This window comes from Phacochoerus africanus, chromosome X (genome assembly GCF_016906955.1).
Source record: "Phacochoerus africanus isolate WHEZ1 chromosome X, ROS_Pafr_v1, whole genome shotgun sequence".
Taxonomy (NCBI): Eukaryota; Metazoa; Chordata; class Mammalia; order Artiodactyla; family Suidae; genus Phacochoerus; species Phacochoerus africanus.
In genome coordinates, this window is record NC_062560.1 from 108,490,756 (window position 1) to 108,562,844 (window position 72,089).

Below are 72,089 nucleotides of genomic sequence, written 5' to 3' on the forward strand. Positions count from 1 at the left end.
GCTGGCAGCTACAGCCCCAATTTGATCCCTAGCCTGGAAACCTCCATATATTGTGGGTGCAGCCCTAAAAAGCAAAAATTAAATTAAATTAAACCTTTGGTGAATACAAGGTTAAGATCAAAAAAGTGAAAAGAATATTCACAGAATGCGAGAAAATATTTTAAAATCATACATAAAATAAGAGTCTGTACCTAGAATATATTATAAATACTTACAAGACAACAAAAACACCAAAACCATGCAACCGAAACATGAGCAAAAGGGTTGAATAGAAATTTCTCCTAAGAATATAAATAAATGACCAACAATCACATGGAAAAATGCTCAACATTTTAGTCATAGGGAAATAAAAATCAAAACCACTGTGAGATGATATTTCACATTTACTAGATAGATCATTAAAGGATAACAAGAGTTGGTGAGGATGTGGAAAAATTGGAATACTTTGTGCATTGCTGGTGGGAGTGTAAAATGATAGAGCTACTATGGAAAACACTGGCTGCTTATTAAAATTTAAACATAATTTTCATATGAGTCAGTGCTGTACTCTTAGGTAAATAATACCTATGACAACTAAAAACATATATTCCTAAAATAACTTGTGTTTGGATGTTAAAGCAGCATGTTTCACTATAGCCCAGAAGTGAAAACCCAAATACCCATCAGCTGCTAAACAAATGTGGTATATCTATACAATGGGATATTATGTATTCCTAAAGAGGAATGAGCATGTTGCAACATGGATGAATTTAAAAATCATTATGCTAAGTGAAAAAGCCAGACATAAGGCCACATATTGTATGATTCTATTTATTTTAAGCTTTCAGAATAGGCCAATCCATAGATAAAGAAAGCACATTAATGGTTATAAGGGACTGGAGGGAGAGAGTAGAGGGTGATGACATATTATTTAATGAGTGCAAGTTTTTCTTTTGGGGCAGTGGAAATGTTCTGAAATTAGATAGTGGTGGTCATGGTTGTACAATATTGTGAATCTACCAAAAGCCACTGAATTGTATATTTTAAAATGGTTTAAACTACCACGAGATACCAGCCCATACCAGTCAGAATAGCCATCATTAACAAGTCCACAAATAATAAATGCTGGAGGGGGTGTGGAGAAAAGGGAACCCTCCTGCCTGCACTGTTGGTAGGAATAAAAGCTGGTACAACCACTATGGAGAACAGTGTGGAGATACCTTAGAAAACTATACATAGAACTACTTTATGACCCAGCAATCCAGCTCTTGGGCATATATCCGGACAAAACTTTCCTTGAAAAAGACACATGCACCCGCATGTTCATTGCAGCACTATTCACAATAGCTAAGACATGGAAACAACCCAAATGTCCATCGACAGATGATTGGATTAGGAAGGTGTGGTGTATATACCCAATGGAATACTACTCAGCCATAAAAAAGAATGACATAATGCCATTTGCAGCAACATGGATGGAACTAGAGACTCTCATCCTGAGTGAAGTAAGTCAGAAAGAGAAAGACAAATACGATATCACTTCTATCTGGAATCTAATATATGGCACGAAGGAACCTTTCCACAGAAAAGAAAATCATGGACTTGGAGAATAGACTTGTGTTTGCCAAGGGGGAGGGGGAGGGAGTTGGATGGATTGGGGTGAATAGATGTGGACTATTGCCTTTGGAATGGATTAGCAATGAGATCCTGATGTGTAGCACTGAGAACTATGTCTCATCACTTATGATGGAGCATGATAATGTGAGAAAAAAGAATGTATACATGTATGTTTAACTGGGCCACCATGCCATACAGTAGAGAATTGACAGAACACTGTAAACCAGCTATAATGGGAGAAAAATCATTTTATATATATATAAATCATTGTATATATATATATAAAATCATTCTATATATATGTAAATCAATCTATATATATAAATCATTCTATATATATAAATCATTCTATATATATATTAAAAAAAGATTTAAATGGTGTAATTTTAAAGTAAGAGTCAGAAAAGATTTAAATGGTGTAATTTTAAAGTAAGAGTCAGAAAATGGAAAGCATTTTCTCTGGGGCTTGATCTCTTATAAGATGACTGAAAAACTTAGTCTGATCTCCAGATTTGTGGGAAACAGACACTTATACTAATTGTATAATGCTCTACTGTAAACTGGAAAGAGTGGATCATCAAAGTTGACTGTTCACATTTCCTGGGAGCTACCTATTTGAATGATAGCACCTAGAGAGTAGTCCATTAATGAAGATGTTTCTTTATTATTTCCTAAGAACTTTTACATATTTTTATTCAGAAATTTTTAGAATAGTTTAAGGTTTACAGCAAAATTGAGGGGAAGGTACATAGATTTTCCATATATACCCTGTTCCAACACATGCATAGCTTCTCCCACTCTCAACATCTTCCACCAGAGTGGTATATGTGATGACTTGGTATTGACAGATTATAATCACATGAAGTCCATAGTTTCCTTTTGGTTCTAGTGTTGTCCATTTTGTGGGACTTTTGTTTTTTAAGAGGAATCAAACCTTTACTGCTGCCAAGACAGGAAGAGAGGACAACTTTTATTTCAGTCAAAGCAACTCTGCTTTTATCTATTTTATAAATTGGGACTCTACAAGTTTCACTTAAAAAAAAGTTCTAGGCACTAAAATATATTTTGCAAGCTGTTTGACTATAGAGTTCTAAAATCCCTTCCATCTTTGATGTTCTATGTTACTGTTGTGACCTTTAACTGGAGATTTTGATATGTATGAGACATACCTACTCAGAAGCCTAGATGCAAGACTTGCAAGATTTTTTAAAAATTTTTAAAGTATAGCTGATTTACAGCATTGTGCCAAATTCTGCTGTGTAGCAAAGTGAGATATATATGAATATGTGTGTGTGTGTGTGTGTGTGTGTGTGTGTGTGTGTGTAGATATTCTTGTTTAATATTCTTTTCCATCATGGTCTATCGCAGGAGGTTAGTTACAGTTCCCTGTGCTAAATAGTAGGACCTTATTATTTATCCAGTCTAAATTTAATAGTTTGTATCTACTAATTCCAAACTCCAGGTTCATCCCTGTGCTGTACAGTAGGACCTCATTGCTTATCCATTCTAAATGTCATCATTTGCATCTACCAACTGCAAACTCCCTGTCCATCCCACTTCTTCCCCCCCTCCTCCTTGGCAACCACAAGTCTGTTCTCTATGTCTGTGAATCTGTTTCTGTTATGGAGATAGGTTCACTTGTGCCACATTTTAGACTATACATATAAGTAATATCATATGGTATTTGTGTTTTTCTTTCTAACTTATTTCACTTAGTATGATAATTTCTAGTTGTATCTGTGTTGCTGTGAATGATATTATTTCATTCTTTTTATGGCTGGGTAGTATTCCATTGTATATCTTCTTAATCCATTCATCTGGTGATGGGCATTTAGGTTGTTTCCATGTCTTGGCTATTGTGAATAGTGCTGCTATGAACCCCGGGGTAGATGTAGCTTTTTGAATGAAAGTTTTGTCCAAATATATGCACAGAGATTTCTGGATAATATGGTAATTTTATTTTTAGTTTTCTTAGGAAGCTCCATATTGTTATCCATAGTCATTGTACCAATTTAGATTCCCACCGACAGTGTTTTCTTAGGAAGCTCCATATTGTTATCCATAGTCATTGTACCAATTTAGATTCCCACCGACAGTGTTTTCTTAGGAAGCTCCATATTGTTATCCATAGTCATTGTACCGATTTAGATTCCCACCGACAGTGTAAGAGATTTTCCTTTTCTCTACACGCTCCCCAGTATTTGTTATTTGTGGATTTATTAATGATAGCTATTCTAGCCAGTGTGAAGTGGTACCTCATTGTGGTTTTGATTTGCATTTCTCTAATTAGCAATGTTGAGCATCTTTTCATGTGCCTACTGGTATTCTTTGGAGAAATGTCTAGTTAGTTCTTCTGCCTACTTTTTGATTGGGTTGTTTTTTCTGTTGTTGAGTTGTGCAAGCTGTTTGTACATTTTGGAGATGAAGCCCTTGTCAGTTGCGTTGTGTGCAAATATTTTCTCCCATTCTGTCAGTTGTCTTTTTATTTATTTATTTATTTATTTATTTATTTATTTATTTTTATTTTCCCACTGTACAGCAAGGGGATCAAGTTATCCTTACATGTATACATTACAATTACATTTTTTCCCCACCCTTTGTTCTGTTGCAACATGAGTATCTAGACAAGGTTCTCAATGCTATTCAGCAGGATCTCCTTGTAAATCTATTCTAAATTGTGTCTGATAAGCCCAAGTTCCTGATCCCTCCCACTCCTTCCCCCTCCCATCAGGCAGCCACATTTTTTTATGGTTTCTTTGGCTGTGCAAAAGCTTGTAAGTTTGATTAGGTCCCATTTGTTTATTTTTCTTTTTATTCCCCTTGCCTTGGAAGACTTACCTATGAAAACAGTTATTCAATTTATGTCATAGAATACTTTGTCTATGTTCTCTTTTAGAAGTTTTATGGTGTCATGTCTCATGTTTAAGTCTTTAAGCCATTTTCAGTTTATTTTTGTGTATGGTATGAGGGTGTTTTCTACTTTCCTTGGTTTACATGCAGCTGTCCAGTTTTCCTAGCACCACTTGCTGAAGAGATTTTTTTCCCATTTTATATTCTCTTTCAAGAATTTTATTTAACAATTCCATATAGTTTGTATTATGGGTCAGATGCTACTCCCAGAGCTTTTCAATAATTATTAACTTTAATCCTCGTCACAGCACTATGAATCAGAAATTATTTTCAAACCAATTTTATAAAGGATAAAAGTGAGGGAAGAGAAATTAAGAAAATTTCCCAAAGCATAAGTCAATGACAAGGTTGGGATTTGCACTCTATCAAGGTAGCTTCACAACTCTGCCATGCATTTTTTTCCATACTAAACAAGCTACCTTTCCATATTCATTATTCTCTGCTAGTGCAGCTCATTTTTGTAGGCCTTTGAATCACCAGGGAAATGACTCATCTACACTTCCTTACTAACTTGACCTTAGCCTTGTGACTTCAGGGAGGAATTTTGAGATGGATGGCCAGACTACAGGAATCATATTTTTCCTGGAAGTTACTCTTTCTGTGATTTTGTTTTCTCTTCTAATGAAGGCAACAACTCCTAGAAGTAAGCTAGTGAATACCACTAACATAACCATTTGGCTGAGTAGGGGATAGCCCTACAAATGTAGTGTTGCCAACTATGTTTTAATAAAACTTGGTATTTAACTCTAGAGACTCATAATGTTAGCATTTCCAGGACTAAGACAATGTCTTTGTTGGTGAACACATCTTGTTGAGGATTCTTCTCAAAATATAATTTCACCATTTTCCATTTAAGCAACTCTTCTGGTGATATATTTATCTGTTCTCTAAAATCTACAAATAAGTATGTTTATTTATAAAGTTCATGATCACGTGTTTATGTTCATAAGAAATAAAATTATTTTACTAGTCAAATACTCTGTGGAATATGATTGTTCACAATATTCTCTAGTAATTCCTTTAGCACTGATGATCTGGGTGAAATGGAGCATGGATGTAAGGCAGGTTTAATTCCCTTCTGATTCAGAAATAAGGCATTGAGTCAAGTGAATATCTAGTGATATCACTAGAGCTAAGTAATTTCCAAGATGGACAATTACCACAACTGAGTTAGGTTAAAAGGATGAGAAGGACAATAAAACTCCTTTTCAGTGACCGAATATACTTCTACCATTAAAATTACTTGTAGATTTTTAAAAATTTGGCAGATCTCTAGTTATAGTACTAAAAATATGCCTTGGCAAAAACATATCATTCAACATTTTAAAATGATATAGGTTTGGGGAACTCAAAAATATAATTTAAATGATTCTGAAAATATTTCATATTTTAGAAATTAAGACTCATGAACACAGGTGGAAAGAACAAAGATTATTTGGGCTGAAGTGGAAAAGACCTAAGGAGAAACTTAATAATGGGTTTCAAGGATATGAAGATCTTTTATACAGAGAACACTATATATTTGTCTTTTATTTCTACTGACAATGGAGCAGTAGACAATGGAGCAAAAATAAAAGGGATGAAACAGTAGGATTGTGGACTATATAAAATAAACAATCAGTTGAGGTAGTTAAAGTATTAGTGATATGAAATGAATTTTTTAAGGAGGAATTAAGCACAGTGAATAATAAAGTAAAATAAATTTGTAATACTGAAGGGTAGAATATTATTTTTAACTATTATGTAAAGTGGGACTATACTAAAGTACTGAAACTTTTGAGTTCTCATCATGGCTCAGTGGTTAACGAATCCGACTAGGAACCATAAGGTTGTGGGTTCGATCCCTGGCCTGGCTCTGTGGGTTAAGGATCTGGCATTGCCATGAGCTGTGCTGTAGGTTGCAGACACGGCTCAGATCCCATGTTTCTGTGGCTCTGGCCACAGTGGCTACAGCTCCGATTGGACCCCTAGCCTGGGAACCTCCATATGCCGCAGGTGTGACCCTAAAAACACAAAAAGACAACAACAAAAAGAATCTGAGGGTCTCTTCTAGTGATAACACGAAATTTGAAATCTGTAATACTCAGACTTGCAGGGAAACTTACCTTGAAGGCATAAGAGATTTTAGTATTGAGATTTCTGAGAACAGGAAAGTTTGTGTTATCACTTGGAGCTGCAGTATGTAAGACAAATAGAGAGGGACAACACATTTGTGCTTCATTCTACTTGGAAGGCACTCAGAGAAGCAGACCATTTTCTCACTGATACTGAAAACCTTTCCACTATTTGTCATCTTATACACCCACTTGGTAAGAGAGTAAGATAATGTTTTCAGATTTAGTATTTTCTAAAAATTTACACACATCCTAGCATTCTGAGTATCAATGGGAGCATTTATTTAATATATAATCTCTAAATAATTACCTGTAGGAAAAAATGTGCTCAGAGTATTTTAATTTAAAAATATGTTAGAGATTTCATGTATTTTGTGTATGTGTGGTCTTTGGTTCTGTGTCAGTATTTGCCTAGGCTAATAGAAGATTTCTAGTTTTTGAAAACAAATACAATTTGTGACTCAATAAAGAAATTATGTATCTATTGGATTTACTATGGTTGTAAAAAAAATTAAACCCAGGAGAACAGAACTTACAGTGGTTCATAAGTGCTACTTCCTACTGTTAAGTTAATGTTTTATGACATTATTATGCAACTTTTTCACTCCCGTTGGAGAATTGTCCTCTATTCTCTCTTCTTGAATAAATAGCCTGGAACAATATACTCTGATAACTGTTCTGGCTGAAAATCATATCTGCACCCTGTTGAGAAATATAGTCCAATTTAAATTAGTATTTCCAGTAAATATACAAAAACACTTTCCAAAACATCTTTCCGGGAAGCTACATCACCAAATGATGTATTTTCTAAGTAAGGCAGACCAATTTGTATTCAAGTCATTTTGCCATCCCATTAAACTTTACAACATATGGTATTTTCTTCAAAAGTAATGGGACAAAGGAAAAGAGACACAGTGGAAAGGAAATAGTAACTACTTTCCTTTGTATTATAGATTTTTCTTCCTTGAATTTTGCTTTGATGATGAAATAGACTTTTAACTCTATAAAAGATAAATATGGAGGCACATTTTGGATAATATTGTGAATCTGCATGCAGTGTTGATTCATTTGATTTCAACAGACATAGAACAAATGCTGAAGCAGCAAGGCATTTTATAGTTTATTATTGAGAGTGATAATTCAGCAGCATTTATTGATCTCCTATGGTTGCTAGCTTCTTGTTCTTTTCATTAGTTATATAGGGGTGAAGGAGATAGTCAGGGTCCCTGATTTCATGGAGCTTACTTTTTATAAAGACAGAGAATAGGAAAGTTAGAAGATGCTACAAAAATCTGAATATATCAATTAAAGCATTTTGATAGTGAAAAATTTTATGGAAAAAGTGGGATAAGTTTATTTAATAGAAATATCCTTGGGTAATGATAAAGGGGCTTTTTAATAATAAGAAGATTCTCTGAGAATGTCATATTTGAATTGAACCTTTGTAATAAGAACCAACCTTATGAATATGTAGACCCAGAGTTTTTCAAGTAGAAGAGACTAAGTACATAGGTCCTAAAGCAGGAGTTAGCTTTGTGTAGTCAAGAAACATAAGGAAGAATTCAACAAATGGCACTGAGAAAACTGGACATCCATATGTGAAAAAATGAAGTTGGACCCTTACTTTATACCATATATTAAAAACTTACTCAAAATAGATCGATAACTTAAATGTAAGAACTAAAACTATACAAAAACTTAAATGTGAGAACTAAAACTATACAAATCCTAGGGAAAAAAAAACAGAAGAGCTATATAACATTGGATTTTGCAGTGGTTTATTGGGTATGACACCAAAGCATAGGCAGTAAATGAAAAAAAATATATAAATTGGGCTTTATCAAAATTGAAAGCTTTTATATATTAAAGGACACTAGGAACAAAAAAGCAACCCATGGAATGGGAAATATATATATCTTATAAAGAATTAGTGTACAGAATAAAGAACTCTTAATAACAAAAAACAAACAACCCAAGTAAAAAATGGGACCAAGATTTAAACTGACATTTTTCCAAAGAAAATGTAGAAATGGCCAACAAGCACTTAAAAAATATATGCTCATCATCACTAATAACTAAGGAAATGTAAATCAAAACCACGATGAAAAAATGACTTTACACCCATTGGAATGTTTATTATAAAGATAGTAGGTAAAAAATGTTAACGAAGATGTGTAGAAATCATAATTCTTTGTGCATTCCTGGTGGAAATATAAAATAGTGTAGCTGCTGTGGAAAACATTATGGTGGTTCCTCAAAAAGTTAAAAATAGAATTACTATATGATCCAGCAATTCCACTTCTGAATATATACCGAAAATAACTGAAAGATTATACTTGAAGATAAATTTGTTCACCCATGTTCATAGCACTATTATATACAGTAGCTAAAAGGTAGGAAAATCCAAGTGTCTTTTGATAGATGGATGGGGGGAAAAAAAAGGATTCTGACACATGTTACAGCATGGCGGGACCCTGAAGATGTTATCTTAGGTGAAACAAGCCAGTTACAAAAATACAATATTGTAGATTCCACTTAAACAAAGTACCCAGAAAACTCAAATTCAAGAGAGAGTTGCCAGAGGCTGGATGGTAAGTAAGGAAATTTTAGTTGGATTACTCCAATTTTATAAGTGAAAAAATAAATGATATATTTTGGTGTGTAAGAAATTAAGGACAATCTGGAACATCATCATCTGTCAATTTATCTAAAATTATCTTGCTTATATTTAAATTTGCATATTATAAAATGCTTATATTAGTGACTACTTGTCTTAAACTGTTTTAAATCTCATAGTCTTTTTTCCCTAACAATTATTATTCAGTTAATTATTTGAATAATATTAAATAATTTAAGGTATATACATTCATAAATAAGTTTACCTATTGCCAAACACTTCCCACTCATTCATACAAGCATTTTTTGACTGCTATTATCAGGATCAGACACATAATAGGCAGTCCAAAATATTAAACATAAATCTAAAGTACTGAAAATATCATCTCTTATTTACCTAAAAAATATTATCACAAACCTAAGGAAAAAGTTGTTTTAGTATTTTAGTTAATATTGAACATAGCAGCCTGGTGATAATACCAAATTCATGACTAGTATAAGTTGTGCTCTGGACAATAATCTGAAGTTACAATCATCTCAATCTAGAGATAGGAGTATATTTTGCCTTAGTCAGAATATTATCTAAAAATTGATTATATATACATGTATATATATATATATATATATATACATGTGTATATCTCTATCTATACATATATGTTTATTAAAGTAAACTGATAACACCCTGTGAGTTTCTACTCAATTTTAGAGTCTAGTAAAAAGCAAATCATTGCTGTTTTTCATAAAATTAAACCACATGCTTTTGGTGTTTTCCAGAATACTGTATGACTAAAGCAATGGTGGTGTTGATTCACAAGACACAAATTACTCTTAAGTAAGTTTTTGTGAAAAAGAAGTCTTTCCTTTAGATCAATAGGCCTGGCCTAAAGCGAAGTTGGTGATTATAACATTTGTAGGTCAAATATTTAATACTTCATTGTAAAAATACTGAAGTATTATATTTCTGTTAAGTTACTAAAGGAGGAGGGAGAACATGGAGTTAGGGGAGGACAGTGGCACTCAGGAAGGACATATTCTGATGAGATAAAAACAGTTCAGGGGATGACTTTTCAAAATAAAACTTGGTTTTGTTTTGAAATGTCAAGGTGAGGAAAAGCAACAGTTCTGGCCTTTTTAATTACATGAGAATGTCAGCATGGTGTATATTTATAGTTCCTTTCTTTCTCATTATAGATAAAAATATTTTGCTCATTAGAAATATACAATAATCTTTGGTTTCTTAGATGTCAGTTTAGAGGTGCGTTTTTCCCATTTTCCAGAGAAAAAGGCTTTATACTATATAAGAAATTTTTAAAGATTACAGAGCAGGATGGCAGAATAGGAGGCCTCATACTCTGCTTCCTCCAACAGAGACCCCAACTCAATAATACATTCAACAATACACCAAAATATTCCCTCTGTGAGAAATGCAGAAACAAGTGTTAAATGACTTCTGTGCCCGATGCTGCATTAAAACCTATAGGAAAATTCATGGTACTCACTTGCCATATTCCTTTCCCCCAGCACAGTATGGTGCAATTGAAAGGACATTCCCAGCTTCCCCTTATAGTCTTTCTGATGAAGAAGTAAAATGCCAAATATATAAACATAACTATTACAATTAAAATATGTTAATGCATACATTATATATGTTAATGATATACTATATATATACAACATAAATGATATAATTTTTGATAACAATAATATAAAGTATCTGTGGAGAAGGAAGAGTAGAAGAGTATAGTTTTTTGTGATTGAAGTTAAGTTGCATTAACTTCAAATAGATTATTATAACTATATTTTATGTAAGCTATATAGCAACCACAAAGAGTATACCAGTAGAAAGTACATTAAAAAATGAGAAACATATCAAAGCAGATCACTTCAAAAAATAAATGAAATAGAAAGAAAACATGAGAGGGAAAAAGAAACAAAAAAGTTACAAGACATAAAACTGTAAACATAATGACAGTAAGTTTTACACTATCAGTAACTGCTTTTAATGCAAATGTATTATTGCAACTACAAAGACCAGATATAATATTTGAAAGTTCTAGATTAATAAGAACTGGCCTTGATCTGCTAAGAGCATAAAAAACAAGCTATTTAAAACTTCTTTCATTTGATATAGATATGCGGATAGATAGCTATATTGGAATACATAGTATTTTGAGGAAAGGGAAAAGAGGAAAATTAATAATCTCTCTACTACAACAAAATAAATATTAATATTTTCAGTGTTTTTCTGGTTGTACATATAATACAGTTGCCTATGTAACTATATATTTTTCCACTAAAATTATACCACTACAATAGAGTCTTTATCATTAACTTTAAGAAAGAGAGCATTTTTATATTGCTATATTGCCTGTCTATGTAAACACATTCAAGTTCATTTTTGAAAGATATGGAATATAAATGAATGAGCATATAAGCAAACACATCATTTAAGAGCTGTACAGTATTCCATTATGAATATAATGACAGTAACTTAATCACTTATCAGTAATTGAGCATATCAAGTCTCTTTTTTTACACTTATATAATTTAAAAGAATATTTTTCTGCAAATTATTTTTTACACATGTTGCCCTATCTCCTTTGATTAGGCTTGTGCAATTAGAATTTCTGGATGGAAGGATTTGAACATTTCAATGGCTCTTGATAAATACTAAAACTTTGATTCCCAAAAGTTCAGAAGCAGTATTTCCTGAGAGTAGTATTGTACAAGTAGGCTAATTTTCTGGACACACCTGTAAGTGGAAAAGGAGACTTTGATATTTCAGGAATACTAAGGTTTTGAATTCCTGAGGTTACTATTTATTATTCACAATTCCATGCTTGCATAATGAATCCCTATTCACTATTTTGACCCCTTGTATTCTCAAATAAACTTTCTCCCCAACTCAGTGCTCAAATGGTAATAGGGAATTTTGGTGGTGGTGATAGGTTTTTTCCCCTCCATTCCTTTATTTCTTCTTTCTTTTGTTTGAGACAAATTTTCTACTAATATTATATAAGGATGTGTTATTTAAGTGCAAAACAATTGTATTTTATTTTTTTAAGTCTATTGCCCATAAGGCAGAGAATGGTACTCACTGGAATTGAGCCTATATTTGCTAAATGGTAAACATGTGTGGGCTAGAGATATTTGTTATGATGAAGTGTGAATAAAAAGGGGGAAATAACATATTTTTAAAATAATAGTAGCTTTCCACCTTTAAAGTCTGCTGGGGAGTTCCCGTCATGGCTCAGTGGATATGAATCTGACTAGCATCCATGAGGACGCAGGTTTGATCCCTGGCCTGTTCAGTGGGTTAAGGATCCAGTGTTGCCCTGAGCTGTAGTGTAGGGTGCAGACGTGGCTTGGATCCCGAGCTGCTGTGGCTGTGGCGTAGGCCAGCAGCTATAGCTCCAATTATACCCCTAGCCTAGCCTGGGAACCTCCATATGTCGTGGATGTGGCCCTAAAAAGGCTGGCATTGCCACAAGCTGAGGCATAGGTCACAGATGCCACTCGGATCCAATGTTACCATGGATATGACATAGGCCCCAGCTGTGGCTCCTGTTTGACCCCTGGCCTGGGAACTTCCATATTGCTGCAGGTACAGTCATAAAACAGAAAAATAAAAAGAAAGAGGAATGAAGAACATTCCAGGCAGAGGGAACAGCATGTGAAAAGGCCTTGAGGCAAGACAACATGGTATCTTTGAGGAACTGAAAAAATTTAGTTGGGCTGGAACAAAGAATAAGTCAGCAAGTTTGAGACCTGCTGCCATTCAGAATGTGTAGCCTTGGAAACTACTTCTGGATGTGTCAAGACACAAGCCTTCTGACCAGTAGGCCAATACACTATGTCTTCAAAGAGCTCATGGAGACTCAGTGGACTGTTCTCTAATCCTGTCTTCATCATTCATTATATAAAACATAAATCCTCGTGGCCATTTCAGCCTCTCTGCACCATCTTAGCCTACCTACTCCTAATCCTTCCCTCACTCTTTTTTTCTTTTTTTCTTTTTTTGGCCACACACAAAAATGTTAATCTAATTTCTTTCAGTTTGGTAGCTGAGTTATAATGCTTGATTGCAATTTAAAATTTATTTATATAGTGACTAACACAGTTGAACATCTTTTTATATATTATTGGGGGCCATACGGTTACCTTCTCTTATGAAAAACTTGTTCAAGTATCTCAGTAGCCTTGTTCTTATTTATATTACATCTTTATATATTCTGGATAGTAATCCTTGCTGGTTTACATTTTTAAAATATCTTCTGGAATTCCCTGGTGGTCTAGCAGTTAAGGATTTGATGGTGTCACTGCTGTGGCTCAGGTTAAATCCCTGGCCTGGGAACTTCTACATGCTGTGGGTGTGGCCAAAAAAAAATCTTCTATCACCTAGTAGCTTATTTTTCACTCATTTAGGAGTCATCTCATTAAATGAGTCATTTCATTAAATGAATGTAGTTGACTTACTTAATTAACCATACTTGATTTTCAGTGTATCATGTGAAGTTGGGAAATAATTTTACTTTTTTATTTGGATACTCAGTTTTCACAGCACCAATTATTATGATTATTTTTTTATTGTCATCAATTGTTATTTCCACAATACATTTTTTTCCCTACTGTACAGCATGGTGATTGGATTAGCACCACCTATTAATAGCACTTTTTTTTACTATTGCTCTGCAATGCCTCATCTGTAATATCTATTATGCTTTATTTGCTTATTTTTCTTTTCTGTGAGGAAGGGCTGTTTTTTTTAAATTGTTGAATCTTTAGTGACTGAAATTTTCCCTGATATTTCATATACATTCAGTAAATATTTGTTGAATTAATAAATGAATAAATGAAAGGAGATGATCCACTGATAAAATTAGGAATCATAATAGTGTATATTTATCATAATTCCCAAGGGAGATTGACTAGAAAAGATAAATATTATACATATACCATTACAATATGATGACTATTATTTATATACTGAAGAAATAATTGACATTGATTAATGACTTTTTTAAGGGAACATCAAAGTGTGTCATCCATGTTAATTAACTCCATATTAGTGCAGAAGAGAGCATTCTCATTAGGAGAAATACATACAGTTTAGGCATACATTAGATTCCACATAAATGTTGATCAATCCTTAATCAAATTGTTTGGAAAAAAATTGATTCTATATCTGACAACAATAAGCCTCATAAAATAAAATTTTAAAGTACTTATAAACACTTAGAACCTAAAAGTTTGTCAAACTTACACCTTTCATTTTACAGTTGAGGAAAGCAGCCAAGAGGTCAAAATCATTTAAATATAATGTAACTTCTCTTTCCCCTCCTTCTTCTCTCCTTTTCCTTCTTCCTCTTTTTCTTTTAATTACTATACTGGTACTTGTAATGATTCGATTTCTAACAGATTGCCCCCGAAGTCTATAAATTGCTGCCTACATATTTTTCAATACATTTTTGAGGCTTCCAGACCTACATGGATGTATAACTGGTCTACAACATAGTAATTCTAATACAATATTTTAAAATTAAAATCTCATCATAAAACATCAACTACAGTGCTCTGTATCTACACTGCAACTTTATAATTCTATTGTGTTTACCTCTTGTCCAGTCTATCTCTCCTTTCCTTATAAAATTTTAGCTGTTATTTGTTAACACTTCTTGCTTATAGCGTAATCTCTTTTGGATGCAGTGCTAATTGTATTTTTATATTAAATCTACAGTCTAGCTTAATTGGCCCTACTTTAATTTGAAGTAGTGTAGTTTGGAATCTGCTGTTTAAAACTCCTTTTCAAAGGTTTAAATAGAAGACATAAAGAAATACTCTTATCCAAAGTTGGCATTCAATGACTTGGTATTGTATTGAAAAACTTGGCTCCAAGTTTTGGCTTCTAGTGAGATAGAAGTCACTTCATGTCTTCTTAAATATGAAAGAAGAACTTAATGAGAAATAACAGAGGAAAAAGTTATCTCTTTCTCCATCTCTCTCCTTCATTTTCCAATAACAAAGGCATCACATAGGAATCGAGTATAGACAGAGTTCATTGATCCTTTACTTCTCTTGTTTTTATTGTTTTGTTTGCCATTTCAAGATCTCTCATGTCAGGCACTAAATAATATCTTCTTGGTCTGCATGAGTATATTAATTAATATTGTGCAGTGTTTTAAAAAGTTTATAACATGGTATGACAAATTTAGACGGAAATATTCAAACTGGTGTTTAAAACACAGACTGAAGAAACATAAAGGAGGAAACTGGGGGAGAGGCAGTAAGAAAGATACTGAAATAATTCAGATAAGAAACCAGGACAAGATTTCTCAGCCTTAGCATTATTGATATTTGGGGAAGGGATTTTTTTTTTAATTGTGTAGGTCTTAAGGTGAACTGCACTGTACATTGTAGAATATTCAGTGCCATCCCTGGCTTCTACTCCTAGGTACCAGCAACAATGTTGTGAAAACTAGAAATGTCCTCAGACATTACCAAATGTCCTGAGGGGCAAAATTACCCTCAGTTGTGGGAACCACTGATCCAGGACAATTGCAGGCTCAGTGGTAAGAAGTTGTTATATTCTTCATATATTTTGAAAGTAAGGGCAACATGCTTTGCTGGAGTATTTTATGTGAAGTAAGGGGGGAAAAGATAAATCCAGATGTCTAAGAATTTTGTTCTCAATAACCAGAAGAAGAGAAGCTGTCATGAACTGAGATGGGATAGCTTGCAAAGAACAGGTTTTGGAGAACAGCAAGGGTTGAGTTTTAGTCATGTTAACTTTGATATTTCTCTGAAACATCAAGTGAACATAATGCCCCTCTCCTTCATATTGTTCTGGGTATATCAGTACTACCATGGAGAAAGAGAACAAGGGTATCAGATCAACTCCATCCAGTGTTCCTGTATCTGGGAGAAAATATTCCAGGCAGAGGAAACAACTAGTATAAAGGTGGTAATATTCCACCTGTTCTTAAACCTAGTAAGAATGGGAAAATAATAGCATTGTGTTCTATAGGCTGGCTACACATTTCTTCTCTCCTAGAGAATATAATGTAAACTATGTGATCTGGGCACAATGGAGTAAAGTAAAAGCAATAATGGAAAACTAGACCAAGAAATTACATGAGTCTTGATACAAATAATAAAAGACATGCCATTAAATAACTCTGTAGTTAATGAGGAGATTATTATGTAAATCCACATAGAGCTGATTGACAATGAAATTATTAAATTCTCAAAATTATTGCATTTAGCTAAAACAGTACTTTATGAGAAATTTATAGCTTTGGATATACATGTTAAAAAATAAGAGGAAAAACAAGCTACACATTCAATCCAAGAAACAAAGACCAATGTAGTAAATGCAAAGAAATCAGAAATAATATATAGTGAAAAATTCAAAATTATTTATAAATAAAAGCTGGTTCTTTGACAAGAATGATTAAAAATGATCAATAGGTAACAAAATTAAACAAGAAAAGTAAAACCAGAGAGACCAAATACAGACTGAAAAGTGGGCAATAAGTAAAGACGAAAAAGCAATAGCAATGTAAAATGATAGTGTGATCAACCGTATGCAAATATTTTAAAAAATAAATGAAGTTAACATATTTCTGGAAAAATATAAAGTGACAAAATAAATATGCAGTGAAACAGCAAAATAGAATCATTGAAATATCCAAATAAACATTACGTGTATTGAGATGATGAGATAAATCTCCAGTCCAGTACTACTGATGGTCCCAGAATTAATTTTACAGTTGAATTCTAACATTCAATAAAAAAATGGACATAAATATCTTATACAAATAGTTCCTGATATAGGAAAATAAATTAAAGTGATGAAAGGTGTCCCAAAGTATTTTAACAGCCTTATTCAGGTATATTTGGCATATTATTGTTGGCAATGATTGGAGGTAATAAGAAACATCCAATACTGTTAGTGAGAATGCAAACTGGTACTCATTTTGGAAAGCATAATTACAGTACTTAATTTAAGAATATATATATTCTTATACATGTATACATATATATATACATATATACATTTACACATATATATACATATATACATTTACATATATATATATATATATATATATATAAACCTAGAAACTTATTCCTGTGTTTCTGTATCAGAAAAACTGTCATTCAGGTTCAAAAGAAAACAGGTGTGATATCTCTTTTAATGAGTTACCTAGCATGGTATTTCTTTGTTAAGTAGAATTCTACTGCCAATATCCCTTAGAATGCTTTGTTAAAAACACACAATTAAGAAACAACTTCTGGGTGCTGTGATTCAGTAGATTCAGGTTGAGGCCCAGACATGTGTATTTTGAAAAATCTTAACACATGGTTCTGATATTTTACCCTTGATTAGGATCTAGTGTTGTGGTGGAACTAACACATATCCATCTTCTTCCAAGAGTTAAGTTAAAAGATTTCTGAGCTTCACCATGGACCTAGTGGGAAATTTGAAGGACAAAGAACACAAGAAGTCAGGCAAAGCAGTCATTCTCCAGATTTGCCTTAATCTTTAGATTGTCTATTTATCGAAATCAGAGAAGCCAGGAAGTTCATCCTATATGTGTTAGAATAATGTTTTTTTTGGACTAGAGTAGGCATTTATGGATGCTTTGAGACAGTTTATCCCAAACATTGAAGACTATTCCTCACGAAGTTGGTTTTCTCCCAGGACTTTTTTACATAATAAATACACTAAATAAATAAATAAATAAAGCAAAGCGCGCGCGCGCGCGAGAGAGAGACCACTTTATAACCCATTGGGTATATTTACCTTAGAGATATGGAAAGCCCTCAGGAGTTTTATTTCTCCTACCACTATCACATATTCTGTGTCCAAAGAATTATCAGAAATACAAATACTTTCCTATAGATCAATGTCAGGATACAGCCTCTGGGTAATAGAGCTCACTATTTGTTGGCTGAGAGTGCAGAGAAAATGAGACACCCTCAACAAGTCTGTGATTAACACTACTCTGCACTCCACTCCCAAATAATACAGAAAGAAGTATATTAAGTTGACCTTCAGAACTTGCTCGCTGGCTGGTGTGATTTGAGCCACATGCTGCTTGCCTCTCAACTACCCCTCCCCCTCACTTCTCAAGCCAAATGCATCAATCAATAGATAATCTGTGTTTTCTTGTTAATGCTTGAAATTCCTCAAGTGTGTCTTGGAGCTGAAGTATAATGAGCCAATCAATCAAAGGCTTAATAGACTGATTGTGATCCTTTCATTTTAGAAAAAGAGAAGGGAGTGAAGAAAAGAAATGAAGAAAGGAGCTGAGAGTGGAGCATAGATTGGTTAGGGAGGGGAGGGACACAAAGAGTATATATTTGTTATTAACTTCAAGTATACCTAGAATACATTCTTCTAACTATCCCTTGAGCAAAGACAAATAGGTAGTGAGGTCATAGTTGTGTGACTTCTGTAAATATAAGCAACTCTGCCTTCCAGTTTTGTTTAAACCTAGGAGATTTTATATGAAGTTTATTTGAGGAATTTTTAAAATTCTAACTTCATAACTAATAGTATTTTTTACATGGTACCATCTAAAGTGCTGCAAGAGTATCCGGTTAAACAGAATACTTTTCTCTGTGGCTATGCTGGATTACAGAAGAGCTTCTTTACTACCCCAGTTTTTCCTATGGGCTCTGTGATGAAGCAAAGTAAATTTGCAAAGTAAAAGTGAAATAATACTGAAGAGAAAATGTAGCTAAAAAACTAAAACTATTTTCAGTCAACAATTCCTCTGTTTAGAGGATTTCTAACCTGTACACATTTAGTTTCAGCCTGAGGTGATGAGAGAAAATAACATTTGACACTGTAACAAGAAACTTGTCTGAAAGATTATTCTTATTTGAAAGCTGGAAAATTGATAATAGGAACTGAACAATGGTGGAAAATTGGGTAGGCTATGGTATAGGCTGTGATAACATTCTCGTGGCATCCTGTCCTCTGAGCAAGCAAACAGTATAATAGTGCCCTGCATATTTCCCTGTTTACTATATTCAAGAAAAGTGAAAGAATAGGCATTATGCTTTGACAATGGTAGAGGAATGGTGTGGTTATAAGCAGAAAGCTAATTAGAAAAAAGCATGAGTAGTGGAATGCAGTGGAGACTTGAGGTCAAACAGTCCTGGGTTTGAATTCCTGCTTGAGCAGTTCCTAGTACAATGACTTTTGGCAAAATGATGTGTCCTGGTTTCCTTATCTTTAAAACTGGAATATTAATGTCAATTTTGCAGAGTCGTTGTAAGACTTAGAGATGATATATGTAAAGGATCTGTTGTATACATACTCAGTAAATGGAAGTGATTATTGTTACCTTTCCCACACCGAAAGTTTACTTAGGAAGAACTCAAAAAGAAACCCATATTGTAGTGAATGTTCTGATAAAGAAACAGTTGCCAGTGCAATTTCCTACATAATTTCAAGTTAAATTGCCTTATTATTTTGAAAAGTTCAGCTCTTACTGCTCTAGGAAGAAAATTGAGTTTTAAGTCATGTGTAACCATAAAACTGATATATGGCACAGGGCGGTGTTTGAGAACACCATGGGTAAACTAATGTGGAATAATTAAAAAATGGAGATACTATGATGACATTGTATTTTCCTTCTTTTTTGAGGCATTATTTTTTTCCATAGGTGTGCTCTAAGTGAAAATACATAAATGTTAATGTAGACTGCATTGCATAGTTTTCTTTTCTTTTTCTTTTTTTTTCTTCCTTCCTTTTTTTTTTTTTTTTTTTTTGGCTATACCTGCAGCATATAAAAGTTCCCGGGCCAGGGACGAAACCCTTGCCATAGCAGTGACCTAAGCCACAGCAGTGACAATGCCAGATTCTCAACCCACTGAGACACACAGAAACTCCTGCTTTGGTTTCTTAACAAGTATCTCTTCATAAAAATATTAGTGATCTCTGGCCAAAACTAAAGTAAAATAAATTTATAAAATTCCTCTAGGACAAATAAATTTAATTTGTGTGTAAATTTAATTTGAAAGAGAATAAGCCTGATCAGTTTACAAACACCAGTGTTCCATGTTTACTATTCTCCTTTACCTTGTATTAATATCTTGCAAAATATGTTTTTTAGGGAGTAAAACATTTTAAAGACTTAGATGATTGATTTATGTAATTAAAGCAATTAAAAACTTATTTTGAATATAAATATGATTACTAAAGGTAACTCCAAAATTCTTAAAAAACAAGTCATTGAATATACACAAAGCAGTAGAGAATGGAAAATAGAGAAAGAGACTGGAATAGTGGATTGTGGAAACCTCTTCTCAGTGTTAACCTATCAATTTTATATTAAAAGTTAGAATAGCAAATTATTCTGGATGAAATCTGGAATCTTGGAAAATTTGATAAGAGCATATTCAAAAATCCTATTAAGGTCCAGCATTGTAGGTTTAATGTTATCTCTATTATGTTCAGACACAAATTATATGTTCCTGTCACTGGATGAGATAAGAGTTGGGGAAGTTTTTATCTGATGATTAGAATGGAAATGCCCCAAATCAGATTAGAAGTTCCATATAGTCAGGTGTGGATACATTTGTGAATACCCTGAATATGGATCTGGGCTGCCAAGTTTCTGCATCCTACCTTTGAAAAAAGATGAACTGAGTAGGTTCTCTCCTAAGAATTAGGCAAGAAAGGCCTATGAGCTCCCTGCTAAACAGGAGAGTAATTACCTGAAACGGTCTGTGCTAGGTAGAACTGTAGATGAGGCAGAAAAATCCCTACAAGTATATATCACTCACATAATACTTTCTCTTGAGTGTGGGTAGAACCTGTGAGTATGATTGGATATTACTCCCTTGATTAGGATACTAATCAGTTGACTTTGAAGTAAACAAAAAAAGCTAATACGGTGTGGCCCTGATGGTTCAAAGTATGAAATGAGATTATCTTCAAAATATACAAACATCTTACACAGCTTTATATTAAAAAAGTCAAAAAAGGGACGAATATCTAAACAAACATTTCCCCAAAGAAGACAGATGGCCCAAACACATATGAAAAAAATGCTCAGCATCATTAATTATTAGAGAATACAATGAGGTACCACCTCACACCAGTCATAATGGCCATCATCAAGCATTCTACAAACAATAAATGCTGGAGAGGATGTGGAGAAAAGGGAACCCACCTATACTGTGGTGGGAATGGAAATTGACACAACCACTATGGAGAGCAGTGTGAAAGTACCTCAGAAAACTAAATATAGAACTACCATATGATCCAGCAATCCTACTCCTAGGCATATATCTGAAGAAAACCATAGTTGTAAAGGATACATGCACCCAAGTGTTCATTGCAATGCAATTTATAATAGCCAAGACATGGAAGCAATGTAAACGTCCATCAACAGAGGAGTGGATAAAGAAGATGTGGTACATGTATATGATGGAATATATACTCAGCCATAAAAAAGAATGAAAAAAGACATTTGCAGCAACATGGATAGATCTAGAGATTATCATATGAAGTGAAGTAAGTCAGAGAAAGACAAATGTCATATGATATTGTTTATATGTGGACTCTAATAAAAATGATACCAAAGAATTTATTCACAAAACAGAATCTGACTCAAAGATTTTGAAACCAAACTTATGTTTACCAAAGGGAAACATTGAGGGAGAGGAATAAATTAGGAGGTTGGGATTAACATATATACACTACTATATATAAAATAGATGGTAACCCAGACCTACTGTATGGCACAAGGAAGTTTTCTCAATACTGTTTAATAACGTATATGGGAAAAGAATCTGAAGAATTGCTATATGTACATGTATAAGTGATTCACTTTGCTGTACACCTAAAACTAACACAACATTGTAAGTCAACTATACTCCAAATAATTTAAAAATTTTTAAATGGAATATAAAAGAAGATGAAATGTCAACAGGGTTTGGTCCTGCTGGTTTTGAAGGTGCAGCTTCTATGAGCTCTAGAGCTGCAAAGAAATGGAATGCGTCAACCACCACATGAGCCTGGAAAAGGAACTTGAACTTTAGATAAGACCCCAGATCTTATCTGGGCAATACCTTGCTTTAAGTATGGTGAGATCCTCAGCAAAGGACCCAGCTATTCAATCCCTAGACTCCTAAAAATGGAAACTGTAGGATAATGAATTTGTTATGTATTTTTTTCAGCTTCAGAAAAATTGTTTTTTTTTTAATTGTTATTTCCCCAATACATTTTTTTTCTACTGTATAGCATGGTGACCCAGTTACAAATACATATATACATTCTTTTTTCTCACATTATCATGCTCCATCATCAGTAACTAGACATAGTTCTCAGTGCTAAACAGCAGGATCTCATAGCTAATTGATTCAAAAAGCAACAGTTTGCATCCATTAACCCCAAGCTCCCAATCCAACCCAATCCCTCCTTCTCCCCCTTGGCAACCATAAGTGCATAATTTTTCTTTTCTGTGGAAAGGTTCATTTTGTATTATATTAGATTCCAGATATAAGTGATATCATGTGGTATTTGTCCTTCTCTTTCTGACTGACTTCACTCAGGATGAGAGTCTCTAGTTCCATCCATATTGCTTCAAATGGCATTATTTTGTTTGTTTTAATGGCTGAGTAGTATTCCATTGTGTATGTATACCATATCTTCCTGATCCAATCATCTATCAATGGACATTTGGGTTGTTTCCGTAACTGGGCTATTGTGAATTGTGCTACAATGAACATGCGGGTGCATGTGTCTTTTTAAGGAAAGTTTTGTCTGGATATAGCCAAGAGTAGGACTTCTGGGTCATATGATAGTTCTATGTATAGTTTCCTAAGGTACCTCCGTACTGTTCTCCATAGTGGTCCTACCAGCTTCCATTCCCACCAACAGTGCAGGAGGGTTCCCTTTTTTCCACACCCCCTCCGCATTTGTTGCTTGTGGACATGTGAATGATGGCCATTCTGACTGCTGTGAGGTGGTATCTCATGCTAGTGTTTATTTGCATTTCTCTAATAATCAGTGATGTTCAGAATTTTTTCTGTGTTCTTGTTGGCCATCTGTATATCTTCCCTGGAGAAATGTCTATTCAGGTTTTTTGCACATTTTTCCATTGTGTAGTTGGCTTTTTGCTGTTGAGTTGTCTAAATTGCTTGTATATTTTAGAGATTAAGCCCTTGTCAGTTGCATCATTTGAAACTATTTTCTCCCATTCTGTAAGTTGTCTTTTTGGTTTCCTTTGCTGTGCAAAATCTTGTCCATTTGATGAGGTCCCATTGGTTTGTTTTTGCTCTTATTTCTGTTGCTTTAGGAGACTGACCTGAGAAGACATTTCTAAGCCTGATGTCAGAGAATATTTTGCCTACGTTCTCTTCCAGGAGTTGGATGGCGTCTTGCCTTATATTTATGTCTTTCAGCCATTGTGAGGTTATTTTTGTGCATGGTGTGAGGGTGTGTTCCAGTTTCACTGATTTGCATGCAGCTGTCCAGGTTTCCCAGCAATGCTTGATGAAGACACTGTCTTTTTCCCATTTTATGTTCTTGCCTCCTTTGTCAAAGATTAATTGACCATAGGTGTCCGGGTTTATTTCCGGGCTCTCTCTTCTGTTCCATTGGTCTGTTTGGCTGTTTTGGTACCAGTACCACACTGTTTTGATGACTGTGGCTTTGTAAGAGTTCCTGAAGTCTGGGAGAGTTATGCCTCCTGCTTGGTTTTTGTTCCTCAGGATTGCTTTGGCGATTCTGGGTCTTTTGTGGTTCCATATAAATGTTTGGATTGTTTGTTCTAGTTCTGTGAAAAATGTCATGGGTAATTTGGCAGGGATTGCAATGAATCTGTAGATTGCTTTGGGTAGTCTGGCCATTTTTACAATATTGATTTTCCCAATCCGGGAATATGGAATATCTTTCCATTTCTTTACATCTTCTTTAATTTCCTTGATTAAAGTTTTATAGTTCTCGGCATATAGGTCCTTTACCTCCTTGGTCAGGTGTATTCCCAGGTATTTGATTTTTTGGGGGTATAATTTTAAAAGGTATCGTGTTTTTGTATTCCTTTTCTGATATTTCATTGTTAGTATACAGAAATGTGACTGATTTCTGAATGTTAATCTTATATCCTGCTACTTTGCTGAATTTGTGGATCAGTTTGAGTAGTTTTTGGGTTGAGTCCTTAGGGTTTTCTATATATTGTATCATGTCATCTGCGTACAGTGACAATTTTACCTCTTTTCTTCTTATTTGGATGCCTTTTATTTCTTTTGTTTGTCTGATTGCTGTGGGTAGGTCTTCCAATACTATGTTGAATAACGGTGGTGAGAGTGTGCATCCTTGTCTTGTTCCAGATTTTAGTGGAAAGGCTTTCAGCTTTTCTCCACTGAGTTGCTGTGGGTTTGTCATAAATGGCTTTGATTATGTTAAGGCATGTTCCCTCTATACCCACTTTAGTAAGTGTCTAGTGATTGGTCTGTTCATTTAATCTGTTTCTTCTTGATTTGGTTTTGGAAGGCTATAAGTTTCTAGAAAGTGGTCCATTTCTTCTAGGTTGTCAAATTTGTTGGCATATAATTTGTTCATAGTATTCTTTCATGGTTTTTTGTATTTCTGTAGTATCCATTGTGACTTCTTTTTCATTTCTGATTTTGTTTATTTGGGTTTTTTCTCTCCTCTTCTTGGTGAGTCTAGCCAGAGGTTTGTCTATTTTGTTTACCTTTTCGAAGAACCAGCTCTTGATTTTATTGATTTTTCTGTTGTTTTTTGAATCTCTATTTTATTGATTTCTTCTCTGATCTTTATTATTTCCTTCCTTCTGCTGACTTTGGGTCTTGTTTGTTGTTCTTTTTCTAATTCATTTAGGTGGTGGGTTAAGTTGTCAATTTGATATTTTTCTTCTTTTTGGTGAAGGCCTGTATTGTTATGAACTTCCCTCTGATCACTGCTTTTGTAGCATCCCATAGATTTTGAGTGGTTGTGTCTTCATTATTATTTGTCTTGAGGTATTTTGTAATTTCCTTCTTGATTTCCTCATTGACCCATTGGTTTTTTAGTAGCTTGTTGTTTATTCTCAATGTAGTAGGTTTTTTCTCATTACTTTTTCTTGGTTGATTTCCAGTTTCATTCCATTGTGGTCAGAGAAGATACCTGAAATCATTTCTATACTCCTAAATTTGTTGTAATTAGCTTTGTGCCCCAGTATGTGGTCAATCCTGGGAATGTTCCATGTGCACTTGAGAAGAATGTATATTCGAGTTTTTTTGGATGTAATGTCCTGAAAGTGTCAATTATGTCTAACGTTTCTATTGCGTCATTTAGGACCTCTGTTGCCTTATTGATTTTCTGTCTAGAGGATCTGTCCATGCATGTCAGTGGGGTGTTAAAGTCTCCTGCTATTATTGTATTCCCATGAATTTCTCCTTTTATGTCTGTTAGTATTTGTCGTATGTATCTTTGTGCTCCTACATTAGGGGCATATATATTGACGAATGTAATATCCTCTTCTTGAATGGATCCTTTAACCATTAGTGTCCTTCTCTGTCTTTCGTTATGGCCTTACTTTTTATTTTTTATTTTTTATTTTTATTTATTTATTTATTTATTTTTTTGCTATTTCTTGGGCCGGTCCCGTGGCATATGGAGGTTCCCAGGCTAGGAGTCTAATCGGAGCTGTAGCCACCAGCCTACGCCAGAGCCACAGCAACGCTGGATCCAGGCCGCGTCTGCAACCTACACCACAGCTCACGGCAACGCCAGATCGTCAACCCACCGAGCAAGGGCAGGGACCGAACCTGCAACCTCATGGTTCCTAGTCAGATTCATTAACCACTGCGCCACAACGGGAACTCCTATGGCCTTCCTTTTTAAACTCTATTTTGTCTGATGTGATTATTGCAACTCCTGCTTTCCTGTCTTGTCCAATGGAAGGAAACATCTTTTCCAGTCCTCTCACTTTCAATCTATATGTGTCCTTTGCCCTAAGGTGAGTTTCCTGTAGGCAGAAGATTGAAGGTTTTTGCTTTTTTTTTTCCAATCTGCCATGCTGTGTCTTTTGATTGGAGCATTCAGTCCATTGACATGTAAGTTGATTATTGATAGAAGTTTATTTATTGCCATTTTGAACCTTGTTTTCCAGTTGATTCTATGTTTCCCTTTTCTTCCTTTCTTGTTTTGGTTGGATGGTTTCCATTTATTTTATGCTTGTGTACTTTTAAGTTTTGTGAATGAAATGTTCAGTTTTGATTTGTGGTTGCCCTGTTTTTTAAGTATGTTAACCCCTTCCTATATCTGCTTGCTTTAGCCTGATAGTCATATAGTCTCAAACACGTCATTAAAGCAACAAAGGATTCTATTTTTTCTTACTTCCCTTCCCCACATTGTATGATTTTGAAGTCTTTTTTTAACATCTCTTTGCTGGTTTATTTTAGTGATTGCTTTCCAATTGTGGTTTCCTCCATTCTAATTCTTCCTCTTTTTTTTTTTTTTAATTCAGCAAAGCCCTTTCAGTATTTCTTTTAGAATGGGTTTAGTATTGCTGTACTGTTTTAGCTTTGGTTTGTTGGAGAAATTCTTTATTTCCCCTTCCATTTTAAATGATATTCTTGCTGGATAGAGTATTCTAGGTTGTATATTTTTTCCATTCAGTGCTTTAAGTATATCTTGCCACTCTCTCCTGGCCTGTAGTGTTTCTGTAGCGAAATCAGCTGATAGTCTTATTGGGGTTCCCTTATAATTAATGCTTTGCTTTTCTCTTGCTGCCTTCAGAATCCTCTCTTTATCTTTAACTTTTGCCATGTTTATTATAATATATCTTGGTGTGGGCCTGTTTGGGTTCAGCTAGTTTGGGGCCCTCTGTGCATCCTGTTTCTTGATATGAGTATGCTTTAGATTTGGAAAGTTGTCAGCCATAATTTCTTCAAATATATTTCCAATCCCCTTTTCTTCTTCTTTTCCTTCTGGACTTCCTATTATGCATAGATTGGCCTGCTTTATATTATCCCATAGGTCTCTTATATTGCTTTCATGTTTTTTCATTTGGTTTTCTGTCTGCTGTCCTGATTGGGTGATTTCCATTATTCTATCTTCCATGTCACTAATTCATTCCTCTGCATTATTCATTCTGGCCTTTATTGCCTTTGGCTCAGTTTGTATCTCTGCAAATGAATGTTCTAGTTTTTCTTGGCTCCTCCTTATATTTTCTAGTTCCTTTCTGAGGGAATCTGCATCACTGTTCATATCCTCTCTTAATTCCTTCAGTATTTTCAATACCTCCTTTTTGAACTCAGTGGCTCTCAGACTGCAGAGGTCTGTTTCATTGTTGTTTGCTTTAGGTGACTTCTCCTGTTCCTTTAACTGGGAATGGTTTCTGTGCTTCTTCATCTTGCTTGTGTTTTTCTTTTTCTCTGAATTTGGGGAAGCCAAACTATAGTTTTACACAGTCCAGGGCGGGCTGGCAGGGGCTTCTCAGAAGCAGGCAGGGGTTCCCAGTGCATGGCCGGCAGGTGGGGGGCTTCCCACGGGTGGGTGGGGGTGCCCAAAGGAATTTGTTGTTTTAAACCACTAAATTCATGGTAATTCTCCAGGCAGCAAAGGAAAACAAATACTCAGTATAGTTACGCTTTGTCAAAATAGGAAAGCTCAGTTAAAATAGAAAATATTTGATTAAAAATGGTATGTGCAAATATGAAGAAGGTTAAAGACAAAAATGGAAAGTCAGTTATCAAAGTTGCCAGAAATGTCAAGAGGAGGACAAATGAGGAGTGGGGTGAAAGGTATAGGGGAATAAAAGTTTAGACAATGATCTGTTTATGTTCTGGCCTATTCTTATGAAGTAGCGTGAGTAAGTCTAGTTCTGGAATGTGTCTTTATTTATGGATTTATTTTTGGCTGTACCCATGGCATATGGAGTTTCCAGGCAAGGGTTCAAACCTGTGCCTCAGGTGCAACCTACTGCCACAGTTGTATCAGTGCTGGATCCTTAAGCCACTGCACCATAAGGCAAATTCCTGGAATGTAATCATTAAAATATACTTTTTAAACCTACTAGATAGATAGATTTTGCATCTATCACTGATTTTTGGAACAACGAGTAAAGTTATAGGGTGAATGAGGGGCATACACATACTAAGCAAGAGAAGGAGTGGTGAAAGGCAGTGGATATTCATGGAGAGGGAAAAAATAATGCACAAAGTGTTGTGGTAGTTGCTACAGAAAATTTGAAAATGCTTAGGTCATCACATTTGTAGAAGGTTCTTATAAAGGAAATGATATGTATGTCTGGATAGACTTTTAGTAGTTTGTTTTCTGGTAGTTTGCCTTTTTCCTAGTCCTTCCATAAGTATTAGACTCGTTGCCATTAAATATACCTAACTGATGTCAACTGCCTACTTATCACAACTTTGAAGCATTGCTTGCCCCAAATTTCCCATTACTGTGCTCTAATTACCCATTGTGATGTCCAGATACTTTATCTTGACCTTTTATTCATTACTAAGTGGATGCCTGGAGCACAAAATTCTATTACCATATACTTATGGATGCTATATTTTACCCAACAGAGTAAAATATCCCTTGGTGACTACTCTTGGGACTGTTTCTTTAGTACCTTCCATGACTTGGAGGGTGCATATCCATTCACTTATGCTCTGATAGAAAATAGGTCATACCTGACTAAAAAATGAGGTAGAACTTTTTCATCATAGCCCTTTAAATTAATACTCTTATCTAAATTTGCAATATCTATTTAGAATTCCTGAAATTTTAGTAAATTAAGGGCAATGATCATGACCGAATAGCTTTCTGATTTCAGAAAGTAGTGAAAGGATGAACCACAGATAGAGAACACTAGAATCGTTTGTGGATAACTTATTATAAACACAAATTTCCAGGTCTCAATCTCATAATCTTGGATCTTTGATGAAGGAAACTGCATTTAAAATAGGCTCCTCAGGTGATTCTTGTGCAAGAAAAATTTTGAGAGGCATGGTATTAGAACATTTTAAAGATGTAATATAAATCTTTCTTTCACCTTTTGTTTTACATTACTAGTGTGATAACCTGTGAATGAATGTCAGTACTTGGTAATATATGAATAATTTTCCCCCACCCGTCTCAATATTTCCATGTAAATTTCAAGTTCACAATCTAAATAAATATTCTCTCAACAATATTATGTGTTTTTATTGAGTAACATGATTGTTGATATCAGATTGGATTTTATGGGATTGAGTCCTTTCTATGACCAGAATTTAGAGATAAACAGTGTCAAAAGATGACTGTGAAGATGAGACAATAAGAAAGTTAAGTAAATAGGATTTGTAAGCACACTGAAGATTGACACTTCTGGTTAGCCCAGAGACATGAAATGTGTCTTATAGAGCTGTGGATTCAAAGCAAATACCACTCACTGGTAGGAAAGGGTTATAAATATATTGCTATATTTGGTTATTACCAGTTCTGGAATTGAGTACCAAACTTGCAAGTAACTGGTTTTTATTACCAGATTCAGGGTTGGTAAGAGTGTTTTAACATATTCTTGAGATAAACATACTTCACTGAATTCTAATTGATGATTTATTTTGAATAAGTAAGCTATTTATATACAATTAATTAAGCAATGTTTAAAACTTTTGAATTTTCTATTCTCTCTAATGGACAGAACACGTTTCACTTTTATTTGCTTAAGTGAAAACAGGAATGAATTGGCTGAGATCATTTTTACACCTGTGAAAGAATATTTCCTTACATAACACTATTAAAAACATAGCTGAAGGTTATCTGATTGGAGGATTTCAGATCTTCAGAAAGAATCACTCTCTCAGAATATTGCAAATATTTGATAAATAGAAATGTCATTTGTGTGAAAATTCCAATGATTTCTATAAGTAAAATATAATTACCTACCCATAATTGCAATTAATAATATATATATATTTATAAAACAGTTGATGAATTTTATAAAGAAAAGTATCTTTATGTGACAATCTGAGACATATATTTGAGAAAATACTGATATGTTTTTGTAAACACAACTGGTCAATTTAAATTTAGGATTACAGATTAGCATTTCATTTTAGATTAACCAAGGACTTTGTATATAAGAGAAATAACACCAATTCCCAAAATTGAGACCACAACTTATTGTCGTTAAAATATATTACATACTAATAAATCAGGTATCTATTTGCTTAATCAACAAACATTTAGTTATACAAAGTATGGTGTAATCAGAATGGGATTTATGACCCTACTTTGCCTTAGTCCATGTCGTAAAACTACTACATAATTCCTTAATGTAACTCACTCTAGAAAAATTACAGAATAAAAAAGATGATACATTATGATTAGGAAAAGTTGAAAAGAATGTTCCAATAAGTTTGACCAAATCATAATTATTTGAAATTTAAATGGTAGATAAATGGACACTATATTGATCTCATTTGCCGGTGAAAGACTTTCAGCATTAAAATATTAAACTATATATTTTAATATGTTTTAATATGAGTATATAACTTCTCATATAATCAGTAGTTTTCCTTAAATGATTACTTATTGATATGTAAAATGTGCACAAATTTAATATTTTTATAAATAAACATTGGCAGCAAAAGAAAGAGCTGTATATTTAAAATTGTATAGACTGTCAAATGACATTGAAATGTAAAACATTAGCTTATTTATACTATCTGCAGTGACTTTGAAGATTGATGTGTAAATTAAGTGCTTTCCTTAATTGGTTTAGATCACTACATTCAAAAGAAAATTCCACATTAGGGAATGACATCAGGAAAAGTAGTAAAGAATCTGGTACAAAGAATTAGATTTGTAGCAGAAAGAATCAAGTGTCTTATGCACAGCAAGAATCAGTTGTGACTAAAATATTCACTAGACTTGACTATATGAAACACATGAAGGCATAGTTTGTAGCTGGGACTTGAAACTAGGAGCTCCCTGTTGATTTTGGAGAAAAGCAACCTAGCCAAAGAAAATAATGATGGTGAAGATGAATACAAAGGTTAATTTAAAGCTGATAGTGATGCTTTGGCCCTCATTATCCATGTGATACAGTGAACATGGAAGATCTGAATTTTATTTCCATTTTCACCATTTATGAGCAATGCAACCTTGAACCATTTACAACCCCTTTGAATTTTCTCCTGTGTCAAAAGTAACTAATAAGGCTTATATCACCAGATTGCTCAAATGAGATGATGTGTGTAAAAGTATTTCACAAACTGTAATTTTCTGTGTCATCTTTTCTTCTGACTCTTAAAAAGGGTATAGCCTCTCCTAAATATTAAGACAATAACCTGGGGTAATTAACTCCTGCTATGAATGATAGTTCTTCAAGTTTTATCAGACTCAAATAATCCAATTTTCAAAAGGATTTTCCAGAAACTTCTGTCTACTGTATTATTTCATGAAATAGACTATTTAGAAATTGCTTTAATTACAATCTGTGAAGTCACGTTTACTAATAGTTATTTCATTTCTCCTATTTGGCCATCTCATGCTGACTGTTTTTTGTTGTTGTTGTTGTTGTTGTTGTTGTTCAATTTTAGTTGTTTTTTTTTTCCATTTTTTCACAACAGTGATTGTAAAACTTCCCTGTTCAAGAATTAATTGCATGAGTATCATAAAATTCTAGCATTCTAATGTGCATGGCTATTCTAACTCCACTGTTGTTGCACAACAGTATTGTTTTTCTGTCAAGCATTTAAAATGCATGATTATGCATGCAGAAATTTGTTAATGGTTCACTTAAATGGATTTTAACATATAAACTATAGCATCCCTTCTTCACTACTTTGGTAAAAGTTTACGATGAAAACAATCTAACATGAAAACAATAAAACCTACCAGTGATAAGTAAGGATAAAGTAATCCACATTGCAGATATAATTAAGTTAATAACAGAAACAAAATTATTAAACTCTAATTTCAAGTAAAGTACATAAAGATAATTAGTTGTGCTGATGCTTTCAAATGTCAAGTTTAAACTTGGAAACATAAAAATAAATTGGAAAATTAATACAATTTTCTTTCTTTCTTTTTTCTTTGTCAAGGCAAGTGTCTACTACTAATCTCACCATATTTTATTTCACCATCTGAACCATTTTTTCTTTTTTTTTGTCTTTTTGCCTTTTCTAGGCACTTCCACAGCACATGGAGGCTCCCAGGCTAGGGGTCCAATCGGAGCTGTTGCTGCTGGCCTACACCAGAGCCACAGCAATGCGGGATCTGAGCCACATCTGTGACCTGCACCACAGCTCACGGCAATGCCAGATCCTTAACCCACTGAGCAAGGCTAGGGATTGAACCTGCAGCCTCATGGTTCCTAGTCAGCTTTGCTAACCACTGCACCATGATGGGAACTCCATGAACCATTTTTTATTTTTATAATTTTCATTTTTAGTTGTAGGTTATTTTGAGGTGATGTAAGGAAAGAGGAAAAGATAATATGGCTTAAGATAGGCCTTTAGTGTCCTAGATCATCTAATTTAGCTCTCATTCAATATTTTTTCAACATGTAGCTCAAGCTATATACAAGTTAAATGTTCATAAATCAATTATAATCTCATAAAATTGGATACGAGCTATGAAATAATTGACCAAAGCAAAATGTTATTGGCACAAAATAATTTTCAGTTTTATTGAGATATAATTGACATGTAGAGTGTATAAGTTTAAGGTGTACAGCGTAATGGCTTGATATACATATATTGTGAGATAAATACCACAAGTTTAGTTAGCATACATCACCTCATATAGTCACAAAATAATTTTTTCCTTATGAAGACAACTTTTAGAATTTACTCTCTTAGCAACTTTCAAATATACTCTACAGCAGTGTTAACTATGGTCATATTATACATTATATTTTCGGCACTTATTTAGAAGTTTGCACCTTTTGACCACCTTCATCTAATTTTCCCATCCCCTAGTTTCCAACTCTGTAACCATAAATGTGATCCTTTTTCTGTGAGTAAATTGTCTTTAATTGCAAATGATTGGCTTTATGAAGAAAATCCTAAAGTCTCCAGTTTGTTCTAATTAGTGTATTCAGTAAGGTTTCAAGATACAAAATCAACATACAAAAATTATTAATGTTTATATATACTAACAACAAATTATCTGAAAAACAGGAAAATAATCCCATTTACAATAGCATCAAAAACAATGAAATATTTAGGAATAAATATAACCAAGGAGATGAAAGAGCTCTACACTTAAAAGTATAAGACAGTAATGAAATAAATTGAAGAAGACACAAATAAATGGAAAGATATCCTGTGTTCATGGATTGGAAGAATTAATATTGTTAGAATGTCCATATTACCCCAAATCATCTATTGATTCAATGTAATTCCAAACAGGTTACCAATAGTATTTTTTACAGAAGTACATACAATACTAAATTTGTATGGAACAACAGAAGACATTGACTAGCCAAAGCAATCCTCAGAAAGATTTACAAACTGGAGATACTTTCTGATTTCAAACTATATTACAAAGCTGTAATAATGAGAACATTATGGTAATAGCTACCAAAATAGATACATAGACCAGTGGAACAAAATTGAGAGCCTAGAAGTAAACTGCATATGTGGTTAACTAATATTTGATGAGGGAGCCAAGACTATTCAGTTGGAGAAAAGATAGTGTCATCAATAAAAGGGACTAAGAAAATTGGATATTCACGTGTAAAAGAGTGAATCTAGACCCCTAATTTATACCACTCACAAAATTTAGCCACAAATAATAAAAATAGTAATAATAATGGTAATAATAGCAGCTAGTATTTATTGAGTGCTTATTTTGTGTCAGACACAGTGACCCAAAATTGATTACTTACATTTATTAATTTTATGAATCATTACATTTATTCATTCAGTCTCAAAACTACTCTATGAGGTTGCTATCGCTGTTCTATTTATCGAGTATAAAAACTTGATGCTTGGAGTTCCTGTCGTGGCTCAGTGGTTAACAAATCCGACTAGGAACCATGAGGTTGTGGGTTTGATCCCTGGCCTTGCTCAGTGGGTTAAGGATCCAGCATTGCCATGAGCTGTGGTGTGGGTTGCAGACGTGGCTTGGATCCCACCTGGCTGTGGTTCTGGCGTAGGCTGGCAGCTGCAGCCCTGATTAGACCCCTAGCCTGGGAACCTCCATATGCCATGGGAGCAGCCCAAGAAATGGCAAAAAGACAAAAAACAAACGAACAAACAAACTTGATGCTTAGAGAGGCTAACTAACTTATACAAGGTAATAATGCTAGAGTAAGTGCTATAGATGGGATTTAAAACTTACCTCTTTTTAATTACAGGACTAGAGTTCTTTAACTACCAAACCATAGTATATTATTAAATGTAATAAGACACAGTCTTATTTATATCATATATTTTTTACTCTCTCTCAACATAATGAAATAATTGGTTAATATCTAAAAAGTGCATGAAGTTAAATAGATGTGTTTTAAATATAAATAACTGTTATAAAGTTTTTCAGGGTAAATGTATTCAAATTCCACGTGCTCTGAAATCATGTATATTAGCCAGTCACTACTACACTTTTGCTATTTTAAAAGAGTTCATGTTGCTATCCAGATGGGAACAAAATCCTCATTTTCATTCATAACAGTAAAACAGTTGACACTAGTTCAAAGTTACACTTTCACCAGGTCAATGGAGACAGGGTAAGATTTTTATTACTAAGTATAATTACTGTTATATAGGCCTGCGGATTAGGAGTCTGCTTCTTCCCAAATTCAATAATTGGATTAACATACAGAAATACAAATATTTCTGTATTTCATGGAGACTGACTTTCAAATAGTATATGAAGAATTCTGATGTAATAATAAAATGAATTGAGGTTTAAGACACTTATATAGCAAAATATTAATTATGAATCTCTAATAAAATGCCAAGTAGTCTTAACAAGATATGTCTGCGTATATATTTGTGTTAGATAAGCATTCCTGCAAGAATTTGAAAAAGTATAATATTGAGGTACTAAGCTCCAGGGAATATGTGTCACTTTCCTCCAACAGGAAGGTGGAGGCTGCTGATTTATGGTTTGAGGAATTAGGGGATGTTTGTTGACAGCAGTTATTCAATCCATGATGATTTAAAAATAAGTTATTCTTCCTTTTTGCAAAACAATCTATTTTTTGTTTCTTTGTTATCAACAAACTTGGAAGAATATTTACACACTCTGCCATCAGGTGAGTTTATATCCTTAGAATGTGTGAAAATCTGGCTTATTACAATTCTCAAATTCATCAGTTGTAATTTTAATTTGCAATATAATGTCCATTTCTCTATCAATTATAACCAAGAAATAAGTCCAAATCTACATACTGGTGATATTTCAGCTGCTTTCCTTTCAGTTGATCTTTCCTAAGAATTCTTTCCAAAATTGGTGTAACTGGGAATCCATAAGTGGGACAGCTGAACAGAAGAAAGATGGCAGGTGTTGTTTAGTGATGTTTGCCCCAGATGAAACAATTACAGTTCACAACTCTGCTTTTTAATACACAAGAAAAAATGGAGAATTGTTCAGCTGTGATGTCTTAATGAAATGGAAGCATTTGAAACATTAAGGACTTAGTGCATTGGTCAGCTCTCTGGAAGAATTAGAACTGGTTCTCAAAACTTATTATACATGAGTTATCTCAAAATTCCTTTGCCTGAAGCCAGCGATTCTGATCACAGAGGTGTGAGGTGGAGCCCAGAAATATCCCCTTCAAATAGGTAATGCTGGTGCTGGTTATCCCCAAACCTCACTTTGCCCTGGATTGACCTTCATGTATCCTGGGCCTCCCAAGGAATGTAGACTACTCCTTGGTATTTTCAACCTCAGGGACTGTGAGGTTTTCATCAAAAGAGCCCAGGGAAGTACATCCCCATGTAAGGAGCTTGGGCAAGGTGTTGTGGTGCGGAAGATAAGCTAAGGTTTTCAAAGGTAAAGGTAGAAGGGAAGGACATTCTAGGAAGAAGCAACAGTTTGAATAAAGGCACTTTAGATGTTCAGAGTATAGGATTTAGAGTCAGTCCCAATTGGGTTCATACCCCAGCTCTGCCATTTAATAACAGCTGCATCCATGGCCCTGACTGTTTTCAATATCTCTGTCAACCTCCTGTTTTCATATCTTGCATCATTATGCTTATACTCCTCTAAGGTATAGCATTCTCATAATTATACATGCTCCATTAAGATTTTATCTATATTCCCTCAAAGAACTTTACCACTATTTCTTTCTTTGTTATTACACATGTTTTTGCTTAGAAGGCTAGCCATTTTGTTTCACTTGTGTCCTAAGATTGTCTTGTGAAATTGTCACCAATCTCCTCTCCAAGCATAGATGCTTTTTTGTTGATTACTTAGTTATTTGTAGCATTTTCAGCTCAGGTTTACAAATTTAAGTATAAATTTAAGTGTAAATCTTAGATGTTTCCTTCTACTTTTCCTGGATGACCTATCTCAGTTACCCCCAAACTCCCCTGTATCATATTTTGGATGGCTCTATCATACTGTGCCATAATTTCAGGGAAGATCACATCTATTGAAAGGAAGTAGATCCAAGATGGCTTCATAAAACTGGCTACATTTGAGCAGAGCCTTAAGAGATGGGCAGAAATTATGCTAGAGAGAAGGCATTCTAGAAGAGGAAATAATTTGAACAAAGGCAGAATCTTCAGAGATTCTCATTTGATAGGTCTAAGGTCATGTCTAGATTTCTCAGAAATTTGTACCTTTAAATGATTGCTCCAGGGCTTCTAATGTGGATGGTTTAAAGACAACCCTTTGAGCAATAGCACTTGGATTCATTGATATTATAGCAAAATTTAAAGAAAAAGTTCTGTTCTCCAGATTGATGTACACATTCTATAATACACACAACCACTGACTTAGTGTGATGAATGACTCTTTCCATGTGATGGAAGAAGGTGTGGGAAGAGGGTTGGGGCAATCACATAACCCTCTACAATGCTTACAAAATAGAAAAATGTAAACATATAACATTTAGTCCAAATAGAACTCATAGTTGAAGATCCATGGCTAGAATTTCAAAGATTGCTTATTTGGAAATTTCCATATTTCTATCTAACAAAAACTTCTTCTACAGTTTAATAAGATGACATATTGCAAACACAAATGAAAGAAAAAATAAAATGCATCTGCCTCAAGAGAGCCTTGTTTTATGCAGTACAGAGGAAAGATACCCTGGTATTTCTCAATAGTTCTTAAATTAAATATGTGCCTTTTATGCTAGAAAGCTAGGTTCAGAAAAGGCTTTCTCATAGTTTTAAATCTAATTAGGTTAGAAGGATTTAGGAATAAAAAACTGAATATGAAAAAGGGAAGCAAAATTCATAGACCTGGCTATTGTCAGATTTTTTTAGAGAAAAACAAGGTAAAATACATGCACTAGTAGAGAGGCAGGCTGGACTCGGGCTTTGAAAAAGAGGGACTAAGATGAAAGATGCTGCAGAGTACAAGTGGTATGAATTGATGTTGAGATGACTTATCTCTGCCTTTTCTGGTTCATCATAGAGCTTCCTATGTGATATCCTATATAAATCAAAAAAGAGAGTAAACTAGGCACAGAACTGCATACCTAAAAATATCACACAAAGGCAGCCTTATTACTGCACAATCAACATACATGTTCCTTGACAAAGGCAATTTTTATTTATTTTCTATTTGGTTCGTACTTATACTACTATGTAATTTTCTTCAATTTTTTTTCTCTTGGACTGCATCATCTTTCTTCAACTGAACTATATACTCCTTAAGGCCGAAAGCCATGCCGGAGATTTTTTTTAGTAGTGCCTCACATATTTAGCACAGCATTCTGTGCACACACTGGGAGCTCAAGATGTACTTGAAGACTGCCTCAGTACAATAGTGAAAGGCAGCTATAAACTCTTCTGCATTTTGTTCAGCTGCCAAAATGTGGGGCCTAAGGCTAAGTGGCATGTTTTGTATTAATAAAGTTGCAGCCTTGTCAGCAAGTACTTCAAATGAAAACTGCCTCTCCCCATAACAGGATTGTCAGGGAGATTAATTTATGTTTTCCGATTGGTTCCAGACAGTAACTGAAGTGTTGTAATTTCTGTCTGTACTAATGTTACTGAATTTATGGTGGCTTTTCACCTTACTATGTAGGTTCTTAAAGCCACCTCATTTTAAGAAAATGCTCTTCAGACAAAATGATAGAAAGTTATTTAGGGACTCCCTGATAACTACTTTATCCAAAAAGGGGCTCAGTTTTTTTTCAGAGCCTAAGGACAGCTCTAGAACTGTGTGTAGGTCTTGTGTAAAAGACCTTGATAGTCTAAGTTCACAAGGTTCACATCATTGATTCTGATTGTGTATAGTAACTATTCTTCCATATAGTTGAAAGTTTGATGAGACAGATATTTTAAAAGAAAAAAAATCTTTAAAAGAAAGTTTTTTTAAATTGATAATGCTGTATAAATAAAGGTGCATTGAAAGACTCTCTGAAAAGGGGTAATAAAAATCCTACTATCTAAAATCATAAATACAATTCCCTTCCAGAGGTTTTAATTAAATACATATTTTAATGACAAATTTAAATTCAAACCCAAATTTTGGTAGTAAGAAAAAGAAGACCCAACAAATGTGCTAACTTAGATTGGTAACAAGTAAAAATTGTTTTGATAGAATTCTAATCCTGGAAATATTACTAAGGTAATTTAAATACAGCATTATACAGTGAAATATGTAATATTCTTGTGCAGAAAAAGTTTTCAAGACCATTTCATCAGTACCAACTGAACTCAGAGTTGGTTAATCAGGTGTAGGAGTGAATTAGGATCCATATAGTACCTGTCTTGTCTTTTTATGTTAAATGACAAATAGGGGGAAATACAACAGAGGATGAATCTACAACTTTAACATCTCAAGCATTACACTGATTCTTTTTCCAGGTCAGAGTAAATTGCAAATCTATGAGTAATCTTTAGGACTACTGAGCCCTAACTATCTGATCCTGAGCCTGAAGGTACATACAAAATTGGCTGACATTGTGTTCTCTACCTACTGAGCCAACTTGTCAAGGATTTTCCAGCATATTCTTCAGTTTTCTTTATAAATATAATCAAAGTAGGCCATGGGTAAGGAAATATGATCACTGTACCTAGGCTGTAAATATCCTGTAATTCTCATATGGGAATTTTTCACTAAATATGACAGTAAAAGTAGCAATAACCCTTAAGCAGCAGAAACAGCATGATAACAATAATGGCTAATATTTGTTAACATTTACTGTGTAATCAAGTTACTATGCCAAGAAATTGATATGCCTTAATAATTTCATGTAATAATCTTAAATTCTATTTTGTGTCCTATTATTTTCATGTAATACCTTTCAAGTCCCATGGTACATTGTTATTATTATCTCAAAAGTACAGATAAGAAGGTTCTAGGCCTGAGTGTTCCCTTCGTAGCTCAGCAGTTAACGAACCCAACTAGCATCCATGAGGATGCGGATTCAACCCCTGGCCTCACTCAGTGGGTTAGGGATCTGGCATTGCTCTGAGCTGTGGCTGTAGGTCGCAGACAGGGCTTGGATCCTGCGTTGCTGCGGCTGTGGTGTAGGCCAGCAGCTACATCTCTGATTCGCCCCCTAGCCTGGGAACTTCCAAATGCTGCAGGTGCAACCATATAGAAAGCAAAAAAAAAAAAAAAAAAAGAAAAAAAGAAAAAAGTTCCTAGACCTAAAACATTCAGCTATTAATGACAGAGCCAGAATATAAGGCCAGTTCAAACAGGCATTGACACAATGGACCATGATGCACCTTAATTTTCTGAATTTTGTTGAGTGGAAGAGCATTTGGTGACTCCATTCAGTGGTTTGGCATAATGGATATTATCCCAACTACTTTTATGGTGATTATCCCTTTACCAGTTTTGGACGTATAGATTGTTATATTATGTCTCAAATTTATTAAAATCTCTACAGCATATTTACTATTATTATATCATTATCCTGTGTGTAGTTGGATTTTGCAAAGTGTTCATAAGTTTCCTTCCTGCAGAGAATTTGAGGAAATGAGCAGTCAAGAACAAATCTCTGTTAATTAGCTCTGAGCCTATCTGTCTGATCGGGGCCATCAGCAAGGAAAATGAGAAGCAATCAATGAAAGGACTTCTGTCTCAGCAACACACAGACAGGAACTGACAAGATTTTAACAAACTCAACCTAACAACCAACACTCAAAAGCCTCTATGCATTTCAATGAAATATGGATTTAGAATACTCCATAAATCAGGAGGGTTTGCAGGACCATTAACTATAAGTTTCTCTTTCTCTGTCTCTTTCTCTGCCTCTCTCTATGTCTCTCTTTCTCTCTCTGTATATATATAGATAGATATACACTATATAATATATATATATATATTTGTAGATATATATTTATATATTTACATTTAAGTTACCACAAGAAAAGAACAAGAAATGAGATAATAAAAATAAGAAAATAATTTATTAAAATAGGAAACAAATATTAGAGGAGTTCCCTTTGTGGCTCAGTGGCCAACTAGTATCCATGAGGATGCAGGTTCAATCCCTGGTCCTGCTCAGAGGGTTAAGGATCCAGTGTTGCTGTGAACTGTAGTGTAGTTCACAGATGTGGCTTGGATCTGGAGTCACTGTGGCTGTGGTGTAGGCCAGCAGCTACAGCTACAATTCTACCCCTAGCCTGGGAACTTCCGTATGCCATAGGTGCACCCACCCCCCAAAAAAGAAAAGGAAATACTAGAGAATACCCCCCTCACAAACAGAAATATACACACAACCAAAAGCTAATCCTTCTTAAAAAGCTAAGAAAATAAACAAACAAAAAATTCCTAGCAATTTGATTAGGAGACCAAAAATAAATAAACAAGGCCCAAATATATTAGGAATTTAAAGAAGGAATTTAGTAGACTTTTTTTTCAAACTACATGTATTAGTTTTAACCCTTTTGATCATAAGGATCAAAAACCCAACATAAACTGACTTAGGAGTTTCCTGGTGGCCTAGTGGTTAAGTATTCATCATTGTCACTGCTGTGGCTCAGGTTTGATCCCTGGCCTGAGAACTTCCGCATGCTGTGGATGCAGCCAAATAAATAAATAAATAATAAATAAATAAGGAAAAAACTGACATAAACGGACTTAAATAAATTTTGGATTTATTGGATCATATGGGTACAGTTCAGAGATAGGAATGCCTTTAGGTAGAGATTCATCAAGGGTTAAATTGTATTACCATGACCCAAATTCAACCCTATTTTTCTCAGTCTCTCAATTCCACTCTCCTTCATATTAGTTTTATAATTAGCCAGCTCTCCCCTCATACAGCAACATAGCTAAAACCACTATCCTCATAACAACATTCTGGAGCAAAAGGTGAAGGATCTCCTTCCTAGTGTCTCAATAGATGCATAATTGCATTTCATTGGCTCTGATTTGTTTATGATCCCATCCCTAATCCAATAATTATAGCCCACGGAATGAAATACTCTGGTTGGCTGAGCTGGAAACACATATCTCTGATGCAAAGGCAGCATAATGGCACATTAACCAAATCAAGGTGCAGTCAAAGAAGAATGGTGAACGACAGTTCTAGGAAACAAACAAACAAAAACCAAATGTGAACTACACCACAACTTCACAGTATATTTTAAATGAGACTCCAACCCTGTGAACTCATCAAGATGAATTAATTGCCAAATACCACTTCATACAACAAAGTAAATATGACCTGTTTGAAATTCCCATTGTGGCTCACCAGGTTAAGGATTGGCATTGCCACAGCTGTAGCAGGTCACAATTGGGGCTCAGATTTAATCTCTGACCCAGAGATCTTCCATATGCTGTGGGTGAGGCTGAAAAGGGAAAAAAAAAATATTGGTCTGTTACATGGAATGATTCAATGCTATCTTAATGCACCTGAATGCTACAGGCCATTTTCCACAAGTGACTATTCAGGTTTGGGCAAATTTGGTACTGACTTGTACTCTTTGATAGATATTACCCAACAGATTCAATAACTTCTCAACATCAATTCCTAACCACTTTTCTCCTTTCAGGAAGGTCTTCAATAAACTAAATGTATTGTGTTTAAAATAATTAAATAAATAAATAAAGTAACCACATTGACCAAAGACATGGTTTGAAAGATTCAGTGAGCAAAAAGCCAAAGAAAATGAACACAGTCTCTTCTTGTTCTAATTCAGTGCTAGAAGAAAACAATGAATAAAGATAAAACACCATTCGACAGCATGATAGATCATGGAACATCAGGAATACACGAACCCATACTTGTGTAATGGTAATCCAATGGTAATAACTTTATATTTATATTTATTCCCATTCTTTAAAAAATGTACTCAAGGAAACTATAGCACAAATCCAGTATACAAAGATAAGGGGAAAATACCCCCACCATTTTAAAAGAAATATAAATCATAAGTTATAAAAGTAAAAAAAAAGTAAAATAAATTCTAGACAAAAAAGTAAAATGAATGAATAAATCATACAAGAAAACAGAACTGAATCAATTATTTTGGTGATGTTTATTTGAATAACTTTTAGATTTTTCATTAATATTTTGGTTAATATACATGAATGACCCAAGACTGTATTGAATCCATCTTATTCTAAGAAATAACAAGTAAACAGAGGATAAAAATGATGTTTAACCAAAGGAACCAATGAATGCTTTTTCTAGTCCTGAGGAATACTCTGCTTCACTAAATTTAAGATCATGAATGAATTAGTAGCTATACTCAGTGAAAAATGATGCAAGTTGCATTCCAAGGATCATCTCTTTGAAGAGTACAAGATTTGTAATATATGTACTTCAAGGGTTGGTTATTTTTATTCATATATAACATTGCTTCTTGATTTAAGTAATAAATGGCAAAGAGTAAGGGAAACTATAAGTTCTTCAATGCAGAAGTAAAAGTTCATATCCTATGAATTGTTTCCTATTCTTTTATTCATCCATGTTCACAATTACTTTTCCTCTTCATCCCTTTCTAAACTTCCACACTCCACTTTATAAGACTCTACTCAATACTTTAGTTGTCAAGACTGCTGCCAAATTGTGGTGATTTCATTGATTTTTTCTCACTATTCATTTATTCAACAAATACTTATTTAGCAAAACCTGTGTGCAAAATAGAGTGCCAGGTACTGGAGATAAAATGATGTATAAAATTAGGCAACATTCTTTACTCCCACAGAGATGACCCTCTATGTGGGAATAAAGATATTACTTAAAAATTTTAAAATTTATAATGAGATACACATTATCAAGTGTAGGCATTTGTAAACATTCCTTCTTGAGATACAGGTAGATATTTTCAAAAGCATCAGATGTGTTGTGAATAGAGTATCAAGAAAAAGTCACCAGAATGGACTAAGAACTACACATCTCTGCTTATAAGAAATTACTATTTAAGTAAATTATATGTTGGCAGCATGCTGACTGCAGAGCTACACATACTGTGAGGAAGAAAGATCAAGGGACCAAGATGTTTAAGTAAAATTGCATGATTATAAAGAAAATTCTGTTGGTTTAGGAAATCAAGACAATCTAGGAATTTGTGAGTATTAAAGCTTATGGGAGGATAGCTGAGTTTAATTAGAGTTTTTCTGGACAGAATATGTGGATTCATCTCTTCCCCTAAATTTTGGGTGGAATAAAGATTAAGACTCTTTATTGAATAGTGTTTATATGAAACACCACTGGTCTATAAACTCATGTTATGAAATGTACTGTAGATTAAAATTGCAGCATACTATGAAAGTATACAACAGTGGGAACTAAGCTAATATGAGAATCCAGGGAAGGCTTCCTTGAAGAAGGGATTCTAAACTGAAATATGAAGGATGACTAGAAATCACATAAGTAAATGTTAGAATCTGTGAAGAGATGGGTTCTAGGAAGAAAGGATGTCATGCATAAAGGCCTAACATTGAGGTAGATCATGGTGTATGATCAAAGATTCAAAAGAATAGCAGTATACTTGAGATAGAGACATATTATATAGTATCCCATAGGTCCTGTCTTAAAAGTTAAGGTTGTTATACTAGGATCAATTGCAAACTACAGTCTATTCAAGAATAATGAGTAGATATTTGAAATAATTTGAATATACCTGCAGAATAGTTTAGCTTCCAAGTACCTGTAAAGACTGGAATTGAGAGAATTTTAGTGGTCCATGACTTTTTGCCTTTGTCATCATATGCCCATCACCATGCAAAGCAATATAATGATTCATGACAAACCAATAGCATAATACTTAAGTGAGGTGAGAGATCATTTCAGGTTAACATAGTAATGGAAAGCATTATAGAATATGTAGAGTTCGAAATAGGGTTCTAAGAAGCATATAATCCTGATAAGCATCATAGGGACAGTGGTTGACATAATGAGGGAGAGTATTTTTGAGGGGAGCAGGATGAGTAAAAAGATATGAGAAAATGAGTAGATGCAGAGCCCAGTGAGATGTACACTTTGGCATTATTGAGATAGGTTATAAGACTACATAAGAGGTCACCAGGTTCTGAGCTTGCTGACAGTGAGGACGATATAACGTGGGGATTCAAAAACACTTTCAGTGAAAAATCAATAGGACTTTGTGGTTAATACCATATGAAGGATCAAGGAGAAAGAAAACAATGAAAACTTTACTCTATACTTGAATAATTAGGAACAGAAGTACCAAATAAGAAATATTGTTGACTTTGATATACTTAGTCTTCATGTTGTCCTCACTTTAATACATTCAACAGTGACACCCTAAAATATCTTTCTTTTGCCTAATTTGCACATTTTTGTAACAGTTGACAAATAATAATTACAAATTATTGCATGCTGGTACTACTTGCCAGCCAGTAATTTAGTTTGGGTGGTATCTTCATCTATTTCTGTACTGTTGCACCTGTTGGTACAAGTGTTGACTATTTGAACACATTTTAATCTCATTTTGTGACAAATGAGAGAGAAACTGACTAAAAGAGAAAGTTATGATGCTTTTTTAGAAATAGTTCTCATAAATTAATTAAAACAAGATGAAGATAAAAATATAGTGGAATGAATTCTGTCTAGACTTGTTGGATTTAAACTTGTACTAAATCATGAAAAGAAAACTTTTAAAATAAAGTACAAACATAGCAAAATATGTCAATTAGATATGTAGCTAAATAAGTTGTATTTCAGGATTTTAATCTGTTCTCTTTAAGAACAGAAGCCCCTATATAATACAAAATTTTAATTTTGGCTTGTAACATATTTTTAATGGTATATTTTCTCAAGTATGCATTGCAGTAAAGGACTGAGTGTAAGAAATTCATGAAAGTACAGGCATACATCAAAAATATTGAAGGTTTAGTTACAGACCACCACAATAAAGCAAATATTACAATGAAGTGTCACACAAACTTTTGATTTCTCAGTGCATATGATAGTTGTTTTTATAATATACTGTAGTCTATTAAGTGTGCAGTAGCATTATGTTTCATAAATGTGCATGCCTTATAAAAATACTTTATTGCGGAGTTCCCGTCGTGGCGCAGTGGTTAACGAATCCGACTAGGAACCATGAGGTTGCGGGTTCGGTCCCTGCCCTTGCTCAGTGGGTTAACGATCCGGCGTTGCCGTGAGCTGTGGTGTAGATTGCAGACGAGGCTCGGATCCCGCGTTGCTGTGGTTCTGGTGTAGGCCGGTGGCTACAGCTCCGATTAGACCCCTAGCCTGGGAACTTCCATATGCCGCGGGAACGGCCCAAGAAATAGCAACAACAACAACAACAACAAAAAGACAAAAAGACAAAAAAAAATACTTTATTGCTAAATAATGCTAACCATCATCTAAGGCTTCAGTAAGTCATAATCTTTTTTTCTGGTGGAGGTTTTGAAATATTTTGAGAATAACCAAAATGTGACATGAAGACATTGAGTGAGCAAATGCTATTGGAAAATTGGTGCTGATAAACATACTCCACATGGGGTTACCACAAACCTTCACTTTGTAAAAAAAAGTATTTGCATAGCCCAATAAAGTGAAGTGCATTACAATGAAATGTGCCTGTTACCTAGTTTTTTTGGCATATGAGAAAATATGGTTTTAGAAATTTAGAGTTTGAGGTAATGGTAGACATCAACGTAGAAATAGCCAGTAAGCAGTTATAAAAATAGAACCGAAGCTCAGATTGGAATTAAATGTTTGGTAATTATAAGTCCAGAGGTATGGATCATGAGAGTGAAATTCAAATGATTAATGAAATAACAGATCAAAAGATCAACCAATATTGTATAGACATGGCTCTTCCAATACTTATAAATAAGAGGCAAGGTTTTGGATCTCTGAATAGTTGAGACTTGGAACTAAGTTTTCTGCAAGAAGCTAGGAATCACATTTCTGTAGAACAGGGATCAAAATATCTCTATCCACTGGCCTAAGGACTTAGTACAAAAGTTGGTCATCTTGAAAGTATTGTAAAATGTCACTTGTGGAGTTCCTGTCATAGCACAGAGGAAATGAATATGATTAGTATTCATGAGGATGCTGGTTTGATCCCTCACCTTGCTCAGTGGGTCAGGGAGCTGGCATTTCCATGAGCTGTGGTGTAGGTTGTAGATGTGGCTCAAATCCCACATTGCTGTGGCTGTGGTATAGGCTGGCAGCTGTAGATCCGATTTACCCCTAGCCTGGAACCTCCATATGCTGTGAGTGCATCCCTAAAAAGCAAAAAAAAAATCACTTGCAAGGAATTAGAACCTCAGGCCAGTGCCATATACAGAAGAAAATGTGCAATTCATACCGTACAAAATGAATGAAAACTGAACACCAATAAATTAATATAAAAGTAGCCTTAGAAACATTGAAACATGTCTAGGCTCAACAGAAGAAAATATGTAACTGCTCAAAGCAAATCTGCACAATCCAGAGCATACAAGGATCCTATAAAAACTTAGAAAATGAGATTACAGTTAAAATTGCATATTACACATGGAAACAAACCACTATGAGAGAGTAAGCAAATAAACGTAAGAAGTAACACACTGTGAACTATAGATAACAGAAAAAAATGAAATGGTCTTTAATGTATTTTTTAAATAATCAAGAGTTAATATACACCAAATAATATACACCAAATCAGCAAGATCAGAACACAATAGCTAAAATGACAATCAAATAGAAATTCTTGAAATAAAAATACAGGAATTTGAATAAAGAACTTGAAATTAGAAAAGTAGATTCAAGATAGTTGAAAAAAGAATTAGTGATATAGAATATAGACCCAAGGAACCTAGCCAGATTAGCAGAGAGCATCAAAAAACAGAGAAATAAAAGATAGATCCACTCAATGTGAAGGACAGTATAGGAGATGATCAAATCAAGTAATATCTAATCGGAGTTCCATGAGAAGATAATAAAGACTATGAGAAAGAGACAACTGTCCAAAAATAGTTGCTTGAGGATTTCCCAAAACTGAGGAAAGATGAAATGGCTTATCCTAAAGGAATATGTTAGGTACTGAACAAAATAAAAAATAACAAACTAATCTAGACTTCTCAAGTAGTAAAAATGAGAAATATTGGATACCAAAAAAATAAGACTAATTATTTGTAGTGGAACTATAATCAGATTTACATAAGTCTTCCCATCAGCAACACCGTATGTCAGAAGTAAATGGAATAGTGTTTTTGAAGTTCTAAGATAACATAGCTTTCAACTTAAAATTGTAAACTCATTTAAAGTGCCGTTTAAGAATGGAAATTAAAGAAATTTTCACACCTATATAATTTCATAGTTTATGACTACAGAATATACATCAGTATGAAAAAAAATGAAGGGTGAGAGTGCAAGAGCAATGGTGAAGAAGGAAATTGATAAATCATGTTGGTAAATTTGAACAAGTAATGAATGGGTAACTCTAAATAAAAAAATAATAATAGTGATAGCTGAAGAGTTTAAAAACAACATGCATTTAAAATGCTGGACAACTGGAGTTCCCATTGTGGCACAGTGGAAACGAATCCAACTAGTAACCATGAGGTTGCAAGTACGGTCCCTGGCCTCGCTCAGTGGGTTAAGGATCTGGCATTGCTGTGAGCATTGCTGTGAGCTTTGCTGTGAGCTGTGGTGTAGGTCACAGACACAGCTCAGATCCTGCATTGCTATGGCTGTGGTGTAGGCCAGCTGTAGCTCCAATTCGACCTCTAGCCTGGGAACTTCCATATGCCGCTGGTGCAGCCCTAAAAAGCAAAGAGCAAATAAAATAAAATAAAATAATAAAATAAAATAAAATAAATAAAATAAAGTAAAATGCTGGACAACAATAGTTTGAGAAATTGGAGATGTTTGATTCAAAGTATCCTAAGATCTTTGTGGGAAAGAAGATATAGATATTGATTAGTTATAATAGTTTTGGTTAAGTATACATGTTAAAATGCAAAGGAAACCACTAAAATAATAGAAATACATATTCTGAACAAGTAGAGGAAAGAAGAATTATAAAACATATGATAAAACTTGATCAACTTACTCCAATAAAATTTAATGTAAAATAAAATATAGAAGTATAAAAAATTATCAATGAAAGAGGACAACCTACAACTGTTTTTCATTTAGAAGTCTTTTATTAGATCATAAATATATATTTTCTTAACTCTACACATGCAGTTTTAAAATTTTTTTGCGATTTGTGCTGTAATATTTAATGGTGAAGTGTCATGGTATTTTCAAATTTCAAATGGTTCAGGTAAAAATATGTATACATTTAGATAGTCATTTCTGATATAATGCTTGTTTTAAAAGGAAGAAGGAAAAGGAGGAGAAGGAAGAAAGAAGAAGGAAAGAATGAGGATGATAAATATTGCTGAATGAAGCCAGATGCACAATGGAAGTGCACATCTATTCATTTGTATAAATTCTTAGGAAATGTGAATTAATCTATAGTGACAGAAATGAGACAAGTGGTTGCCTGACATTGTGGAGGCAGCAATGAGTAGGAGGGAGAGATTTTTGAAAGGCACAAAGAATTGAGTGGCAGTGATAGCTATATTCATTATATTGATAATGACTATAGTTTTGTGGCTGTATGTATATGTCAAACAAAGAAAGCATACTCCCTAAATATATGCGATTTATTATATATCAATTATACAACAACCTGTATTAAAGGAGGAAGAGGGTTCAATGTTTGATCGTGTCACATCATGTTAACAAAGGAAGAAGAAGAGTTGGGTACATAGAGTTGAGGTAGATTATAGCCACTTCCCATCAAGAGGTGGAATCTTCTTTGAAACCCTTGGATGATTCGGGTTTGGCCAATGAAATATGGCACATTATAAAAGTTATGAGACCAGTTCTCAAGAGAACTTGAAGGTTCTTCTCCTGTCTTCTTGAATGCTACTGCCATGTGAACAAGCCTGAGTTATTCTGCTCTAGAAGATCTAGGGAAGAAAACCAAGGCACTCATGATGCTAGCCTATGAACCGCCAGACTTATGAGTTGATGCCGTCCTAGACCCTGCAGCCCCAGGTCATTGGTAGACCCATGAGTGGGCAAGAAAAGACATACAGAAGAACCTCATAGTTGAACACAGATCACATTGCTGAACTCTAGAATCTTTCATTAATAAATGTTTTCATCACCAAAAATTCCAAACCTGAGCAGTTCAATAGATGGCAGGAAATATAATAGAAATCAGTCCAATTATTTAATAATAAGTACAGATAAAATTATTAAATAATATATTAAAAGACTGATAGAAATACAATCCAGAAATATAATTATGAATATATAGACTGCCAAAATATGAAAAATATACCATGATAGTACTGATATTATTAACCAATAGCAAGCCAATGCATATCATGGAATACTCTACAGTTTAGAAAATAAATCAGCTGTCTGCCTCTTTAACTATCATCTATCTATCTCTCTAACCATCTGTCTTAACCTGTTTAGATAGTAAAAATATGATGATTTATAAAAATATAGAATTAAGTTGCAATATTATGTCACGTAAGTTTAAAACTTCTAAGTATTTTCTATTATTTATGAAAATGCGTATACATATTTGATACTTTATAAAAACATGGATTAAGGAAGATTACAGTGGAAATATCAACTGTTCCAGCAATGTTTTATTTCTTCTGAAAATATCAAAATAAAACACAACAAATGATGATTTGATCATAATATTTATTCAGTATCTAGTATTACTGAAGCACCATTCTAAACACTTTATATGTATTAAATTATTTAATTTCGTCCTGCAAGGTTGATATTTTTAATTCTGTGCATTGGATACTTGGATATTTGTTATACTCTATAGTTTTTAGGTTTTAAATATTTAATGATGATAATAATAATAAAATAAAATGTTCTGGGTAGTTGGGAGGTCACTGGTAATTTTTGGGTCTAATTTCAATGAACAGAAGTGAAGCCAAAGAAAATGACAGTAAATTATAACTGGAGATTTAATTTAAAAGTTCTATGGTTGGTTCCCTCCTCCACACCCACACACAAGTAATATAGTTTTATAAGAGCACACTTTCTAATCATAAAGTGTGTGTTTATTTTTATCTTACCATGACACTCAGTAATGGGCTCTTAATCAAACTGGTCTCAATAGATGTTGATTAAATACAAAGAAGAGGCAGATGATATATTTTAGGCTCGGTGCAAGCAAATTAGTGGCTATTTTTAGAAATTTGCTCTTTGAAAAGTCAATTCATTTAATTTTTAAATTTTTTTTCTCATATTCAAATATATAATAATCCAGTCCATGCTTTCTTTCATTGCTGAAGACAATGTTACAGATTCCTTTACAGTAAAATTTTAACTTTAAGGTGTTTCTCAAGTAGCAGTATAATGCTTATATTTATGCCTGAAATAAATACATGCATATGCGTTTTCACTATACCTGCATTGTTTGGGGGGGGGGGTCCCATGTGCTAGAGCTACAACTACAGAATAAGAGGATAAATATTGTCCTCAAAGATTTTTGTTAAACACTTTATACAAGGTACCTTATCATATGCTTATTAATATGCATTTTAACAAGTTGAGCTCATCAATTAGAATTTGCTGTACAGCAGAAATAGGCACAACATTGTGAATCAGCTATAATTTTTAAAAAAGAGATTTACTGTTACGTTTTTAAAAAAAAGAATTTGGCCTGATATCATTTGAAATACTTTGCCTTGGCATGTTCAGCATATTGGATTCCTGCTAATTCTGCATCACAAATATCATTTTTGAAAGGCTCAATCAAAAACCCTTACCACATTGAAAAGCAACGGAAAGAATACAGACACCAGCAGACCAGCTTCTACAGTACACTGTAATCTTGAGTAAGTTTTTTCTCTTCTCTAGGTTTCTGGTTTCCTTGTATAAAAACTAAGGGCAATAAACTAGATCATCCTGAAGATTCTGAAGATTTTGTCACTGAGTTACTCCAAGATTATCATATTAAAATCTAATCTCATTTTTCAAAACTGAACAAAAATTAATTTTAAAAAATGGTAAGATTACATAAAAATAAGACAGAGAAGTAGTGTATTCTTTAGGAAGTAACAGTAGAGAATTTATGCTTTTTTTTTTTTTTTTTTCTTTTTAGGGTCACTCCTGTGGCATAAGGAAGTTCCCAAGTTAGGGGTCAAATCAGAGCTGTATCTGCTGACCTACACCACAGCAACACTGGATCTGAGTCTTGTCTGTGACCTACACCACAGCTCATGGCAGCGCTGGATGCTTAACCCACTGAGTGAGGCCAGAGGATCAAACCTGCATCTTCATAGATACTAGTCAGGTTTGTTTCCACTGAGCCACAATGGGAACTCCATTTTCTTTCCTTTTTTTTTTTTTTTTTTTTTTTTTTTTTTTTTTTTTTTTGCTCTTGGGATTCTTAATTTGGAGAACTTACTTTTCATATAACCACTATAAAATTTTTTTAAATACTACTGTGATATATTTCAGATTCTGGGTAACATGAGGGAGTGCTGGAGATTTGTGTTGTGTATGTAGCATCTACTGGACTGAATAAATAATTTGATTAATAATGAATATGTAATAGCAGCACCTGCACCATTTCAAGCATCAGTCAATGGCTTAATTAATGACTTTTGGAAAGATAGAAAGCAAAATTTATTTTTAAAAGAATTCTAAAAAAGACACCTGAAGGTGGCATAATGATTGCACTCAATAATCTATGATTTTGCCCTAGTACAAATAAGATGTGGCTACATTATCCAGTGATCCTAATGTATTGAAAGCTGTTCATAATATATGAGCACCTCTCTCTTTCCTTGTTATTCTGCTGTAGAGTTCCCCATTTATTCTGTCATAGAGTTCCCCCTTTGTGCTTTTTTGTAGAATAACCACCTCTTGTAACAAATCAAATAGTTAATTTTACTTACATAACTACTAGAAAATGTTGGCACACATTTTCTTATTTCACAGATGTAGAAATAAAAGCTTAGAGAGTTTAAGTGCTCTGGTAAATGGCAGAACCAGGATAAGAACCTAGGTCAGCCTGTCTCCACAACCATACATTAAATTGCTTCCCATGGGGTCATCATGCCAGAACCTCTTTTTTTAAAGTGTTTTACATCAACAAACACCTTTAAGAACAATGGCCATATCTATCTTTCATTAGATAACCCTAATTACCCATTTCTTTTGGAGAAGGCGGTGTTTTATTCAGTCTTTTCTTCTATCTTTTCTCTGGCTCAGCCTGCCTTCAGAAAAGGTGCATTCTCTTTTCTGTAGGTCATATGATAATCCTAGAGAGAATTGCTCTGTAAAGTGGTTTAATGGTAGTTATTTAAAGCTGTCTTTGACTGGGTTGACAAGTATCAATGAATTGAGGGTTGCTAGGAAGCAGTTATATCTGTAAGTCACATTCTCCAATTTAGCTTTTAATTGGCAAAAATACTGACATTTTGATCTTGATTTTTTTCTCACTCCTGAGGTTATCTTTTAATTGATTGCAAGTACTACAGAAGAATGGGGTGATTTTGTTGGGCCCACTGACCTTAATTTAATGATTAATTTTACTGACTGTATCTATTATGAAGATAATATTGGGCACTTGGAAAACAAAGATGAATAAAACATGTTCTTATAGTCTCTTAGTAAGAAATATACACAATTTTAGTATCAAGTATCTCTGATCCAAATAACAGAATTCCTCTTCCTGTTTATTGTCTCTTACAATGCCACAGGAAGTGCTCAAAGATCCAAGGATTTTTTTTTCAAATATAAAACTTGCTTCCAAGGTTACTTGTAGCAGGACTTGACTATGAACTAAAATTTTGACAGATTAATTGGAATTTAAACAACAGGTCAAGCAGCAGAAAATGCAGGGAATTCCAGAATAACTGGTAATTGCCATCAAGGAGGGTCATCAGGACCTCAAAGAGATGTGCGTAATATTTGATATAAGAACATCATATAAGGATAATTTAATAATTAACCATGAGTCCAAGCAGGCAGTCCAGTAGTGGAACTCAGGATGGACTTGGATTAGTTGATATCCAGCCTGGATACTGAAGTAGGACTTTAGCCTTTAGAATGATAAAAGTATAATATAAGGCAAACTCGGGTCTAGACTCCAAGTTAGAGACTCAGCATAAAATAAAGAGCGAAGATCCAACTTATAGAAGGCAGAGTATTGGTTGAAAGGGAAAGAAGAAAAGGGCAGTAATAGACTAGAGATTAAGGCTGGAGTGGCAAATCTGACTCGTTTCTTTGTCACCAAACTATGCATTAAATGATTATTATACTTGCCATATAATCTAATTCAGGGCTGAGCCTGAAAATCAGAGTTATGTCATCCTAATTTTGAGGACTAGGGCAAGGAACCAGGAAAATTATTATCCCAATGTCCAGGGCAATGGCATGATTCCAGTGGGTATTGGTGAACACTTGTAAAGAGACAGTGTCATGCTATGGAGGAGAAAAAAGTCTGCATTAGCAGACAGGAAACCTGGATTCTAAATCTAGCTCTTCCAATAACTAGTTGGGTAATCTTGGACAAGTCACTTTTACTCCCTTGGATTTATTTTTCACATATATAAATAGTGAAGGATTGGAACTATATAGATCTCCCTTTATTCGTACAATTTAAACATGCTATGATAATAGGGCAAGTGACTTGTATCTATTCCATGTTTTTCTTTTTTCTCTTCTTTTTTTTTTTTTTTTGGTCTTTTGGTCTTTTTTGTCATTTGAGGGCCCCACCTGCGGTATATGGAAGTTCCCAGGCCAGGTGTTGAATTGGAGCTGCAGCTGCCAGCCTACCCACAGCCACAGCAACGCCAGATATGAGCCACATCTGTGACCTACACCACAGGTCACGGCATTGCAGGATGCTTAACCTACTGAGCGAGGTCAGGGACTGAACCTGAGTCCTCATGGATCCTTGTGGGGTTCGTTAACCACTGAGCCATGACGGGAACTCCCTATTCCATGCTTTTCTATTCGGGACAGATATTCTGACATGCAGGCCTGACTCTACTGAGAACATACCATGCTTATATAACTAAACCAACATCTGGATTTATATTTTTATTCAGTTAACTGTACCCTACAGATACCATTAAAAAATAGCATTCTTGTTTTCACTTATTTGTCCCTTCCCTCTTTTTTGCCAAGATTAAATTTATGCCACTGAATATCCACAGGGCAATATAGAATGAGTTTTTGTTTGCTTATTTTGCAACTGAAATGAGCATTTCATGTTTCTTGGAAAATAGTGATAATTCTTGGCATAGACCATCTACATTTATATTGTTATTGGGCAATTATTAAACCATCCTTATTAATATACTTTTCTGACTGATGAATACTTCATTTTCCCTCTGAATTTCATCCAAACTATTATGGTTTTTTTTTGTCTTACTAGGTTTGCAAAACTTGATTTAGTAATACTTAAAAATGAACTATGTTCATTGTGCTCATCTTCTGGGTGCATGGAGGAAAGTTAATGGATCTACTCTTATTTTGTTCATTTGTTCGTTTGTTTTCCTTTTAAATTTTTTTTTGTCTTCTGTCTTTTTAGGGGTGCACCCGCGGCATATGAAGTTTCCCAGGCTAGGGGTCTAATTGGAGCTATAGCTGCCGGCCTACACCAGAGCCACAGCAACACCAGATCTGAGCCACATCTGCGACCTACACCACAGCTCATGGCAACGCCAGATCCTTAACCCACTGAGTGAGGCCATGGATCGAACCTGCAACCTCATGTTCCTAGTCCAATTCGGTTCCACTGAGCCACGACGGGAAATCCCTGTTTTCCCTTTAATGTTACATGTTAGTTAGTCTGGGAAGATATGCTGGCCAACAATGCTCTTCTAGTTTGGCAAAATTTCATTTGTTGGATAGCAAATATTTATGCCTATTTTGACAGTGTTTTAAAAATTATAGCATTGTATTGATTATGTAGTAATATCCCTTTGATAAGCCTTGCAATTTCTTGACTCAGGGTGACAAAGAAATAGCAAGAAAAGTTCATACCCCTTAATACTTCTGGGTTTTCACTGAATCATGTCATTCCTTATTTGCAAGGGATCCAGACATCACACAACTATTGAATCATCTTCTAACTTTTAGACCACTGGGTTTAAAAGCCAGACTGTGACTTTTATTTTGAAACATGTATCTATGTTAAAATGCATCAATACAATAACTCCTTGACTTTTAATTTCTAAAAATTATGAGGAACTAAGAGAATCAATTGGAACTATTAAGAACTTAGCCCTTATTTAATTTTGGTTGTTAAGGAATGATTTCCCAAAGTCAACACTGTAGAATGCAAGGACTGTGAGAAAGGAAATAAGTTTACACATATTAATATTTCCATTTCCATTTTAAGCTCTTTCAAGGACCCTTTGAAATATGTATCTAAAAATTATTACACTAATGCTTGATCTTTCTTACCTGTTGAGATGGTGACTCAAAAGATGAAGTAGTTTCATAAATTTTATATGAGTGTATATACACACACAAACATACACAACTGAATGGCTTTTGTCATCTTTTATTTTATTGTTGATTATCAGCGATCTTATGCAATGATTTAATGAAAAAAAATGTTTATCCAACCACATTGTTCACAAGAAAAGAAATCCTCAAACTTTAATTGTCCTCATCTATGGGACTTTACCATAATGTTTCTACAAATATGTACATATTCATATAAGGTATACCCAGAAGTAGCAGTGAGTCCTTAAATTATTATTAGCATGGAAATGATGGAAAACTAAATTATGTCATTATGAGAAGAATTTTGTAGCATATTACTTATATATATTTATTTCATAGCATTAAAATTTATTAAGTTACTATGAATTGGTCTCATTAATGGGTGGTAGACTTTTAACCTTAAAGACTTTACTATTATAGTGGCAATCCTTGGTCAAAGGGCTTTCAAAACTGATTTTATTTTCTTGGAACAAAAATATTGGCTTTGGTTTTCATTTATTCACTGTACATTTAATATCATGAGGCAATGTGCTAAGATTTGGTATACATGAATTAGATGAATGAGGCACTTGATACCTATTTGTTGCATAAATGTATAAAGAATAGGGTGCCTGCTCCAAGGAGCTTTTAGTATCATGAGTGATACAAATAGGTACACAGGGAATTATAATATAGGATAGTATAAAAATACATTAAAGAGGCCTCCGATACAGAGATAAGTTGTCATGAAAAATGTCATGTAGAAAGTGTTAAGTGGATGACCGAAAGATGATTAGAGATTAGCTGGCTGTTGGCAGTAGGATGGCATAGGGAAGAAATGAAAAAGTTCCAGTCAAAAGGAACAGTATGCATTCCTAGAATTGGGTGAGCTCATGGTACATATGAGGACCTCCCAAACTGATTTTGACCAGCTTGATAATCAATAATGTGCAATATGCATGAACATATTCAGACTCACTTTTTTCATTCCTAACCTATTTCTGATTTAATCTTCCTTCCAGCATCCAGTCTCACCATCAATATCAAAGCTAGCTAAGAGAGAATATACCATGGCTAAATCCATCATGGATAGCAAAGAGTTAGCTGGATCTTAGGATCATCTTGTCATCTTATTTGCTCTAGAGGAGAAAAGAATAATAGTAAAGAAACTGAGCAAGGTGAGAATTTTAATAAATGCACACAGATTCACAAGCAGAAAGTGAGGCAATGATATCCAGTGACTTTTATAGAATATTTCAGTCAACTGAGTGCTGTCACCTGCTTTATTTCATTCTGGCTTTATAATAACTCAGAAGGTCAGGAGAGGCTAGGTATGAAACGCTAGTGAGTCTAGGGTGCTCTCTCAACAGCATATGTGAGGACTCAAACCAGGTCTTCTGATAAAGTTTTTTTTTCCATCATAAAACATTCTCTCTCCAACCCTCCCTAAAGGAGATGAACAAATCATCATAATGTTCAGTTGCTTATGTTTTTCTGCTACATCTTTCCTATAGGGAGAGAAATTTATATTCTGCCATATAAGCTATAACTATCCAAGTATGTGTGAATTGGAAACAGACTGTTACAAGCAATAAAAATATCTACTGTAAGCTAAGAATTGTGTGAGGTTCTGGGAGAGAGGGTTACATGGAAGGGAAGATAAATGGAGTTATTAGATAAATATACATGAAACAACTGGAGACTAATCAATCGTGTGATACTAAATGAAAATTCAGTAGGCATTGAATCCCATATTGAAAAAATTAGGCTGTAAAAAGGCAGTCAGTTAATTCACATATGGCTTAGTTACAGATAAACAGTTTTGCAGCAAGTGCAACTGATTTGTTGTCCAGAGGAACTAAAAATGGTCATATTTCCTGGTAAAGCAACAAGAAAATGTCAAATTTTAATGACGGCAAGATACAATTAGAAAAGAATTATGCTTAAAGGAAAATCAGCTCATCTAGTTTACTTGTAAATTTGAGCTTGAATCTCTCCCAAGGAACACATGGTGCTGTATCAAGGCACTTCTAACTTACCAGAAGAAGGCATCATTGATTCCATTCACATTATTGCATTAAAAATCTATGAGAACTTTTGGTTCTACAAGAAATACAAAATAGCTGTAGTGATACAAGAGAAATGAAATGGCTCAGTGGGGGATTTTTTATTTCAGTTTAAAATTGGTAACACACAGGAATTTGTTTTTATTTATCAGTAAAACAAAATAAAAAAAAGCATAAGATCATGAGATGTACACATGGGAAATGATGGAGACATTTGCTGATGGTAACACTTCTGCTAATTGGTTCTATCCACAGGAAGCAGTGCAATCCCAAATATGCCAGCTTTTTAAACAACAGAGGTTGTTTTTTTTTTTTTTTTTTTTTAATTAGCAGTGATATGAATTAAGGTGAGACAGGGCTTCTTCTTATTATCAAGGGATCCCAGATGTGTTTGTATTGTAAATGGCAGAGTTGCTGCCACTGCCACCCAACCATCCCCACAGGAATGAGTGTTTTCAGTGAGTGAAAGCAGCTCTGAAAGAGCGTGCAAAATGTGACATTTATCTGTTGACTATTTGGAAATGATTTGATACCCCTGGGGCACATCTGTCTCCAGTTCACTCTCATTGTTATGTCACTGTTCTCAAAATGGACAGGAGCAACCCTGAAAGGTCTTAATAAAAATCACCTTTTCCTCTTTGCTGAGGTCACATTTTCCTAACCATGGGTCTATGGATAAGGGAATCTGTTTTACGTAGCCTAGGCCAGTGACTTTCAAGCCTGTTTTTATTTTGGTCCCTGGTAAAAAAAATAGTAAAAATACACTTTATATAGGGACTATAAACACACACACACACACACACACACACACACAGAAAATATTTTAGTGAAACTATCTTTTACTATTTGCAATGCTTGCTGACAGTTTTATTCTTTTTTTCAAATTGCTAGTTGCAATCTATTTAATTTATTTCAAGACTCATTAATGTGTTTCCACTTACATCTTGCAAAACATTGGATTGGAATGCTCTTATGCTGACAAATCTCCTGTTTCCAATCTGTTTCTTCACTAGAACATAAAACAAAAACTTCAGTTATTAATGAATTGCGTGTCCATCCTATTTTAAAGTGCATTTTATAAATTCTAAAGTAGTATATATTTGTTATGTCTTTGACTTTGCTAAAATTTGTGTGGCTTAAATGTCCAATCTGAGATGATGATTTATAAAAATCGATTATTACCATAATTATATTTTTATTTCAAATTGAACACAACTGGATTGTGTGAGAATGTAGCTTCACCAAATAAAGATGACATAAAATTACATAGTTTGAATATCCAAATTATTATAGCTAGGCTTGGAGTTCCCATCCTGGCAAAGCAGAAATGAATCCGACTAGGAACCATGAGGTTGCGGGTGCACATGGGGCCTCATCTTTTTTAAGTTTTGTTTTCCTTTACCCACTAGAGTTTTTGTCTGGTTGTTTATTTGTTGTTTAAAAAAAATCAACTGTGGTGTGAAGAGGTAAATAGTCTAGTTCAAGATTAAAAGAATAAAGGTCATGATAACCGACATACTGTAGGAGATTAGTAAATATTTAGTAACTTTATAATCATATCTAGACCAGACAACTAAACAAACAATTCTGAATCTTGGCTCCCTTTTTTTATACATATTTACTCTTCCCCATTATATTAAGAAAGTAAACTTTTCTTAAATGTAACTAGAGTAAGTACTTTCCCTATAGATTATAATTCTACTACCTGTCTATTTCTCTAGCAATATGTTCCAATTTCCTGGATTATCTCTTTTCTAAAATATTCAATCTCATTGCATGCATTTATTTTGGGTTGGGAGATAATAAGATGACTGATGCAAATGAACATGATTCATTACTGTATTTCACATCAGCCTGGGAAAATTTGATTAGATGTGGTTAGAAAAACTGTTTTTCAAGTGATACTTTTATCTAATTTCTTACTTTTAGTAAGCATTAAGTTCTAGTAAAGAACTTCAAGGTCTATATAGAAACAATGAAGAGCTTGCTATACTAAAATATTCTATGTATTTATTTAAAGCTTTTTTTTCCTATTTCTATGTAAAGAAAGTTTGAAATTTCAGATATCATAAAAGCTACAAATAGAAGATCAAATGTTCAAATGATAGCCTTTGGGGGTGCCGTTTTGGATATGTAATTAATATAGAAAGCTAATTACTCTAAGAACATCATCTTGATTCATTTCAAAAGTGTTTTATCTAAGGTCTTTTCTTCGCTGCCATACTTAGGCATATTTTACTGGATATTAACAAGGGACTAATGATAAAATAAAGTATGACCTCCTATATATGTAGATTTACTTGGATTAGGTAAATTCAGCTATATATGGTAATCCAAATCCAAGTAATGTAGAGAACTGCTGTTAACAATTTCTCTTGCCTGGAGATGATCCATTTCTTTGTCCCATATATTGAGGAGATATGCTGCAATTCATATTAATGTGTTGGGACAACTCTAACATTTTAATTGGATGACAAGCAGATTATGAAGGAAAACTAGGCATTTCCTCACACTAACCAGTTGGCCTTATAAAAAATATCAGTTGGATCTCAGATTTTGGCTAGGCCAAATGAACAAGTTAACTTTGTTACTCTTCTCTTCTTGAGACTCAATTTGAGACACAACAAACAGACTAGACTTCAGGAGACTTTTGCTCAAACTCTGTAAATGAATTTTGGAGAGAGTTTCTTTCAAGTCAATCAAAATTGTGTTCTAACTCCAGCATTGTGTCAAGAGTAGCCAAGTGTGGAACCATTATTATGGAGGAGCATGTAATCTGGTCAGAATTGTTGACTTTATGTAAATCTGTATGTGTATAATATTAATTTCCCTTGAAAATTTTCAAAATAATTTATAATGTAGTTTAATACAGCATCTGTTCACATGACCTACAATTTAGTTGTTATTTAGAATATTCCACCCTATCCATCCCAATTATAGAAGTTTGGTAACCTGATGCAAACAAACTTTCCTACAATTCACTATGGGCACATTTCTCCCTCTCCTTTAAGAAATAATCATAGTTGGAGTTACTTTGAGGATGCTGTTTTAGCTACTCTGACCAATATACATTTTAATTTGCCTATTTTTGACTCATTTTCCCAACTTGAAATTATTCCTCCTTTTTTTTTTAAATTATAAATGTTACTTACCTTTTAGCAATGTTATTCACCTACTTCCCAGCCCTAGTTCAGACCATTTAAGTTAGTAATTTTATTCACAATAACTAACATAAGAGAAAATTGGAATAAACTAAAATGAAAATTATGAGGCGAACTCAAAAAGCAAGTAACACAGAGTTCCCATTGTGGCTGAGTGTGTAATGAACCTGACTGGTATCCATGAGGAGGTGGGTTTTATCCCTGGCCTTGCTCAGTGGGTTAAGGATCCGGTGTTGCTGTAAGCTGTGGTGTAGGTCACAGGCACGGCTCGGATCTGGTGTTGCTGTGGCTACAGCTCCAATTCGACCCCTAGCCTGGGAACCTCCATATGCCACAGGTGCAGCCCTAAAAAGACAAGAGACGGAAAAAAAAAAAAAAGCAAGTGACACAAAGACTAATGGCTATTATATTTGATGTTTATATGAGTCATAAATTTCATCACTATTATTTCTCTAGCTTAGTTTTATTAGCATGCTTTGAGCCACAAGACACTTTATCCTAATTCACATTTGTTTTTTCCAACCAAAGGTAATAAAAGCTTATTTTTATGCAACAAAGCAGTGCTTTGCGATTTTGCTCTTTCCCTGATAGGGTCTTTCAGTCTTAATACTTTTGTGTCTGCGACTGCTCAAAGGAAAGATGAATAATTTCTTACGAATAAAATGAATATTCACAAGACCCCAAACAACTTATTTCATCTTGAGCTGGAAAATAATGCAAAAATGGAGAATAAAATTTAATGTTATGGTGACATTCTACTGACTTGTCCATTTTCTGGCATAGATTAGTCAGTAAAGTACAATGAGTAAAAGGCAGACAAAAGATAATCTTAGGTGTCTCACCACCTGCTATGCTCTTCTCAATGCACCAGTCATATTCATAAGAAAGCACAGCTGGCTGGCTGGTCTGTTAATCAAAAGAGTGAAAAATACCCAAGATAAATGATAAGATCTATTTCCAAAAAGAGGTATTATAAGGCAGTGACTGCTAAATTAATTTTTGTTTACAGTGTAATACTGGTTAAAAAAATCAATAGCATTCATGAAGGGATTTAAAAATACCCAAAACAATATCAAAGAAACAATATGTAATTATCATAATATCCCAACCACAGCACTGTAATGCCTCACGACATTTGGCAGAGCAGCTCCAGTAACTGTACTTTTCACTTCATGGATCTTAGGGATGTTGTCAGTATTTGTTTAAAAGTGTTTAGTGCCCTGACCTCACTGTCCTGTATTCAAACAAGGCAAAGTGTCTTTATATTTCAAGATACACGTAGTCATTATTAGGTTTGACTTTATATCTGATAAAATTCTGTATAACACCATGCTCACTTAGTAAGAGAAAATGTATATTTTAGACAATCAAAATTTTTCAGCCTGAAAGGTTGCCATTGTATACTTATTATAGACATAATTTTATGGCCTCTTTTTAAAGAAATACTATTGCCTCCAATTCAATCTGGCTGACCTGAAGGAAAAGTGTTTTTAGATTCTTAGTATCCTTGTCCTTTTATCCACCAGACAATTCTAGATCTCCTCAGACTATTCTCTGAGAATCTGTATGTCCTAAAATCAGTATCATCATCGTTGCCATTACTACTATTTTAATTAATATATTTCTAAATTTGCACTTTCCTTTAGTTTTTCTTTGGAGTCTATTTCTACATGAGTCAATGTAGCTTATCAATAAATAGTAGAAATGCCAATAGAAAAGCTAAGACCTGGATTCCTGAGATAAATCACTTAAAATCTGTTGTAGTGTAAACATACTAGGGGTATGTGGTGAACCGGCTAATTTAAAAGCTATTATTCTATTTTAAAATTATATTATTCATATAATCCTCAAAATAATATCCAAAGGTACGTGTTATATATTGCAGTAATATTTATGTCCATTACACAATTGAAGGAATTGATACTCAAGGAGTTTGTGACTTATCCGAAGAAGCATAGCAAATCAGTTTCAAAGATTTTCCTGGGTATATTTATTATAATAGCCTATATTTTTAATAAAAATTATCTATATGAAGTTTCCAAAAATCTATTTTATAAAACATCTTAAAATGTTACAAATGTAGTATATCAGGGTTCAATTTAACTTGCCTTTTTGTTTAACCCAAATATGACTTACTTATGGTATATATCTTTGAATACATAATAGGTTATTATTTCTCCAAAACATAACTGTAAGTTGTAAATGTTATTTTTGGACAGGTATTCTGTAACATAGGTATTGAAATAGTCTCTTAACATTAATATTTTATCATTAACCAGGAAATGCAGATTTGAATTCAAAATCAGAAGCTTCAAGGGTATGTTTTCTTCATCCGGTAGTCAAAACATTCTTTCATACATCCTGAGCTCATGTAGTTTTTAAGGAAATTTGGAAAACAGGTTGTAATGATTGTGAATTACAACAAAACATTTTGAAACTATGATTAATATGCTGTACAGCAGAAACTGACACAACATGGTGAATCAAATATACTCTAATAATTTTTTTAAATGCACATAAGCAAAAAAAGAAGTGGCTTCACAGACTGTATTTTAGTTATACTTCCTCCTTTCCTGACCTCTCCCATATTCAATTGTATCGTTCCTTAGTGTATGTCCATTAGATTTGAAAGAGTAAGACAGGTGTTTTGCAAAATAATAACTCATGTTACCCATGCAAGAAAAATCACCTTAGGTGTTCCCGTCCTGGCTCAGAGGAAACAAATCTGACTAGTATCTATGAGGACACAAGTTTGATCCCTGGCATTGCTCAGTGGGATAAGGATCTGAAATTGCCATTAACTGTGGTATAGGTTGCAGATGCAGCTCAGAGCTAGTGTTGCTGTGGCTGTGGTGTAGGCCAGTGGCTACAGCTCTGATTCAATCCCTAGCCTAGGAACCTCCATATGCCACAGGTGTGGCCCTAAAAAAAGAAGGAAAAAAAAGAAAAGAAAAGAAAAAGAGGAGAAAAGGAAAGAAAAATCACCTTAGCAAATGAAAGTTCAGTGAACTTTTTGAAACATTATGCATTAGTTCCAAGCACTAAATAGTAAGAGATATTTCCTCACCAAAGAGGATAAATGTCCCATTATGAAAATTTTCTAATTGTCTATAAATTATGGCCTTTTGGATTTGTTTAAATACATAAGAGGGAGGAAGTCTTATTCATTATTTTCTTTTCTCCCTATGTTTTCAAAATGGCTTTAAATACTCTTCATTTCCAAGTTCCAGTAGTCTGATTGGCAAATACAAAAAAAAAAAGAGTTGCCAATTTTAAACTTCTAGAAAACTGAGGAATGCTTGAGAAAACCGTAAATGTGAAGGACAAAAAATCTGGTTTCCTCTGTACTGAATTGTTAAAACTCTTTATCTTATAGCTATCAACATTATCAACTTTATCCTACCAAATTCTCATATTTTTCTGCAATCTTTAAAAGGTATGTCAAGGATTTCCTATCTTGTGGTCTAGAATATTTTACATAAATTATAAAAAAGCATACGTAATTGTCTTTGGGTGATAGCATTGCATGCGTTTCAAACCATAGTAAGAAAAGATTTAGAACGTGAGAAGTTTCACGAACCACTCCTTTCTATTTTGACCTCCTTTGTCATTCCCTATTTTTTTCCATACAGAGATATGATATGTGAAGTATTAAGTCTAGTAGCAGTCCAAAACGACTTATTTTATAAAGTCAATCTTACTGAAACTTTTTTTTTTTTTGCGTATGTTGCAGTCCCCATATCTTTTTACACATTTCTTTGCTTCATTTCTGAATAACCTGGGTTCTCCCTAGATGTCTGGGTGTTTTTGGTCAGTTGATATTGGACTACTTTTACCCTTGTAACTTTGGCCTTTGACATCATTTTTACCAGATACCTATTTTTTTAGTCGGAAAATAAATGTCTGCTCTGAAATAGTTTTCCAATTTGATTTTGTTCCTTTTTACCTCCCAGGTCAGTGGTTGATTCATAATATGTCAGGTTCCTTTGCTGGTTTTCTTCTAGCATATGTATTGACTGATAATTATTATTGTCTTGGATTAATCTCTAAATGTATGTGCATTATTTTTCACAATTCTTACTTCAGTGAAAATTAGAAATATTTAGCACATATTTTATATAATATTTCTCAAATATTTTAGCTAATATATAAAATAACATTATTTTGCCTTTTTTTTTTTTTTTTTTTTTTTTTGCTTTTTAGGGCTGCATCCATGGCATATGGAAGTTCCCAGGCTACGGGTTGAATTGGAACTATAGTTCCCAGCCACAGCCACAGTCACAGCCACAGCAACACAGGATCTGAGCTGCATCTGCAACCTATACCACAGCTCATAGCAACACCAGATCCCTGACCCACTGAGCAAGGCCAGGGATCAAATCTGCATCCTCATGGATCCTAGTTGGATTCGTTTCTGCTACACATGATGGGAACGCCTATTGTCCTTCTATATACCTACCTTGGGGATGCAATTTTTTTCAGTTTTGTAATTATTTTAGGAGTTACTAATACATTGAAAGGCTAGCATGACTTAAAATTAGTCAAAATTACTCTAAATGTATAACAAATTTAAAAAGAATAAAAAAAAAAGCAAAATAAAAATTTTAACAGTTGACACTGGAAAATATTCAGAGAAGGACAATGAAAACAACCAACAGTGGAAATTCTTTCTAAAACATTTGCAAAGGTTCTAAACTAGCAGCCAGTTATATCAATTTAGTCTGAAAAACAATTTTGTTATTTTGTTTGGCACCAGAGTATTAAAAAAAGAACAAATATAATATCTTCAGATGAGGCATGTATTTATGTGCCAGAGACCCATACCTATCTATATGTTCATTTTATTCAACATAATGCTTCATATATTTGGATATCATATCATGCAGTTTCTTCTTTTGGCAAAACATTACTTCAATTCTTCATCCAAAGTATGTCAATTATTTTTACCATCTAGGCCACACTTCTCTGGACATAGTCCTGTTTCTTCATACTCCTCTTAATCTCTTTCAATGAGAACTGGAAATGGTAACTGGGTAGTCATTAGTGTTGCTCAGCAAATATTATTCTCCTTAGGACGCACGGTAGTATTCTATTTCCCTACCCTCTTGGAGTTTAACTAGCCATATAATTTACCTTGACCAATGGATTGCCAATGGTAATGTTGCATGTCACCTCAAAGTGAAAGATTCAAAGCCAAAATACAATCCATCACAAACTCTCTTTTTCCTCTTCCACAGTGACCAGAATTATTTTAGACAGGTTGCCCTATCAGTCTGGATCCCAGAGTGAAGGCAATGCTAGAGGGCCTACACTATCCATTGTCAATATATAGTATAGGTAAGAAATAAAAGTATATTATTTTAATTCATTGAGATTAGAATGCTGTTAGTTACTACAACGTAATCTTGTGTATCTTGATTGGTGAGGAAATTGTTACGAGATGTATGTGTTGCTTTCACATACATACACAAACTAAAATATGTGGCAATGACTTAAAGATTAGGTGGCAGGCTACAGGACAGCAGGTGTTTGGGTAGGCTGGGAGCTTGGGGCCATAGAAGATGGCCTGGCAATAGGGTGCCAGGAGCTTGGGGCTATGGGAGTTGGCCTGGTACTGGGAACAGGCAAGAGTTTAGATTTGTGGGAGTCCTCCTAAAGCGTGGGTCCACGAGGGCTGGAGTGGTGCTGGTACAGGCCTGGTCCTAACATCTGCAGTGAAGTCTGCTCACTTTACTTTTTTTTCCACACTAAGAGGGTATTTCTTTCCATGCTGTGTTACCAGGGCTTAGGGGAGGAGTGATAGGGACAGTGTCAAACTTTTTCCCCACCCACCATTTATTCTTTTCTTATTTCTATGCTCCATCTAGGTGCTATAATCCCTCACCTGAAATACTTAGCTTTCGTGAAGATATTTTTGTGCATGGATAGTTCAAATTGAGGTATCTGTGAGGAGAGGAGAGCTGAAAACAACTATCCCCCATCTTGCAGATAGCACTATCATTTATATTTATTTTTTGTAGGTAGGGATAAAATGAATTGAAGGATTCCATAAGTTCAGGGACTTGTAAGGATGGGAGAAGCAACTGCTTCTCAATTCCAAATGGCAAAAGATAAAATTAAGAAATGCTCAGATTTCCCATCGTGGCTCAGCTGTAACAAACTCAACTAGTATCCATGAGGATGCAAATTCGATCCTTGGCCTTGCTTGGTGTACTGGGGTTCTGGCATTGCTGCAAGCTGCGGTGTAGGTCGCAGACACTGCTCGGATCCCATGTTGCTATGGCTGTGGTGTAGGTCAGCAGCTACAGCTCTGATTTGACTCCTAGCCTGGGAACTTCCATATGCCATGGGTGTGGCCCTAAAAAGCAAAATATATATGTATATATATGTAAAGTCTATTCATTTTTAAAAAGAATTTAGTACTCCAAAAAACATAAATGACTGCTTGTGATTTTAAAATATTTTAGCTCATCCTAATTGGTAATTACCTCATATTTGGTCTGAAGATTGTCAAATAGATTAACAGAATGATCGCCTCTCTTCTCATGTACTTTATAGTTCTATTAATTTATTACTTAAATTTTAAATAAATAATTATTAATGTGAAATATCAGTTTCATAAACACAATTTGATGAATATGAACTATAATACTTAACGCATATTTAGTATTGATTTCACATAAGCTGAAGATATAAAAGGAATCTAAAATGATCCAAGCAAATTCCATAGCATCTTATCTATGATGAATTATTAAAAATTATGAATGCCTGATAGGCCTATTAATAATAATGGTGTTGCAGACAGAGAAAAAAATGGGCCCTATTTGCTATTAACCTTACAAAGGACTGCAGAAGAAAATGTAGAAGAAAATCTTTGTGAACTCAAATTATACAAAGATTTTGTTACTAATTGAATTGGGCTCTACTGCTCGCTGCTTAGAAAATCAAAGTCTTAAGCATTGGTAGAGGGGAAAGTTGTCTTTAATCAGAATGCCAGCAATCTGCGGAGATGGTGGACTCAGTGTCCTCAAAGAACCACCTGAGAAGGTTGTGTTTGGCCATGAAAGTTTTTAAAGGGAAAAAAGGAAATTATCCAAGTTAATCATTTAAGATAGGGGTCAGAGTTGTCACCATCTCCCAGTGCATGCAGGCTTATGAACTTCTCATGATTTCCCTCTAGATGTTCCCTCGTTCACATAGTTTGTTTGGGCAATTATTGAAGGAGAAGCTGGAAGACGTCTGGTCATCTATTAATTACTTCTTCTTCATTTCTACTTCTTTCATCTGTGAAAAGAATCAACAAGTTAGGCAATGTATTGTGTGATTGAAAGTCATGCTTGGACTTGAGATGAGTAGAGCATGGGGGTGCCTGGCTAAAATTTAGTTAGAGTATAGCTTTGCTAAAATGACAAAGAAAGGGGCTTCCTACTGAGGGTGGTTTCCTGCAAAGAGCTGCTTACAAATCCTTAACTATGGCAGAGAGCATGAATCACAAAAGAATATAAACGATAAATAGTGTAATATCAACAGTAAAGATTTCTGCTCCTCTAAAGACTGTTTAGAAAATGAAAATTCTCAGGCTGGGAAAAATATTTGCAACATATACCTGAGAAAGGGCTTGTATTCACTACATTAAAAGAACTCTTATAAGTCAATAACAAGAAATCAAAAAATACAACAAAAAATGAACAAGAGATTTGGATAGATAATTCATCAAAGAACATGCATGGATGTCAAATAAGCACATGTATAGATGCTCAGTCATTAGTCATTAGGGAATTAAAATTAAAACTGCAATGAGGGAATTCCTGTTGTGGCTCAGGGGTTATGAACCCGACTAGTATCCATGAGAATGCATATTCGATCCCTGGCCCTGCTCAGTGGGTTGAGGATCTGGCATTGCTGTGGCTGTAGTGTAAGCTGTCATTATCTCCAATTTGACCCCTAGCCTGGGAATTTCCATATGCCTCACCTGTGGCCCTTAAAATAAAATAAAACTACAATGAGATGTATTTAGAATGGCTAAATATAAAAATAGTTGACATTGTGAAGTGTTAATGAAGGTGCAGAAAAAAACTGGAATTCTCATACATTGCTGTTGACAGTTAAAAAGTGTACAACTACTTCAAGAAATATTTTGGCAATCTTTTCTAATGTAAAACATACTCATACCATGTGATCCAACAATCCTACCCCTAGTTAGTATTAAGTGAAATAAAACCCTCTGTCTATACAAAGATTTGTATGAAAATATTCCTAGCACCTGTACTCATAAGTCAAAATCAAGAAACAACTCCAAAGTACATCAACTAATACATAGACAACATGTTATGATGTGTTCATACAATGAAATACTACACAGCAGCTAAAAGGAATGAAATACTTACAACATGGATGAATTTCAAATGCATATGACAAATGAAAGAAGTCAACTGAGAAGTCTCCATACTACATGACTCCACTTATATGACATTTTGGGAAAATCAAAATTATATGGGCAGTCAGCTGTTCTTGGTTGTCAAGATGGAAAGTGACAGGTGAGGATTTACTGCAAAAATGGCTCACAGGTTAATTTTGGTGTGATATAAATGTTTTACAACACTCATTGTGGTTATACGCTGTATGCATATGTCAAAAATGCTTACCTGCCTAAAAAGATAAAATTTACAAAAAGAAAATTATATCAAAATAAATCTGTTTTCCAAAGAAGTCTCAATAAATTCAAGTTATTAAGATCTTTGATGAGTTATTAGAAGTTCAGATTATTTGATAACCCTCTTACAATGTCTATTTATAGTTTTTACATTCAGCCAGAAAACACAGATCCTTAGCCATTATTGACTGACAACTACAGAAGAATAGATACTTTGCATATATACAACATGGGCTGAAACTTATACTGGCTCCAGAGTATATCATATCTCCCTCTCTCCCTCTCTCCCTTCCTGCTTTCCTTCCTTCTTTCACTTTACAAATATTTATCAGGGGCTAAGCATTTGCCAGGAATGATTTTAAGCTCTGGGTATATGGAAGCAAACAAAAAGACACAATTCTTGCCCTCATGTTGTATATATTATGGGAAAATTTTTCTTAATGCGATCTCTATGACAATTAAATAAATCCATTTCTGGTGCAACTTTTAAAATCTCACTTGATATACATGAAACAAGATTGCACATTTCTATAGAAGAAAGAACATGGAAATAATCATACCTAACAAGTCTAGGTTGCTCATTATACTCCAGAATTATGTCACTTTTTCCCTTTTTTAAGCATAAAAGACATTTTCATGCAAATCTTAGGTGACACACAAGTATATGATCATTGTAAGTGCTTATCTGCTGCAATAAAACTGAAAAAAAATCAAGGATGTTTGGTTCCATTCACCAGAATAGTCATTACCTGAGGTAGCTATTAGTAAGCAAGTTATGCTCCTAATAAAATCCTTATTGCATTTACCTTCTCTCTTCATTTCATGATGATTTTTTTCTATAAAAGGTTTTTTGTATCCAATTCAGGAACTATATTTATTTTCATTCTTTTTTGTAAAAGTTTATTTCCCACAAAAGTTAAATTACCTAAAACACACAGAATAGAAATTAATTACCTTTTGCATATATATATATATATATATATATATAAGCTTTATGTATGTGTATATATATATAAGCTTTACTTACTTTGCCCTTCTTAAGTAGAATTCTCAAAGTATTACCAAATGAAAGACATCACACTAAAACTTTTCTAGGTGACGTGTACATTTCTTTTATCTGTGCAAGGAGATTTATTACAATAGAGGAGACTATGGGTATAAGGAGATAGAGGGACGTTCTCATGAAAGAGAAAGCTATTTTAAACTTTCCATTGAAATGCTCACGAAGACATATGAAAGATCAAAGGCCATAGCAAAAAAATTTTTTTTGACAGCATGTTGCCATAATTTGTGAAGAACTTTTGCTAGCTACTTATAAAGCTAATGTCACAAGGTTCATAGAAATAGTGACTTGACTATAAAATATGATTTAACTATAAAATGTTAAGAAGCCCATTTCGTTTTAATTTCTCACAAATGCCACCTGTATCAGAGACCAGGTACTAGGGTAGGTAACAACCAGATATTTGGACAGCTATTCCTTTGAAATAGTGGTTACTGTCTGTATTCTTTCTATCATCTATCTATCTATCTATCATCTATCTATCTATCTATCTATCTGCCACTGCCACCACCATCATCATTTATCTACCTATTTATCCATTTATCTAACTAACCTGTTCATCTATCCACATATCTAATCTATCCAGCCATTCCTTTGATAAAATTTACTCCCCAGAATTTTTTTTTGCTCAACACATATATAGTAACTTGATTTATCAATATAATTAATGAACTTGATTTAACATTGAGATAAATTCAAATGTGAAGCAAAATTCCCTCTGTAAATCATTTGCAACCATAATTTTTGCTCTTATCTTTGCCCTTTCCCAACTTTGACATGAATGCATTTTCCTGTTGTCCTCGAAGGACTCCCCTGTGTAGGAAAAAAATAAATTAAAATACAGTGTGACTGATTAACTCACTTGATAAACATGCCTTGTTCTCTAAATAAAATTGAT